The sequence below is a fragment of the Cucumis sativus genome, chromosome 7, assembly GCF_000004075.3.
Source record: "Cucumis sativus cultivar 9930 chromosome 7, Cucumber_9930_V3, whole genome shotgun sequence".
NCBI classification, from domain to species: domain Eukaryota; kingdom Viridiplantae; phylum Streptophyta; class Magnoliopsida; order Cucurbitales; family Cucurbitaceae; genus Cucumis; species Cucumis sativus.
The window spans coordinates 15,942,515-16,014,603 of NC_026661.2; the positions used below are offsets into that span (position 1 = coordinate 15,942,515).

Here is a 72,089-nt window from a genome sequence, read left to right on the forward strand (position 1 = left end):
TTCCATATGAGAAGGATGATTACATACCTCAACCATATTGTATATTTTTTCTCTCAACTCAGTCGGCACCAGCTTCCAAGATGCATGTGTAATTGGGATGTGATGATGCACACAAGATCCAATTTGAGGGTCTAATTTAATTTATGAATCCTAATTCAAGACAATAATTATTAAAAACTCATTAATTTACATATTAGGGAATATTTGAATTGCCTCAAACACTAATTCTTTTTAGTGTATAATTAAATTTGACTGCCTAATTTAAAAATATAGATAAGTTGGATCACTTAAATATTAATTTTGAAAGTTCAAGGAAGTAAATTATTTAACATTGTCATTATACTTTAGAGACAATATTTGTCATTTGCCATAAAAAAAAATAAAATGTACAAATTGTAATTGAATTGCATTTGATGGCATTCATCTAAAGTATGAATCTTACCAATAAGAGTAAATATACCAATTCATTACTCATTACTATAAAAAAATCAACATGGTAATTATAATCATAACGAAATTAACAAATTAATTACTGCCTAGAACATACAAGAGTCACTCTTAATTTTTCATTACTCATTCCTGTAAAAAAACAACAATAAAGAAAAATGATAGTCTTTCTATTTGTCAATTAGATTATACCATTTTTTTATGAATTCAAACATAAACATATAACACAAATAAATATAAACATACGAGAGTCATTCTCAATTTTCTTCTCTTTGTGTTTTTCTCACTTTGAATTTACAATATCATCCTTAATTACAAGATATAAAACAAATTCAAGGGAGCATTATTCATAGAAAAATGTTAAATACAATAAGAATGAGGAGCATAAAACCTTTGAACGCGGAAGTAGTTCGTCGTGCGGAAGATGTTCGCCGTGGAAGTCGTTTGTCGTGGAAGTCATTCACTGTGGAAGTCGTTTGTCGCGTGGAAGCCGTTCGTCGGGTGGAAGCCGTTTGCCGGGTGGAAGCGTTCGTCGTGTGGAAGCCATTCGCCGTTCGCTGCTCTGTGTTGTGTGGAAGTCGTCGGTCAGTTCGAAGAAGTGGCAGTTCGCCTATGTTGTGTGGAAGTCGAGCGTGGAGATGAGAGTAGGGTTTCATCGTGGAGACGTGAGGGATTACTAAAAAATAAGGAAATAAAAGATTTTAATATATTTATTTGATATTTTTAATTAAATGAATTTAATAAATTTATTTAAAATATTTCAATAAATATATTTGATAAATTTTTCAAATTTTTTTTCCATATATAAATATAAAATAAAACAAGCTTGGGAAGCAAGAATTTTTTCCATATATATTGTTTTAAGATTAAAACTTGGGAAGCAAGAAATTTTGGATCTTTTCATTGGATACATTTTTTAACAATATATAAAAGGAAAGAATTGTTATCGAGGAAATTGAAAAAATAGCCTACTAATCATTTTCAATGATCAACATGAAAATTTGCATAAAAAAAAAAATGAAAGAGACATTAAAAAGAAAAGAAAATTACATGAGTTTTTGTTAACTTTTGAGGAAGATCCATGGAGTGATGAGAATATAAAGATTTGAGATGCCGAATATTTTTTGAATTAGGGAAGAAGGTTTTTGTAGGAAAAATTAGGAATTGATAATAGAAAATAAGTTAAAAGGGTGAAAATTTGAAAACAATGCATTTGTATTTGTATAGTATATTGTTTTCAATTTGTTATTATTATTATCTTTCTTTCTTTCTTAGCTTTTTATATTATTTTTTTAATTATATCATTTTTAAAAAAATTAAATAGAGCGGTTTGTGAGTATTTGTTTCAATTTATTTGTTTTTATTAATTTATTTTTAATTTTCGCTATCATTAACAAATTTTCTTAAATTATGTTTTAGGTTTGGAAGATCTTCAATCCTCCCATAAAAAGAAACAAAAAAAGAAAAAAGAAACCCTAAATTATTTTGATTTAATTTTTTTTTTGAGAAATAACTTAATTGAGTTATATATGCTCACTTTAATTCTAATAAAATGATTTTTTTATTAAACAAAACTTCATAAAATCAAGTTGATGGTGCAAGAACTTAATATTATATCACTTACCAATCCAATATTTAGATATGCATCTTCTGGATATCACCAATTTTTGTCTATCAAATTGTCTAATTATGTCACAAAATTTGTAATTTTTTTTATGTGAATAGTGATAAATGATGTGTAAAAGTAAATGATTATGAAGATATACCAATAAATTGGATATATTATTAATCTACACTACTACAAAGTAAAAACTAACCATCCACAATAAGAAAAGTTGATCCATTTAAAATTTATTAAAATATTTCAATAAATTTCTTTAATAATCATTTCAATAAAATATTTTAATGAATTTATTTGATGAAATATTTAAATAAATTTATTTAGTAAAAGAGTTGAACAAATTTATTTTGGTAAAAGTTTTCAATAAATTTATTTTAACAAAAGATTTCAATAAATTATTTTAGTGAAAGATTTCTAAAATTTTATTTAATAATATTTTCATTAAAATATTTTAATCAATTTATTTAATAAACTTTTCATTAAAATATTTTAATCAATTTATTTTTAAAAAAATTATCAATAAATTTATTTAAAGGAAAGGTTTTAAATAAATTTATTTTAATGAAAGATTTCAATAAATTTATTTTAATGAAAATATAAAAAAAATATTTTAGTAAAAAATATATAAAAAAATATTTTAGTAGATTTCAATAAATTTAATCCTTTTTTATTAATTTTTTTAATAAATTTATTTCATAATATTTTCGTTAAAGTTTTTAACAAATACATTTAATAATTTTTCATTGAAATATTTTAATATTTATTAAATAAGCATTTCATCAAAATACATTTGATAAATTTATTTAATGAAAGATTTCATTAAAATATATAAATTTTTTATAAAATATTTTAATTAATTCATTTAATAAAATTATTTAAAGGAAAGATTTCAATAAATTTATTTAATGAATTCAAAAAATTATTTTAGTGATAAATTTCAAAAATTTATTTAACAATTTTTTATTAAAAATATTTTAATAAACTTTTCATTAAAATGTTTTAATAAATTTATTTAAAGAAATGGTTTCAATAAATTTATTTAAATAAATATTTTCAATAGGTTTATTTAAAGGAAAGATTTTAATAAATTTAATTTAAGTAAAGATTTCCATAAATTTATTTTAGTGAAAGATTTGTAAAAGTTTGTTTTAGTGAAAGATTTCAAAAAAATTATTTAATAATATCTTAATAAATTTATTTAATAAGTTTTTCATTAAAATATTTTAATAAATCTATTTAAGGAAATATTTTCAATAATTTTATTTAGAGGAAAATTTTCAATAAATTTATTTAACGAAGAGATTTTAATAAATTTAATTTAATGAGAGATTTAAAAGAGTTATTTCAGTGAAAAATTTCAAAAGATTTATTTTAATAAGTTGATTTTTATTCTTTTTTTTTCATATTTTTAAACATTTTATATTTGATATTTTAGCGATTGACATTTTAAAAGTGTTAAATAAAAAATGTTAACTATATTTGACGTTGTTTTTGCGTCAAGTAAATGTCCATTATACGTGACACTAACAAAACGTCAAGTAAAATCTCCACTATATTTGACGCGAAAATCATATCATGTAAAAGTTAACGTAAAATAGTTCAAACAATTTCGTAAAATTTTCTTTTTTAAAACCATACCTGACATGTTTTTGGTGTCAAGTAAATGTTCACTACTTTTAACCCGAATAAAATGTCAAGTAAAATCTACTTTATACTTAACGAAAAAAAAAAACGTCAAATAAGGCTAACGTAAAATAATTTAAAAAATTTCGTGAAATTTTCATTTTTTTAAGACTATACCTTACGTTTTTTCTTTAACAAAGTTCATACTTGATGTTTTTTTAATAAAAACGTCAAGTATGTAAAAGTTGCCAGCGTCAAGTAAACTCATTTTTGTAGTAGTGGATCGAAATTGCGGAATGTTCTCTACTTTGACTCTAAGCTCTCACTTACAAACTGACCGGAGAAGAAGAAGAACATGACTTACAAACAGCGAAAAGGCTACTCCTTTTCGCCACTCTTTAGGGTCTGGCCAATTTAGGCACAATTTTCTTAGTAGTGATGGAGTCTTTTTATTGACAACTTTCAATAGGAAAATTCTATTTTTTGATCATGTTAGCACCGAATGCAACCTTGTCAAGTCACATCAACTCCAACTACCAGTCTTGTAATGTAGTAAACTTTTCTCGTGTTGTTGTTCCTCAACTAGGGATTGTACTCGCCAGACAAGTTTCTTCTCACGTAATACTTGCACGCGCTCCTCTGTGATCCACTATTTTTCGTTTCTTATTAATCTTGCGTTAAAACACATTGAAAACTTGGTAAAACAGGCATGGCGATTTATGCAAAGTGTATTTTCTAATAATTATGAATTTGCACTAGAAGCTATGTGTTTTGACATCTTTACTATGTGTTTTGGTTCAATTATTGTACCTAAATGGTCATAATAACTTGTATTTCTACAAGTTATCGCACGTCTCCACTTGCACTACAACAAAACCTACCTACTATGCCAGTTGTATATATCCTAAATTGGAAAGAAGAAAGAAAAAACTATCACAAAATGTCAAAATTCACGATTTTGGTGGGAAAAGACGATTTTTTTTGGATTTGAAGAATTTAAAACAGTTTTTAACTGCCATAAATATAAATAATAAAATATAAGTTTCATTAAAAATTATTAAAATATAAACTTATTTTTACTTCTCCTTTCTTCATTGTCATCTTCACGTTATAACCCAAAAAAACCCAACCCCAACCTCATTCTTCTCCATCTCCATGAACTTTCATCTCAACGACGGAGACCCACGACAACAGAGACCCACTGCGATAGAGACCCATGACGACGTCAAATCTAAACATTTCGAAGACAACGACCAACACTCGTTTTCTCATCGACGGTAACCCACACTCACGACCCACACTCTTTTTAAAGATTTTGAAGACATGTTAGTGTTTAATGTCTTTCACTTTTGTGTCTTTCCCTTTTCTGGTTTTAATCAGTAGGGTGTAAGAAATGGAACAAAACCATTTGTGAATAGTTTCTCACCTTTTCATTCACCCCTCCCCCATATATATGTGATCTGTCTCTGATTGTTTCCTCATAAAATCTTAATAATCGTATTGTTTATGGTAGATCAATGAATCTTTAAAAGCTAGAGAGTGGGTGTTTAGTGGGAAAAAAATTTCAGTATGGAATTTGTTTGTGAAATTGCCGGAGAGAGAAAAATACTGTTTTTTAGGATGTGGATTGTGACTCTGTTTTATACAATTTATTTTCAAAGCATATTTTGACTGTGGAACTAGAAAGGGACTTTTTTAATCCAACCCATTTGCATTGCTAGTGGAAGAAAATAATCTGCAACTCATGAAGTCCAACCAATGGTTTGTTATTATTATTAGCCTATTTGTCCAATTGTAGTGTCAAGTATTAGAAACTTCCTACCTTGAGTTTGGTATATTATATAGGAAACAAAAATATTATTATCTTCTCTTGGTAATGAAAATAACGAATAGCATAAGGATATGGTATAGTGTGACAAACCACGAGCTTGGGAATTGAAATTAACTTGGGGGTATCAAAGATTTTGTAAATGAACATTGGATTTTGTGAGATGTGAAGTTTTGAGAAGTTTGAATGATGATGATAATGGAGAAGATTTTGTAGGAATTATTAAGGATGTTCTTATAAAATCCAACATTATGATTCCATTCAAGTTGCACAAAATTTGGTCTCTCCTTTGATGGGTTTCAGCTCACATTGTTGGAGGGTTTCTTTGACTGCTTGAGCTTGAGGAGAATTTGAAGGAAAAGAGAAAGAAGATAGGATTTGTGGGAGTTGTTTGAAGGAGAAAGGAATTTGATCAGCTTTTTCTTTTGGTAAAAATGGAGGGGATTTTGAAGGGTCTCTTTTAGAGAAATAAATTGGGTGTTTTTTCCCAACTAATTTTAGGTTATTGACTGTAAAGGAAACTATGTAAATAGTTTAGATTGTGATTCGTATGAGATGAAGAAGAAGAGTGATTATGATTATTATTGTTCTTCATTGGAAATTCATCATCTTGGGAAGTTTGAATATTATCTCTAATTGTGGTGACCATTTTTATGATGGAATTTTGTACTGTACTTGATGTTGCTTCAATAAAATCATTCATTTCAATTTGTTTCCTCTTCTAAACAATTTCGCTCATGGAAGATTCAATTCTTCCTTCAGCAAACTGCAAAATGTGAAAGTTAATTTATATGAGATTTTTTTGCCTAAGAAAAATTGATATTGATGCCTCTTTTGACAATCGTTATATTTTAAAATTTGAGCTTATAGAATGCTATTTTTACATTTTTTTTAACAAAATACTTAGAGTGGGTTTGCTAAGAGGGACGGGTAGGTATACTTGGACATCTCAGTTAGATTAGTACATCTATCATTACCCCTATCGTACCTAAACCCAATAAACTATATATCATTGGCACAAAAGAACAATTACTAGAGCGTTTATTGGCACAAGTAGTGAGAAATAAAACCAACCAAGGCAAAAGCATTGTCGCATCTGATTATGAATTTTGTAAATTTTGATCTTTTGCTAATCTTCATTTATTTTTCCTTGGAAAAAAGTCTGAAAATATTGAACCCATAGTTGGAAAATGGGTTTCATACCTTAACCGGGAGAAGAAGTTGGATTCACTTGTAGGTTGATGTCCTTCTGCTTCACATGCTCCTAAAGGACTGTACATATATGCCAATGTTGGAAGACTGTGATAAAATTTTATATGACAACCTTGGATATTTGTTATCAATTTATAGGGGATTTAAGTTTATAATCTATGGCTCTAATTTAGGTTTGTAATCTTATAATCAATTTAATTTTGATTTACTAAATTAATTTCTAATAATCAAGGGAAGACAATGCTCATGGACATGTTTTTCAATGCTACTTAAGGAATTGTTAAACATAGAAAAAGGTACCATTTCCATGAGGTGAGACATTATTCTAGTTCGAAAAATTGGAAACATTGGAACATACAGGAAAAACTAGAAAAGCGGTTTTCTAGTTACACCACAGCAAGGGGGTAGCGAAGGTATGGAGGGGATGCAAAGGACTTTCTAATTCTCAAACCAATGATTAAATTTCTCTTTCATTTAATGATAGTGTAAAATAATTACTCCTATTATGATTTTACAATAACTTTTCCTTTCTAGGAAAACTAGAAAAGCGTTGAAGAACCACATCTATTGAAAAACAATATCACTGGTGAGATTTTTGTATTTAAAAAAAATTGAATACGTACTTACATAAAAAAATATTATCACTCTCCCTTTTTGACTTGTTTGTATGACTACAGTTATTCACAGTAACTCATCATGCTTTCCTAAATATTGTTTGTTGTTTTGTTGATTCATATAAGGTTAAATTTTATACTTTATAGGGTTATTCTCTTGTTTGTTTATTATATTACTACTATTTGCAACAAAAATTTATACGTTAAACTTTGGAGTATGTTAGGGATTGTATCTAACCATGGTAACACAAATATCCTTGCATTTGAATGACTTTGGAGTATTGTTATTATTGACTTATCTTATGAGTTAGGCTTTAACTGATATCATTCTTCACTAGCTTGACAAAATAATTCACTGCTTTGTAAATTTTGTGTTGAATGTTAACTCATAATGTCACTAATTAATTAATACAAGTTTCCATGATTCTCTAAATTGTGTTAATGCATAATGCCTGATTTATTTTTGTTTGTTATATTTTGGGGCATTTTAATGTCTCTAGGATGCAGACTATTTAAACTAGAACAAATTGCTACATATGGTGGAGTTTCTCGAAAATCCAACTCTTTCGCCGCCTTCGATTCAGGTATTTTCTATATATTTCACCTCTGATTTCAAGATAGATAAATGGGATAAATAGAATTTGGTTGTTAGAATTCCGAAGAGAATCCTTTTATATTGGTTGGAGATCTTTGAGTTACAATTGGTAGATGCTCAAATTTCTAAACCGTGTGAGGAAGGATATGAATATGGAGTTTGGATGAATTTTAGTGTTTCTTACTGGTTCTTTAGAGGTAGATTGTGCAAAAATGGATCTACTTTGAAAGATGAACTAAAAAAAGAAGTTGATTACTAAGAGACTCTTATTTTGATTGTGAACTATTGGAATGTTTGGTAATTTTATGTTTATGTGGCTTTAGCATAAACAAGCAATGGCTTTCGAAAATCAAAGTTAGTTTGGATGAGGCTGAAGTTTTGGTATATTTAGAAAGGAGATTGTTTTGTCCTGATGTATATATATATTGTTTATTTTATTTTTCTTTAAAAAAAACCTAAAAAACTAATAGTTTTGTCTCGAAAAAATGGTTATTAAAAATTGATTATCAATCCATCACATTGAATTTGTTTGTGTACTATAAAAATTAGGTTGAAATTGAATTTTATGCAGTTTACTAACTATAGGGAGGATGGATTTAATGACTGACTTTTAGAAAGAAAGCTAATGTCAATTACGTGTTAAGTTAAAGTCTCTCCCTTGGTATGTTTATATAACAAAAAATAAGTATTAACTCATTAGGAAAAAGTACTTATCAAATTATTTTGTATACCTTTATATGTGTGTGCGCTTCCCTTCATATCAGTTGCATTACAATGACCAAATATGCTATCCTTGATTTCTTTTAACTAAATAAGTATTGATTAGCTCCGTACATATTCTCAAAATGACATTGATGAAGTTAGATCTGAAAGGGCGGAGTTCATATCTAAGTTGTGTTTTTTTATTCTAAAATTGATGGTTATGATTGCATGAGGTTTTCATACAATCATTTGGCTCAATTGAAGTTTATTTTAACTAAAGAAATTATGTTTAAGAAAGTTGTGATCTTTGATGAGTGTACTAGCGGCATGAAGCTAGATCTTCATATTTCTTTCAATTTTGGTGTCCTAGTAGAGAGTAAGGAGGATCAGTATATGCAATCAGAATTTGTGAGTTCCCATATCCAGCGGTATGCCACCATTTTCCTTCTATGATTTGGAGAGATGTATTTATTTGTATATGTGTTCAAAAATCGTAGAATGTTGGTTCTCTCAATAGACATTGGCCTGAAATGTTGAAACTTGAATGTTGGTTCTCTCTATAGAGATTGCTAGTGCTCGCTCTATTTTCAACTATACATGAAGACTTAAAACAAACTATGTTGATGCTTGCCGTATTTTGGTTTTTCTGCACCTTCAAATTTTCTATGTTCTAAGGCATGCTTTTGTATTCAGGTTGATGAAAACTATAAATCAATTTCTCCAATTACGTCTTATTTATTTATCTTGGCTTTAAAATTGGAATATGTTACTACACTAATAGCATGAATCTAAAATGATGGTAGACAATTGTATATGATGTTATGACCACTTTTACTGTCAAACTTTCTCCAAATTCCAAGTTACCAAGTAAGTGATAGTAGGCCATTTTTCTTGTAGTGGTATATCATTTCTTTACCTTGTCCATTTGAATTGTTTTTGTTTACTTGTGAATTGATTTGCTTAGATAATGTTCTTTAGTCATACTCTAAAATGAGATTTTGTTTTCTTACTAGGTTTGGAAGAATCTATTGGAGCAGTGAAGTCAACGTGAAACAATGGATTGATATAGGATTTTCTGTATGGTTGGTAGAAAAATCTTTGTTACAATGTACGAATTTTAGGCTTGTCAGTACCTAAAGATGTTAGTGTTTATTCTTTTTGTATGTAAACTACCTTTTAACAAAAAATGGTTATTAGTCAATTGTTGTACGAATATTACAAAGTGTATTATAGCGTATATATATTAAAGTGTTGACTTTTTGTTTTCATATGAGTGTGATGTATTAGAACATTATTGTCATAGAAATTGTTAGTGTAATGACAGAGCGGCAAGAATAACAGGAAAAAAATGTAGTAATTGAGGAATATACGACATGGAGAAATGTCATAATATACGAATTTGTGACATTTTGTAACTGTCGTCAATAGCGAAACAATGACATTTGCTTTTATAAAAAACTTTCACGATTGACATACTCTTGACAGAGAAAAAATTCCATAATATACGAATTCATGATATTTTTGTAACCGTTGTCAATATAAAAAGGATGACATTTATCTTTATAAAAAAATGTCACGATTGATATATCCTTGACAGATAAAAAATGTCATAATAAACGAATTCACGAAAAAACTTATTGTGACGGTTTTTGAAAATTGTCATGAAAAAACTTTCCACAATAGGCGATATTATGACTGTAAATAACTGTTACGAATTTTATTCACGATAAAAAATAACTGTCAACTATCGTCGTAGACCATTTCTATTGTAGTGTTGGTCGCATGAAGTGACGTTTTGTGAGAGGCGTGACATAGTTACTATTTGCTACTGAATATACACATGCCTTTCGTTTTACTCCAGTTACATCAATTTCAAAAACATTTGTAGCCATCTATTTTTGGCATGCTTAATTTGATTACAAATTATTATTTCTAATTTGAGGCTACTTTTTTAAAAAATAGAACAAAGTAATAATAAAAATTAAATAATGCTTTTATTCATCAACATTTAAATGTTTTTTAAAGATTGAAAAAGGGTGAAACAAAATGGTTTATGAATGGAATTTAAATTTTGAATTATGAGATCTTTTATTAGGGAGAAAATCAATTTAATCTATTTTGATAAAAATCAATCAAATATTATTTTTAATAAAAAATCAATTATATAATAATCATATGTTTAAATTAATTTTTTCCTTTTCAAAATCTTGAATTTGAATAGTCTATAAATAAATAGTGTGAATTTTGGTCATTTTTTTAAAAAAAATCATTTAGTTTATCTCTGAAGAGGCTAAAGAAAGGTTTTTTCATCTTTTTTGAACAATATTCTTTGCACCTCGTCAACTCGGTAAAGCAACTTTATACCACCTCTCTCCAGATATTCTAATCTTTCTCCCTTTCAATCACATACGAGACATCGCATCGACAAGAAATTTGTTTGAAGCAAAAAGATTTACTCCCAAAAGTGTTGCCTCTCATACAATGAGAAACTTTCTTTTGATATTAACTTTTAGTCTTAAAAAGTTTATTATTTTTTTTACTTCTTTTTTCATGTCTTCTTATTTGTGGTTATTATTATTATTATTTTAACCTCAACCATTAGCCTCCTCCTTCTCTCTTACAGAAAGAAAAGAGTATTAATGTAAAGTTTGTTGTTTAATTTTTTTACTTATTTTTATCTTGTTTTCTAAGTTTTCACCATTATTATTATTATTTAGTCTCAACCTTTAGCTTTCTTTTCTTTTCTGTCTGACAAAACAAAATGGGATAAAGAATTTCTTTTTTACTTCATTTTTTTGTTATAATTATTATATAGTATATTATTATTATTTGTAACGCATCATCATATTATTATTTGTGTTAAAAACTTATTAAAATAAAAATTGTTTTATCTTCATTCACATGCATCCTAGAAAATTTTTCAAAAGTCCTAATATGAAATTGTTCCAAGTTAAGAATGCTTAATTTTTTAGTTCTTATGATCGAGCCATTAAAAAGAAATGTGCACCTTGTTGATATAGACATTTATTTTTAATTCTTTTAAGCATTTCTTAACATTACTTTCATATCCTTAGGATTGATCTTATTCAGGTGTGATATTGATTTCCTAAACTCAAAGCTTTACACTAATACTTTAAACTTTACGGTATAGATGACAATTTTTAATCTAATGTTTTATATTTTTACTTTTGTTTCTTTAGTTTAATTCCTATTACATTTTGTTTTAATAAACAATATGTTTGTTTTCGTTATTCTTATTATTTCATCTATCCCAAATACTCTCAAATTCATGATTTATCAATGCATAAATACATGTACATGTACGTATGTTTTCTTTTGCATTTTACTATGGTGTTATTTTAATATATCTTTGTTACATCATAGTTAATAAGTAGTAATTTAATTTTTTTAATCATTTTTCTTTTTGAACTTTTTCTTTAAAAAAATTTGACAGTGGAACTTAGAAATATTTGTAGTCTATTATTTTCAAATTCTTGAGATGAGGGGTTGATTATTTCAAGTTTCAAATCAATCCCCATCCCTTCTTGTAAAAATACTTTTTTATTATTTTTATTTGCTTAATTTGTTTGGTTGCATCCTTGATTTTAATTATTGTATGGTTCATTTACTCATATTTGATTTCTAATTAAAACTCTTCAAAGTTTTTAAAAAAATCTTTTTAGTTTAATTTTCTTTAAATACTTTTTGAAAATATTTCATAAAACTCTTCTTTAAAACTATTTAGAAAATCTTTCTTTAAAATCGTAATTTCTATGTTTTTAAAAGGTTCAAAATCTAATTAATCTATGATTTCACACACGGTTTCCTTAAACAAAATTCTGCGATGGAATCTACAAATATTTTGGTGTCCGTTAACTATAGATTCTTGGGGAGGTGAATTAATATCTTTGAAAATCTGAGATTTGATCCCAAGAAAAATTAATTTAATCAAGTTTTTTTTAAAAAAATCTTTATTTAAAGAATATCCTAGGATGAATTTTAAGAATTTGTAATAATTTTTCATTATGGTAAGGTGAAATTTTTTTTTTTTTCATTATAGTCTAATTGATAGAATGTTCTCCACCTTCATAAATTGTAATAATTTCTCATTAGTGAAATGTGTTTGTTGACGTGAAAGAAAGATAATAATGTGGGGGAGTCTCACGCACATTGTCAAAGTCGTAGTGGTAGTGGAAGTCACAAATATTACCACTTGAAGAGTCGTGTCCCATCTAGAAAGGAAAAAAATGATTTTATTAAAGAGAGGGGAAGTCATTAATATTACATATTACCAAATAACTTACACATCTAAATGATGTATATTGGAATATATGGCTTCAAAAAAAATTGAATGTCAAGCTTACCTTATTTTACATTTTAATTTTGCCACAAATACGAACTAAATTTGGACATTTGAAACTACAAGCAATAAATTGGGATTTTTTAAAAATAATATAAAAAATACAACTATTTACATTTTATGATAAAAACTCATTACATAATTTTGCCATAAAATATAAATAGTATTTTACATTTTGTTTTTGACAATTTTTATGATAAATTAGCATTTTAATTTCTTTTAATCTTTTTAATTGATTATCTAAATTGTTGTTAAAATGATGGGGCTAAAATATACATCCTTAAATTTTACACTTTGCGTGAAAATTTTTAGAAACTTTTAAAGTTTTCAAAAAATATTACTATATATTTTTTCAAAAGTTCAAAAATATGGTATCGTTGAGTGTTATGTCATACATCCTTCAAAAGTGTTGAAAATATAACTAATTTTAAAAAGAAGTTAAATGATACTTTTATTGTTAGTATATAAACAAAAACCATTAATATTTCGTTCACAAAAATAAAAATTTAAGAAAATTGTCCAACAAATGATCAATTCATTTGAATTTTTCTCCATTGCAGAAGCATATTTTATTTTATTTTATTTTTCTTAGTATAAACACAAGATTGGAGATTTGAGCTTATGTAATGGACAAAAGATAGATGACATTATCTCCAACGAAAATAGCTTTTGAAGTAAAAATTGAAAAATCGTTAAAAAGTATCTAGTCTTATATATTTTTTAAATGCAGCCTCATTCATAACCCCTAACTCCATTATTAGTGTTTTTAATATTAAATTTGAATGTGGTTATATTTTATGTTATTATTTTTCTCATTTAGACTACTATTTATATCTATCGATATGATGATATACACCGATAGTAGTATGTATTGGTTATCATGATTTATTGCAAATAAATTGTGATATTTTATTATATTTATAAATATTTTCAGAAGTTTTATCATTTAAAATAATTACTTTAACAAAAGCGAACAGATAAGAAATATGTTTGAATCAAACAGCTTGGTCATGTTTGATAATTATTTATCTAGAATTTCTTACCAAGTGAAAGAAACTATTTATTTTATCATCTTCAACCTCTGAACGTGAAGATCTCAGATTGATTTATACTAAATCAACAAGCTTGGTTGCATGTTATTTCCAAATATAAGTATAGGAATACGAATTAATGATATAGAATGTCACTAAAACTGGAGCATAGAGGCCTAAGTTCCTTTATTGATTAGACCTGAATCAACGATTTTTTAAGAATCCAAACAGAGTTCGGCCAATCTGAATCAACAATTTTTTAATAATTCAAGCGAAGCTTGACCAATCTAATAGGAAATGTATCAGTAGAGAGTTTTACATTGGCGACCTATTACCTTTTCCATTCATGGCTTTCCGAATCAATAGCAGTTTTACAAACTCTACTAAAATGTGTAAACGAGGTTAGTGATCAACCCCAAAAAACCTGTTTCCTTTTCCTGCTTCCGTAGTCAATTATTGAAAACTTGCCGGTGGAATAAAGGTGGAAAAAAAGAAAGATTCAACTGGGTTAATAAATACATCACTATAGTTACATTATGGGAACAATAAAATACATTTCTATTAAACCCAAAAACATTTTCAACTCGGGTATTATATACATGGCTACAGTACATTAAGGAAGGTCGGTCCTCTATCAACGAGTTCTAACCCCCAAATCAATCTATTTTCATCTTTTTGGCAAAACATTCTAATGAGCATATGGTTGTGTTCTAAGCCCGCCTTCATACCCTTTTAACTCTCCCCAACAAATGGCAGCTGAACATCCTAGACCTCTAATGGAATGGAATATTGTGTTAAACTATCTGCCATGAAAATGAGGATTCCACCTCACTACACTACATTATATGTATATACTACACAAAGGCACAATACGGTATGTACTCCACCCCTAAGAATCCCTATACTCGATTCCAATTTCTGCTTCAGTCAAGTCTTCATCACATTGTTTTAATAGATTGTCACAAAGCATCAAAAGCTGATCTGCTAGGGGAGGAATACCTGGGTTGCGCCCATCATTGTACAAGTGAGCATTATACATTATCTGCCATACATCATTCCTGAACTCGTCCCTGGTCTTGTATTCCAGCCTTCTAACCTTTTCTCTAATGGTAGAAAGATCCATTGGGCGCTCTATGATATCCAGGTAGTCAGGAGCCTCCTTCTTGGATACAGGTTTTATGAACAGATAGGAAATATCGAACCTGTCTTTGAGGGTCTCCACAATCCGCTCCAAGATATTTGACAAACCAACCTGCAACAAAAAATGCCAAAGTTTTAGATGAATTGAGCACAGTTAATGCACAAAAGTAGAGGAAATCCTACAAAGCACAAAAGTACCTCTCCCCCCCTACGGCGTTTTGTTGATGATGCCTGCTCTGGAATATGCCTTCCCAACTCAATAGGCTTCCTTTTCATGCTACGTTCTTTTTCTAGAGCCCTTTTATCAAATCTTCTAGATCTGGGGTCTTCCACATAATCATCTAATATTTCAGGGATTCGTTTCTTCTTCTTCTTCTTTGCTTTTAGACGTTCTTCTTCCTCCTTATCACTTCTAATGCTTGCTTCAAATCTTCTAATCTCAGCTAACTTCTCTTGTTCTTCTCGCATCCCCATTTGTTCATTGTAGACCCTTCTCACCTTCTCTTCCCGTAGTCTTTCTTCATTTCTCTGCTTCTCTTGCTTTTCCCACCATCTATGTTTTTCTCTAACTTTCTTTTTTCCAGAATCAGATGAACTCATGCTCCCATGCCTTGTATGCTTCTCAAGACTTGACAGCTCAACAATTCTTTTAGTCTTCCGGTACTCCATATCAACACTCCCATCATAAGCACTCCGATCCAAATCTACCTCCTTTGGCCGTTTGATTATGAGTTTTTTGTGAAGCTGTTCTTTTTCTGTTTCAACTGCTGATCTAATTATGGTGGCAGAGCGTCTGGGAAATTCCGTTCTCTCCCTATCCATATTTGTTGGTGGTCGTATTACAATGGATGGTTTATGAGCTTCAAGTGAAACCTTTTTTGCATCAGGAGGTCGTATTACAATTGAGGGTTTATGAGACTCAAATTGAATGTCTTCGGTTCTCTTCTTAGAAAATGTAATCTTGTTAACTTTAACAATAGACTTCCCAGTTTCATTGTCAGAATTGACTGGCAAGTCAGAAGTCTGTGGCAGTGCAGGACTAAGATTGTCAGAAAGCCTGTCCGCTGAGCTGCATTTGAATTTGACTGGAAGAACCTTTGCCGTAGATTTTTCACCCTCAAATGCTTCTGTTGTAAAACTTTTTGCTATGGCTTTAGGTGTAACCTTCTTAACCACAGCTTTCTGATGGGATTGATTAGATGGATCCATCGCATTCAACTTTATTGATACCTTATCTTGATCTGTTGTCTCTGGTGTTTCAAGATCCTCTCCATACTTGGGGCAATTCTTGTTTGTCCGCATGTGTCCAAACTGAGAACCAAAAACTTCAGAAAGTTAGCAATATTGAGGGATCAGAGCCAGGGAAAGTTTTAACTAAGAACTTTATGTACCTGACCACATTTTCCACACACGAAACTCTCTCGAGCTGATTTCTTCTCTTTAAAATTCTGATAAAAAAAAAAAGAGATTAAATGAATGTGGTTCCAACCACCATATAGAGAATAATAACATAAAACCAGTATCCACCTTTTCCCAGCAATCACTCCCATCACCTAAACTGAAGTAGCATCATAAAAAATACAATTTAACAAAAAAAAAGAAAACTTATTAAAAAAAATAGAGTGGGAAATTAAGAACGGGATCAATTCTACTCATAAAGGCTGGGAACAGTTCGGCTACAAGTTTCTAAACTTCCTAAAAACCTATCCATGTTAAATAATACCTTCATCAGTTCTTCCAAAGTTTTCATTTTTAATTAAGGTATGTGAAATCAGCTAAAAAGGACACGTCCTTTATCCCCTCTAGTAAAGACTAAAGACATAAGAGGGTCGTGGTTGTTTGATTGAAATCAAAGTTTGAAAAGTTTGAAAATTTTCTTGGAACACTAGAGATCGTGGGTCTCTGATATAGACCTAGATTAGTATAGATTTAGGGGTATAAGGATAATTAGATATTTAGGAAGTTACTAATAGATATTGGCAAATGTGGTTACTAGTAGTTATTATGTAAGTGTGGTTACTAGAGTGGTTACTAGAGTGGTTACATCATGTTATAAATGGACGGAAGGTAAGTGAGGGAGGAGAATTTTGTGATCTAGGGCTTGGGTCAGAGTACTCAAGAGGGAGGTTCCAAGTGCCTTATACTTGGTTTTATCTTGTACTCTCTTATAGTAACATTATAATAAATTCAGATCTTGTTCTTGTTGGGAAGTATCCTAACAGTTTCACAAAGGAGGAGTTTCTATTTATAAGGTGGCGGGTTCTTGTTCGTTTTTGGAAGATCTAAGTTGTGATCAAATATCACTTTTCAAGCCTGGTTTAGTTCCACTATCGGAAAGATTTCAACTGCAATCAAAAAGTTTATTTTAAAGCTTCTTGGTGCTAGCTACTTCCTTAAAAGATTCTCATCAAGTATTTAGTTTGTGCAAAATAAAATTGCAAAGTTGTCCGTTACTCTTTGTTGGTTGTCGGTCGATTTCTCGGGTTCTCTAGTTTTTTTTGCAGTAGTGATGCAGTTGTATTTGGTTATTTTCTTTTAAGTTTTACGGTGGCCATCTACTTGGAAATTAATTTCCTACAATTCCTTGACACCTAAATCTTGTAGGGTCGAACGTGATTGTCCTACGAGATTGGTCGAGGTACACATGAGTTGGTCCGGATACTCATGATATATATAAATATATATAGTTCTTCAGTTCTTTGGTTAAGAATTAGTTGTAATCTTCAGTTTGTTACTGCTTGGTAACTTTGTTTAGCTATTGGGCAGTTATGTGTTGGATTGGTATATAAGTGAATCCTTTTAATGATTACAGCATCTGCAGTATTATTATTCGAGTTTTCAAACACTCCCAACTTGTTTACACCAAGTAGTCATTGTTCTTTCAGTATTTGAAGGAGGCATGACTAGATCTTTTCTACTTCTCTCCTTTAGGGAGATTGTATCATAAAGACTTGATTATACCATAAGAGATTGTATCCAGCAAGAGAGTTGGGGAAAAGAGAAAACAGCTAAGGATGGGGGTTAAAACTATTCCCATAATAAGGACTAAGGATAAACCCTATATTTTAGACGAAGATTATGATTAGTTTTAGTTCCAAGTATAACATTTTCATAATACTAAAACATAAGGATCAAGTAAATTCCAGTGTCCCGATAAAACTATAAAAAAGAATCAAGTCCGTACCTTGACTTTGTCTCCTGATATCTTCAGTTTCTTATTGATTAGGCTCATCTCTGAACTATAGTTCTTCTTCATGGGTTTCAACTTTCCTGACTTTTCTTTTCGATTACTAATACTTTCAACCTGCCATCATATCACACGGCATTAATTATCTATAAATTGTCCTTCAGATGTGGAGTAAAAAAAATGTAATGAAAAGAATCACAAATAATCACATATTAGTACCTCCTTCTGTTCTCTTATATTTTCTTTAGAAATATAGGTCACATCAGGCTGAGCAATACTAATAAGATGTCTGGTTTGCTCAGGCTTTTCATGAAAAAAACTAGCTTGAAAACCTGTGGACAACACTGCTTCTCCCATGACTTTATTCTTCTTCTTCTTCCTCCTCCTCTCAGCTTCATCTGCATAATAGACTCTACATTAGTGCCAGTTAGAGGTGTGAATACCCCGAAGTACAAGGGACTAAGAAGCTTTGACCGCGGACAGAATTGCATTGAACTAATGATTGTTCAGAATCTCACTTAAGCAATGCGATCCCCAGAGAAAAGGTATGACCAGTCAGGCAAAAGAAGAATGAAAACGAGGTCCCACATAAATCAAAGGTATTGGCCAATATGGTGACCCAACTGAGTCATATCCATCTGCCACCTCACTAGAGACCATTCTGAGAAATTTGAAAGCCAACTAACTAAACTCAAGGTTAATATAGTTTACAGGTCATATAACCCTACTAACTTTCTGTAAGTAACATAACCAAGTACAACCTCAAAAAACAACGATTTCCATAATAAGTGGAAGAACAGAGTTGTAAGCAACTGCACCACCATTTGACTTGTGTTCAAAAGATCTCAATTTTTTCTTTTATCTTTTTATTTATTTTTTAGTATTATTATTTTTATTTTCAGGGTGTGGAAATTATCCTTGCCATACTTAAGTGGGTCGTGGCAAAGGACGAGCATATTGTATCAGTAAAGAAACTGATAAAGAGGATTCTACAGTCTGATTATGCCGAAAATGCCAATACCACCAAGAACTCTGGAAGATTTAATAATTCAGAGGAGCAAAATGTCAATGTGTAAACGGAATTATTGCAAACACTTATATGGGACTCCATGGTCGAATCTAAGAAAAATGCCAGAATAAAATGACTGTTCATGGCCACAAATAGTATGAGAAGCCAAAGCATGAAAAGGTTTAGCAATTAAATGAATGCAACTCTATCGCCAAAAATGAATCGTGAAATCATGATAAGCAAGACATTGAAGAGTTTTCCATGACATAAGGTAAAAGCTAATCATCCAAACCAAACACATCTCACGTAAAGTTTCCATAAATCATATACTAGAGTTGTCCATACCATCCATCAGCAACCTGCACAACTCAGCAGCTTCTGCCACTTCATCTTCAATTTCCTCTTCTGTTTGAACAATGGACGGGCGTCTCCTCATTTTAAGTCCCTTGACCCCATCAGTCTTTTCATGTCGGATCTCAAATGTATCAACTTCATCTTCAAATTCCTCTGCATCCAGCAAATTTTCCAAATCTCCAGCAAAGGAATCTAGATCACTATTTCCTTCAGAGTCACTCTCGTTCTCAGCACCATCTGAGGCCGAAAGACTCTGAATTTGTCGTTCCCAAATTTCTTGACACTTCTCTCTCGTCTGACGCTGCAGTTGCAGAAAGGACATTCGCTGGCCACGTGCATACTTGCTGATAGTTGTTGGATCTACTTGTACCCCAGAAGCTGCTTGCTCACTCGAAAGCCTGCGTATCATAGCAATTCTGTGCCATCTGGTCAGTTTTGCTATCTGTTCTTCAGATACATCAAACTTGAGAAGAACCTAAAATATCAAATAAGATGAAGATTTCAATGTAGTAAACATACAAAAAAATAGCATGAAAGAACCAATAGCGCAAAGCTCCAAAAAATAAATGAGAGCAAGAAAATAAGAATATCATTATTCCCACGCAAAAAGAAAAAATATTTTTAAGAGAGTTATACTTGTCACAAGTTCATTTAGTTCATAAGTTCTCAAATCTTACACATTGTTAGACACAATGACAAAAAGATTGACTGTAAATATTTCATCAATTTTATAATATTAATTATGATGTCATGCCATTGAAAACTAATTTTCTTATTTTTCACTGCTTATACACACGCACACGTACATACATTCATACATATATGTAATCATTTTTATAACAGAAAAGGAAATTTGAAGCATGTAAGTTTATGCGTTTAAATAAATACGACTTTGATCATTTCCCTCTCTGAGAATTTATTATTGTCATACATGAAAATAATTGTCTATTAAAACCCCTTGTCTTTGTACAATTACTATTTGTCTTCTAAAAACAATATTCAATGGAAAACCAGGTACCTCTTTTGCAGCATCCATGCTCAACCTACGTAGGTCTGCATCTGTCCCTGTCACTGCCGAGCTTCCTCGACTAGAGGCTGCTTTTTTCTTTAAAGATGCATTAGAAATAGGTGCTTTTGGAACCGAACGAACATAACTAAATCCAAGCCCACGACCAGATGGATCACCAACACCTGTAATTTCCAGCCTCTCTATATTTTCTTTTCCCTTTTATTAATTTGGTTGGGGTCAGACAAGAAGGTTGTAAATTAGCAAACAAACATCATATCATTCTATATAATCAATTTCCATCTATCTATCCAATATTTATCCATATTTCAATTCACGCTGTAGTTAAAGAGGCCTCTATTCAAATATATTTCTTTTTATGGAAGATCAGTATTAAAAAAAAAAATTTAAAAAAAAAACGTTAATGAAACAAACACATAACAGTATCCATTCATCTATAGAAATCAACTGTGTGTGTGTCATCCATGGAACAGCATCTGCAGTATTATTATCTCTCTTTTAGAAGAAACACTTAATTGAATATGCGGCAGGATATCTTGGTTAAATCCTTAATTGATTAGGACAAGGATTAGTTTTCTTAATTGATTAAGATTATTATTAGTTTACTTGATTTATTAGAATTATGATTAGTTTCTTTGATTAATTAGGATTAGGATTCGTTAGCTTTACAATTTTATATAAATAGAGGAATTGTCTTATTGTTTTTATAACATTTTATTCATAATAAAGACTTCGAGTTTATTATTGGAGATTTCTCTCCTTTTATCCTTTAGGCTACTTATTTGGTATCTGGACAACATTGACTGCCGGCAGTGGAAGCTCAAGAAAATCTTAGTAAGACTAGGGCAGGATGGAGCTTCATTAATTGTTCAGACATTTAATTAGGGGGAAGCCTTTAAATTCAAGAGGAGCGAGAAGAAATTTGAAAAGTCATCCCAGAATGAAATTTTATATAAAGACAAACATTTAGGAGCAGAAATTAATATTTTGGTTATGGAGCGACCAAGAAAGATTGAAACATATTCAACCCAAGAATCAGTCCTACAACAATTACAAGGTCGAAGCTTATTCGAGAACACCCAATATGTACATCTACTCCGAAGAATTGGAGGAAGTAAACAAGGGAGTAAACAAAATTCAGTGTTAGTTAGGAAAAATGGTTCAAGACATGGATCAACTTTCAAAACAATGGCAAAAGTTCAAAAAAGAAATAATTCAAGAAAATAAAAACCAGAGTTTGATGAATTAAAGAAGATCAAGAATTCAAACCAGTTGTGGAGTCTTGTTCGACAAAAAACCCAAAAGAAGTTCCAAACTCACACGTGCACTAACTGACCAAGGAAGAAAAAACGAGCAAAGAAAAATCGAGGGCAAAGACTAAGAAAGACGTATCTAAAAAAGAAGAGGTGATTTCGTTGGAGCAGACGACAATCATGGGTAACCCGGTTTGAAGAGGTCTGAATCTTTAGCTGTAGTCAATTGCTTGGAAGACAATGAGGAAGAATACACGGTTACACATGATCCATTCGGCTCAATCCCCTTGATTTGATCCAACATGTGTACTCAATTCCTGGCATGTGTTTCACACAATCTGACCCCTTCGAGTTTGTATGACCCAACTTGTGTTCAACCCTAGTTTCAATCTGCTTCCTTTTTCATGGGTTTATTTCAACCCTTTTTTCACAAATTCCAGGTTATGCAATAGCAAATTTCCAAATAGATTTACGGTCGCTTTGATACACCAACTTCGGCTAAAATGGTTGAGCAAAATCTTGGTGGCAGGAATGTATACAAATCTCAACAACCAAAGAAAAAAATTTATGAGGTTCCCACTCTACAGTTCTCAAATTTTTATGAATTTCCATCTTTTTAATTGCAATGCAAGATCTCCACAGGCACACTATTTTATTTGGGGGTTTTAGAAATCATTGTAGGAAAAAAATTGTATTCTTCATTTTCTTTTTGAAACTCAAGGACAAGTTTTTCTAGAGGGATAGGATGATGTGGTAGGATTAGAGTAAATTAGGATATCTTGATTAAATCCTTAATTGATTAGAACTAGGATCAGTTTTCTTAATTGATTAAGATTGTGATTAGTTTCCTTCATTTATTTGGATTATGATATGCTCTCTTTTATTAATTACGATTAGGTAAGTTTGCTTTACAACTTTTTGATGTTCACAACTTTTGCTTTACAATTGTCTTCTAATGTTCATAACTTTTGATTCACAATAAAGACTTTGATTATATTATTGGAAATTTCTTTCCTGTCTTTTACGCTACATCACCAGAGCAACTAAAGGTGATTACGGGAGAATTTCAATTAGAAACTAAATAAGAATAAAATTCTTAAAAGGGTGCCCCTCATTTTGCACCAATACAAAGCAGTAAACAAAACCAACTCCATGAGCTACCAAAAAAGTCTCTAAGAAGTCATGTTATCCAACAATCAAGTGATGTTAATCTTAACATTTACCAATGGCAAACAGTCCTTTGAACTGTTACTTTTGTACGCCAATTTCTTTCGTACTATTTTCTTTCACAAACAAAATATAACATAAGATAAAACAATTTCAAAAACTCGACAAAAAGGACAGTAGATGGACCAGACTCTAGCTATAATGAAGATTATTTAATATTCATTACCTGGGTCGTACAAGCAACAAAATTGCTACTCAAGTTCCAGGGTGTTATCTGCAACTCCCTTTCAATGTGAGATGCAGCAGCTAGGGTAATAGCTTCATCAGGAAGTCTACTCATTGCAGATGAAATTGCAGAGGGATGGACCTCCGAAAGTCCCAAATGTTTCAGACGGTATAAACCAGCTTGCATGCTTTCATACTTGCACACCTAACATTTTTATAAAAGGAAGATGGTATAAGAATAAAGTAAACAATACAAAGATGCAAAAATGTATTCTATAGTATAGGCCCTAGATTTACATTCATAATAATTTTAATGGAATATGGATAACAGTTCCTAGACATGCTAGGATTTTCTGTTGGTTATTCTCATATCTAAGTTCCATTGTGCGAACGTGGTTTGAAGGCCAAAAGGAAGGAGATTGCAATACTTATTTTTTACAACAAATGGCTAGTGGTCAGAAGAGTAGGAAAAGGATTGGTCATTTGATCAATGATTTGGGAGATTATTTTTTTTTGAAACGGAGATAAGCCTCTTTAGTAATAATAATAAGAGACTAACGCTCAAAGTACAAGATAATTATACAGAGAACAAAATGGCTAAAACAGATACAAACAATAACCAAAACAAACTCAGCAATAAAAGCAAACTAATCAAAATCTTCTAACCTGGAACAACAAATGGAATCTGGAATGAAAACTAGGTACAAAGTAATTAAAACAGATTTGCCAAAAGGAACCCAAAATAAGCTGACACCTTGCCAAAAAAATGCTTTGAGATGAGTGAAGAGGGAACACCAAGAGGATAACAATCAGCCTTGCTGAAACATCACTATGGTGAAACCACAAAACTCCTACAAAAACAATATAATTATTCAACCGGATGGAATATTTTTTAGCCCAGCTTCTTCTTTGATTCTTGGCAGAGTACTAGTTCCGAATTAAGTGTTTCAAGAGACTTGAATCCCAATCTCTTTAACTGCAACCTCCAAACCACACAAGTTTCACTATACATATTCCAATGTAACCGATTGTTGAACCAAACAGAGATTAAAATAAGATCTCAAACGGAAACTAGTTTGCATTCATCAACTAGCAACTTTAAATAGGCTGGAATTTCGCAAAGCTGAGACTGAGAGTGACATCTAGTTTTCAACATTCCATTCCTCTTCACTCTGAAACAAATTATTAAGATATATTACCTCTACTACAATCTGTGATCTCAACTGTGGCAGGCATCAATCCACAAAGATTCTATTTAACTTCAATTTTAGCTCACAGCAATTTGTTAAGTTAAGAGTATCTGAATCAATGACAATGTAGATCCGTGATTATCTTACTAACAGATAGTAAATTGTAAAAGATATCTTAGGCACATGTAACACATTTTGTAAAAGGAGACCATCAAAGGGGAAATATGACCCTTGCTCGCAATAGGAGCAAAGGACCCATCAGCCATCCTAATTCTTTCATTGCCAGCACATTGGACATGCAATATAAAATGTCAGAGGATTCTGCTAAATGGTTTGAAGCACTTGAATCAAGTATCTAGGGTTTCTTCAAATCGGTGCTGGTAACACTAAAGGATTTAGATGTATTTGATTGTGCAATGGCTCCAAGAGGAGTACCAAGATCATCTTGATACTCTCATAAAAGCCCTACTAGAATTATACTTGTCATTTGGCAGACATTTTACCATGTGGTGATCAACTATGTAACTTCCAACAACTGTCTTTCGTATGCCAAGGTTTCTTACAATGTTCACACACCGGGGCATTTTGCTTTTCACTTTCAGAACTGAAGGACTTCACACTAAAGATTGCAGAATCAATACCAGAAACAATCACAATGTTCATTGCACTTGTGTGATCTTTCTCTAACCGACCCTCATAACATACCTCCACCAATGAAGGAATAGGCCTCTAACCCAGTATCGACCACGAACTAAGTCAAACTTGGAATTCAAGCCTGCAAGGAATTATATACACGATCAACTTCCTCAAATTTAGAGTACTAGACACCTCCACAAGGGTAGCTTCAGACAATCCTTCAACACAGTTCCATCTCTTGCCAAACCAGGGACGGCTCGTTAAAATATGAAGTGACATCAATTGTCCCCTACTTACACTCATGAACCTGCTTGCGTAGAGTATAAAGGCATGATGCATTCTGCCTCTTTAAGTAGAGCTTCCAAAATGTATCTCATATGTCCCGTGCCATAGCAGCACACAACAAAGGTTTCCTAATTTGAGGTTCCATACTGTTAACCAGCATAGACCGAAGAAGAGAGTCCCTCCTTTCCAGATCTGCTCTTGTGGTCTCTTGGTCTAAGTCACGGTACCTCACCTATTAAATTGTGATGCCCCTCAAAGGCCATCTTAATGAATTGATACCACAAGAAATAATTCCAACCATTCAATTTCTCCCCTCCAATTACTCCTTGGAATTTCCTATGGAGCCAAATAAATAATTTGTAGCAGTAAAGATAGGATAGAGGTTACTGCGTTCTCCAAATACATCAATAAGACTGAAGGAGTGGCAGAATTTGTGGAGTCTGTGGAATAGAGCTTCCCTAAGGGCAGTTGTCTGAAGATTAATCAACTGTTGTTGAACCATTACTAGAAATAAACTCACCAAACATTGATGTTCATAACTAGGCGATGCGTGATGAGGAAAACTCAGTTGCTGCGAGAAGCTTGTTGCCACAGCAGGAAATTTACCTCTATGGTAGACAGACGACTTACTAATCTCGTTTTCATGGTGCATGTTTCGATTAGAGTTTCTATCAAAGGGTTGTAGCGGCACAAGAGTTGGAACGGATGCAAGGACTGAAGATAATGATCAACGGCAACTTGGACAGCAACGGCTGTATCGGTGCTCCGGCATCTTCTCCGGCAGCGACGATTGGTGGCGGCAACTGTGACTGGTGGCAGAGCTGGTGCAAAACTAAAGTTATCTTGCACAGGTTGGTTTTCATCAATGGTGGCTAGGGTTTCGTCACCACTCGCTTATACTATATTGAAAAGAGAAACGTATGGTATACGTGGAAAACCCTAGTATAGAAGAAAGAACCATCATAGAACCCACTCTTATTATTTTCTAATAATCAAAAGAGTACAAGAGGGAAGAATGTATATACGCTATAATAATCCCTATCAAAAAAGGAAATAAAACTAGGGTCAATAAATTACACAAATACACTTGGGGCTATAAACACTCCACCAGTCCCTAATATCCAACATAATCTCCAACAATAATAAATAACTTGATATGTTGGATATTATATCAAATTTACCCTCGCCCATCATCTTAAGCTTTTGAATTGAATTGGTGATCTAAGATGATGTACTCATCTCAAAGGAATAATTTTGAATAGTCTTTACTTCCAAAACTTAAGTCCTATCACTCTTTTGTGGGCTTGTTTTTTAGTAGCCCTGTGTATTCTTTTATTGTTTTTTTCCTCAAAGTCATTTTTATTTTAAAAATAAATAAATAAAGTAAAATAAGAGATAAATTCGTCAATAAAAAAGGAACCAAGGAGAAGGTGCTTATGTTGCTTACATCCTCAGGTGTCACAGCATCTTTCTTCAAAGAAAGGCTTGCATTGCGCTTCTTAATTAAAATAATCTGTCCACTAGAATTTCTCTGCAGTATTATATATGATTTCAGTCTAAATAGTTCACAATGAAGATAAGCATGAAGAAAACTTCTCAGAAAAAAAAAAGGACGAAGTAAATTTATTACATTGTAAAGAACAAATGAGGGCAGGCTGTTTATTCAAATAGGGCTTATAAATATATTATTCATATAAAAACGTTATGAACTAACCTGCTGAAGAGCATATTCCTTCAGTTTCTTCCTAATTACAGTCTCAGACAGATAGGGAAATTGAGAAGGTAGTTCATCAACACGGATGTCAGGGATTCGTCTACGCTTTTCAGCAGCAAGGAATTCCCGAAACATATACAAAGTTAGTCTATTCATCATAAAAATTTGAAGAGACTTTGTTCCAGGAGAAAACACCTCCATCAGCGGCTCCTGCACAAAATACCAATTAATAGGGTTGACGCTGACAGCTTGATGAAGGATATTAAGAATCTGCTTGGGTAAAAGTGCTTAAAAGTGTTTCTAAGTGAGGAAAAAATTAAAAATGATAAAATAACTAAAAAAAGTCTCTTAAGCACATAAGTAAAATCCAAACCAACCCAAATATTTATTTTCTTTAACTTCTACAACTGTATTGGAAACAAAAACGAGAAATCAATAGGACAAGTTATTAGACTGCATCTGAAATAACGAGGGATTTGATTGTTTGAACATGCAGCAGGGCAGAGGATTTGAGTCGGAGGTCACGTGGGATGACCAACAGAGCATTAACAAATTTAGTCGGTTGAACAATCGGTTCCACGAGCTTGAAGATGAGATTAGAACTGCCAAGGAAACAAATGATAATCTAGAGGATGCAAGTAATGAGTTGATTCGTTTCCATATTTGGAGAAGTTTTTGCCCATAAACCAAAGGAAGAAGTTGAAAGCCGGTTGGAACAAATGAAAGAGGAAAATGTTAAGAACTTGGAGAAACTTGAGGAAGAAAAGGATTCTATCGTGGCCCAGATGGCTGAGTTGAGGAAAATTCTGTATGGGAAGTTCAAAGATTCCATCAATCTAGAAGACGATTGATTAAATACAGATGAGATTTTTCTGAAGCTGTTTTGATTCTATGTTAGGATCTTGATGTTGTATTTCTCTCATGTGGTCCATGTAGTCTTGGAATCCTCTGAATTTGATTTGAGAAAGTGACATAATAGAAAGTTGATAGTTTATTCAAGATCAATAAATGCTTATGGTACTATTTTTGTCTATGAAAAATAGACTGCATCTGATATTATTTCAATTTCCATCAGTTGACCTCATTTCCTAAATTCAAACCAATCAACTTAGTATCCTTTCCACAAATTGATTTAATAAAATAATTTAGTCCGCAACTATACATTAAATTTTTTGAGATTGATTAAAAATTTAAAATAGTTAACCTCCATGGTGGCTATACCATTTGATCACAAAGTGGCTAGGGAATAACCTTGCCTTATTCTTGACAAAGACTTCCAACACAAACAAAGTTCAAGCCGACCCATTCATAACGCTGATGTCTCACATCCTCATAATATTTTCGAAAAAACTCTTCGAAAGTAGTAATACTGCTGGAGGAAAATGACTGTCAAACTTTAGCTCTCCTCATGTCTTCTTCCTAGTGTTCTCTTCCCAAGAAATTTTCAGGATTCTCAATTCACATGCATTCCTTTCTAATTTTGGTTTATCTCTAGTTTTCTTTGTTTATTTTTGTCTTTTATTGCCCATCTTTGTTTATTTTTGTCTTTTATTGCCTGTCTTTGTTTTTTATTTTCAACCGTTGAGCATTAGTCTCTTTTTCATTCCCTTAATAAAAAGTTTCATATTCTTTCCTAAAACTGCGAAGTTGAGCCTTGACCTCAACAGCGTTTAGTTTTCTGCTTGCCCCTGAACTATTGGGATAAGAAAACCCATAAAATGTATATTATAATAAATTAATAATGAATATAAACATGAAATAAATTATTTGTTCAAGGACCAAGTATTTTTTATGCGAACAACTTTCATTTAGAAAAAATCAAAGAATACATAGGCAAAAAAAGTCAAAAGACAAACAAAGCCCACAAAAAAGGGAGACTCCCTCTAAAAGCAGGAACTCCAACTACATATAATCACGTCTATAAAATAGTTACAAATGAAGCCCATCAAGAAACATGAAAAGGAACAAGTTATTCTCACATCTGACCCCATTGTCTTCTAACCATTTGAATATATAACGCTTGATGTTGACATAGTACAAGGAATCAAATTCAAGAATCAAAAGACATCTGGAATCCGTGATTTTAGTACCTTAGGACAATAATATACTTTCCACTAGTCCCCAAAGATATTTACATAACAAATTACAACTGATGGTTCAAACCGAAAATCTAACTTCGAATCAATCAAGTTTGTGTTACATTACATATACATTAGCACTTAAGAATTATAGTTTAGTATAATATTCAGCAACTTAGTTGCACGAAGATGAAATTCTTCTACTCGACTGGATATTATGTTAATGTACAATAAGAAATTGAAAACATCATGACTGTCTTAAAACTAGAAGAATTCCTAGAAATTTTGTCCTTTCTCAATATTACTTAATGTGATCTAAATAGTGGGATGCTATCCTTTCATTTATAGTTGGACCCTTCTCCACAAATTGTCAAAAGTGGGATTTCACGCCCTCTCACGCTTTCATCCTTTCTCAGTATTATAAATATCCAAAAACATTAAGAGTTTATATCTATGAAAATACAGCAAGCAATCAAACCATGATCTATTAAAGTACAAATTCAACCAAATATATGAGAGAAATTTTGGTAAAATTAATACAAGAAAAAAGAATGCAGTCAATCAAACAATCTAATCCAATTAAATAGAATTTAAAAAAAAACAAGAAACAAAAAGAGAGAGAGAAACAAGAAACAAAAGAAAACCAACCTGCTGGCCTACTGCAAAATTTCTGTCAACACGTCTCAGGGAAAGCTTCCCCTTTGCAGAACGGACCAATATATAATCAGTCATGGGCACCTTATGGGAAAATACAGGTGCCCTGTACATGTTTGTTTCAAGAGATGCCTGTACAGAACCACCTTTTAGTTCCCCAAGATAAGGAGATTTATCTGAAGGTTCGAGGATAATGACATGTCCTAAACTATCCCCCCCATTTCGCAACAATGCACCAGTTTGATCATCAGGAGACGACTTCTGATAATAAGTGCACAGCCTTGCCCCCATTCCAATGTTGCCCAAAAGTAAAGGCCTTTCTTCACAATACCTACGACAAAGATAACATAATTAGTGAAAGAAGTTAAAGGAAACAAGACATTTCATAGAATCAAAAGAGAGTAACACTCAAAGTACAATGAAACAAAAATAAAGCAATTACAGCCATCTACAACCATTAATGAACACAGTAAAGAATATCCATCCCAATTATCAAGAACCTAATCATGGAACAAATTGGCAAAAAATTAATTAAATCTTCACTCCTTTCAAAGGTCTTCCCAATGAAGAATGAGTAGCCCAGTGAGTAAAATTAATGATATCTCCAATGCACCAAGATTAAACACAATAATTAACAACATTCTCTTCAAACTAAATACAAAAATAAGTACCTAGAGTGCAGCAACTTTGACTTCCGTACTCACCAAGGATAACAGCAAACAAGTATCTAACCAGAGGACTTTGAACCAATGTTAACCAGAGAAAAAAACTGCTACTTATATGGTAAATTTTAGTTTGAAAGTTTTCCATATAACTAGCAATTGTTTTTTCCTTTTATCACAAGAATGAACAGAAGGTAAGCATAGCATGTCAACCAATTACATTACCAACTCCTAACTTTCTCTAAGCTCACATTAATGTCAATCAGCAAAGTTTTTGCTACGTTCAATTACACCAGAACCAGCCCAAACTAAATCTAAGATATGGAAAATAAATTCAAAGGCCTTCCGAAGTTATTTTGTCCCAAAAGATTGTTTCTCCATCCCTTGGGCCCTTATTCTATTATTTTGCTTAAAGCTTCCATCAATTTTTCATATTCTTCAAGTTTTTGGTATTCCTTCGGCTCGATCCCACAGCCTCAATCCCAACGAACAACAGAGGAGAACCTACTTATAATCGTAACTCATTGACCTATCCTACGGAGATGAAATTCGATGGAGACAGAAGCGTAAAATGAAATGGGCCAAGGAGGGGGATGAAAACAGTAGATTCTTTCATCAGTTCCTATCGTTTTGGAAGAGAAAGAAAAGATATGATTGTGGAGCTGCTATCTAGACAGGGGCAAAGCTTAGCAGATGACTGTGATATTAAAATTGAGTTTCTTGACTTATATAGAGATCTGTGCACCAAACGACTGGGTAACAGATCACCTCCAGCCATTGACAATTGGGCTCTAGAACTATAGATCAGGCTCTTGCATTAGAAACCCCATTTACTGATCTGGAGATTTGGCATGCCTTTCAGGAGTAGTATTTTTGGGCATTGTTTCTCCTTTCTTATTTCCAGTGGGATTTTTACATCTCGTTTAAGGCTAACAGTTTCCAGTTAGGTTGGAGTCTTTAAGAAGTTGTCCCTTAATTGTTTTGTGTTTGTAAAGATTGAGGAGTTTCATTTTGGTAGAATCATTCGAACATTTCACGATTTGCTGCTATTTGGTTTTTTAGTTTGAAATCAATTTGTTTAGAGTTACGTCTTCTACTTTTGGTTGTATTTGATCGTAATGGTTGTAATTGCTATATTTGTTTTTCTATATTTTGTATCTTGAGCATTAGTCTCTTTTCATTCAATCAGTGAAAAAGTCAGTGTTTCATTTTAGTATAAAAAAAGTTCAATTCAATGGACTGTTTGGGATTTTAAATCAATGAAATTTAGAAGACATTTCCCTTTTCATCCTCTTAAATAATAACATATACTAGCAAATATTTTACAGGATTGAGAATTAGGCTATAGCATGCAATGGACTTGTTATCTAAAACAATGAGAATAATCAAGAAAATAAATCCAACTATTACTAATGCAGCACAAACTTCGTCTATGAGCAAGACACTTGAGCAGAATTAACTTGACAGATGAGGCAAGAATCAACATAGAAGAGCCCCAAAATGAACATGGGACTCAAAGCATCAAAATATTCTAAAAGTGAAGAACAACATTCACTTACTCCATCAAAAAAACACGTCCGTCCTTCACAGAAAGATCTGATTTCTTTTTGAATGCTCCAGGAGATCTAACAGATCTATTTTCACCACGCAAATTTTGTGCCCTTGGCATTATATATATTTGCGACCGAACAAGATGAAGTAAGGAATTTGGTTGCACATTTTGGGCAGCCAAAGACTTTTCTCTTTCAAGCTCCTTTCCAGAATAAAATAATTTAATCATTTCAGAGGGCTTCATATCTAGCCAGGATAGAAAAAAAGGTTATGAGCCCCATGTTATAATTTAGTGACAAGGATGAAAAAGAACATGTGATCATACAGCACACACATACATTACACAAATTGTAGAAAGGATAAACTAGTGAAAAATACCCAAAAAGAAAAATTTGATAACCTAGCTTCTTGGAAGCTTTGGCCATGATGGACGAAACAGTCTCCTCAGGATCAACAATATGTTTACTGCCTTTGCCTCCTAAACTCTTCAGAATAATTTTCATTGGTCCTTGAGTAGGTAACTTCTGTAGTTCTCTGACAGTCATCTCATTATCATGTGGATACCATAAAGCTTTAGGACGATGAAAATTAGCTAGCTCTTTGCTGCAAAGAAGTAGACAAAAACACGTTGATGGAGTGGAAATTGCTTTCGATAAAATATAGCCATCATCCAAAAGAAAAAACAATGACAAATGTATGATGATACTCATTGATCAAATTTTGTTGTAGTTGTATGATACATTTTGATCCCTCTGTTCTTGAGCACTCCTCCTCTTTATCGCATAATCTTTTCTTGGTTTTATATCCGTACAATACTCATAAGGCATTCTTCCCCTTTATCAATAGCTTTATCTTGGTTTTATATCCTTATAATACTCATATCCGTACAATACTCATAAGGCATTCTTCCCCTTTATCAATAGCTTTATCTTGGTTTTATATCCTTATAATACTCATAAGTCATAAGCAATACCCAAAAATAACAAATCAAATCAAATGGCATCAAACATTGCAGAAAAACTAACATGTTGAAGCTATAACTCAATCAAGTGGAGCTCAATACATCTTCCAAAGATGTAAATAATATCTGAAAATAGTTTATCCTAATTAGAGCTGATATCTCGACTGGATACATGAAGACAGATTTTTTTCCTTCAAAATCAACCATTTTCCTCTCTCAATATTTTTTGTTAAAAAACTAAGTGATTTTTCTTCAGTCAACAAATAATTGTGATTTATGAGAAAGCTCTTCTTTGGTGTCTAAGGTAATAGCTATAAAAGGCATCGTCTTGAAAGAAAAGGTTGGGACATGCACTGCATTCTAGGTTAGAATGCCGATCCTATCTTTGCCGAACCCTTCTCTTAAACACATTTTTCTTTAATGAAAACATCAATTTTCATTAAAAAGAAAAAATTAAAGAACACACGGACATACAAAACACCAAGCCCACAAAAGAAGGAAGACCCCCACTACAAGAAGGGGCTCCAATTATGTATCAAAATATCTATAGGATAATCACAAAAGTCCTATCAACTCTTCCGATCAAGATCCTATCAACTCTTCATCTTCAGGTTCTTTCTCCTCTTCTGCTCTCTACTCCCTTAGAAAGATCAGGGTCAAGATTAAAATCAGAAAGAAAGAAATCTTCAAAGATCTTCCCACATTGTCTCAAGCCCTTTCCTAAGTATTTCATTCAAAAGAAAAATATACAGAAGATTTCGATTAAACAATTCTTAAAGGACCAGATAATTGAAGATCAGGTTCTTGACTTGTTAAAGGCAAAATGCATCCATTCTCAAACCTCAGTTCATTCTGGCAGTTCCAAGATATTTTTAGAGGCTAATCCAGACTTATTGGGAGTTAGTTGCACCCGAATACAAGCTCCAGCTCGTTCTACTAAGTCAAATTCTCATTCTTCTAATCCTACACAGTTTAAGTACTTTGAGTTTTTTTGCCTAACTTGAAGGTGAAATTTTTTAGGGGCTCTCTGAGCAAAACCCCCTCAATCCCTCTAGAAAGAAGGGTGAGTCTTCTTTCAACTCCCCTTTCAGCATTAGTAGTGAGAAAGTGGAGCACTTTGATATGTCAGCCAATCTTGAGAGGCAAAGACATACAACATTAAGAATTATTTGCAGCCACCATAATCCCATTTGTCAAAGGACAATTTGTAAATAGATTTTTAAGATCGTTAATTATAAATATCGTACTTACCTACTTTAAGAAACATCCAGAATATGCTATACAAAATCTTCTAGTACAAAGGCCTCATTTGTTTCACATGTTTTTCAGCTGGATTTCAAACAGATATTTAATTTCCCTGTTTGTTTTACAAAATTTCATGTCTTTAAAACCCAAAATATTATCATCCAGGATTTCATGTTTTTACATTGGTTTCTTAATACCTTGCAAAAGTGTTGGATTTTAATGTATGGGAGATGAACAATAAAAATATAGCTTAATGAATTTATAAATCAATATCAATTATTTATTACTTTTAATTGTTAAATATAAATATATTACTTCGAAGTGTTAAATTTCAACTAATAACTTTACAATTAATATTTTTTACTATCTTAACTGTTTAATATAAATTATTATTGTTAATTATAAATATTCTAATTAGTTTACATTTATATAATTATTTGTAGTAATTAATTTAATTATGTTGAGTTAAAAGGTATTCTTTTTCTTTATCTAGTAAATAATTAATTAATATAACAATAAATTAATTTATGTTAAATTTAATTGATCTCTAGCATCTAGTTAAGTAATTATTTAATATGACTTTCTACAAACTATTGAATTGAACTCACATATTTAACTTATAACATTAATTATCCTGCACATACCAAACACAAACATTAATTATCCTGCACATGCCAAACACAGACATTAATTATTCCAGACAACTTCGGCACATCAAATATCAGATATTTAATAGATATCTGCGATCCAAACGGCCCCTTGTTGAAGGCCAAGTAATTGACTCATGAAGTTAGTTGAAGCATACATTAGTAGCCCCTTAAAAAAAAAGTAAAAGTAAAAAACTAAAAAATTAGTCTTACTTGCTCAACTTCAGCTTCATTGTCTGTAACATCATTGCGGGTTTTGAATGGAAAACCTTGATACCATGAACTGAACGTTTTTTAGAATTTGATTTCAGTTGCTGAGATGCTTTTCTATTCGAGTAGTGCTTGTCATTAGAAACAAATCGCCAGCCACCTTGACCTCCACTGCCGGATAACTCAAAAGAATTTCCATTGACTGACATTGATGACCGTGTTAAAATCATGGCTCCAGAATGAAACTGAATGTACTTAGAGTCATTTTCATCTGAAATTTCAAAAAGCATGTGTTCATCTTCAAGATCAAATATAAATTTTGGTTTTTCAATAGGTTCATCTGTTTCCCATAGTACTTTGTCTAACCAAGAACCTTCCAGCATTCTTCTGTTCTTTGGAGAAAATTTGCTAAAGGATCTAACAGCATTACTTTGACGCTCATCTGGAATATTTTCCTTTAGACCATCCGATTGGCAAGAATCGTCCACATCCTTCCAGGATTCTAACCTCAACATCTGAGGATGATAAATCACTTCTGGTGATATAGATTCTTCTGTTCTTGAAATTTTTCTTGAGCCAAAAGGCTCTAATAACGGAAAATCACAATGGTAAAGACTCTGTCCATCCCCATTTAGACCAATATGATGTTCTGATCGAACAATCTGAATAGAGACTTGTGGTTCCACGTCCCTATTAGGTGAAGCTTCAATATCAGATCCAGATGCCTTGTAACTCCCAACAGCATTCTTACTTGAGACCGGAGAATCGTCCCACAAAATTCTCTCTTCCCAATTTTGCTGATCTAGAGGGTAAAATGTGTTAAACAACAAAAAATTTGATCCAATGGGAACATTTTCTGCAACAACCTGTTTCATAGGTTCTGCACCACAACAATGGTCTTTTTGTTGCCAGTCCACTCTCGAAGTCATTACATCGACCCCTTGCACAACACCAAATTTATTATATTCCAGATCATCCACATCAAACATAGTAGTATCATCTTTAACATCATACGCTGGTTTCACATATGATACACCTCGACTGAAACCATGCAAAAATGCCTCTTCATCCTCTTCAACAATATCAGATACATCTGCAGACCTATATTTATCTGAAAAGATGGCGGAGAAAGAACAAGATATAAAAAATTATAAGCTCAAATAATAAAAATCCGAAAAACAGTTGGTTGCTAGATTGTTAGTAATGTAACTCTTGATTGTGTTCGTTACAGAACTATAACAGTTCATGAAAATAATCACGCCAGTTTGAGATGAGTTGAAAAGGGACTTGAAATAGAGAGCCGCAAATAAGGTTCAAGGGGCATGCACCTTTACGGGTATAATATCTAGAGGCTCTCTTCTCCTTTTTCTTCAAACTATCATGAACACCAAAAATTTCAGAAAATTGTAAGATTGCCATCCCATTCTCCATGCATAATACAGGTAAGGGAGTATGAGACTTATCGTCCTGTAGCCGCTTCTGTACTTCAGGTGTCCCCTGTGAACAATTCAGACGAGAGAACTGTAATGATGCTTTAGAAAGGATGGTATCATGCAAAATCTAGAACCAACTGGTTACCGTATGCTAAAAGTTAAAGCTATGACTACTTAGATTCGGTTGCATAAAGAACTAACCAAGAGAATAATTATGACCTTTAAAGTGCTAGTTGAACAATCTAGATTTCTTAGTTACATTTACCGCTGTTCTCTGTCACAATGTACATCAAGTTAAGAAACAATAATTCAACCCCACAAAAAAAATCAATAAAATTAGTTTTCTTGTCAAAACGATATTTTTTCACTTTGTAAGACCGTTAAAACAATAGAATAAAAGAAGAAGAATAGCACAACAAGATCCAACAACATTAAGAACTATGAGGAACAAAATGCATAAATAAAATCGCCAACTAACCTCATGCAAACTTTCTGCACGACCAGTTATAACTTCATTATTGAGGGGGGCAGATTCAACTGCAAGAGATTTTTCTCCTTCAGAAACAATCTCAAGGCATTCACCTTGCTCATCTGGAAGAGACATTGTAAAATTGGTCAAATATCACTTACTTACTGTTGGCCAAGAAGGAATCAAAAAAAAGAAAGAGAAAGAGAAAAATTGGTCACACATCAATCACAGACAGTTCTTTTCCTAAACATGCTTAAAGGGGTTGCTATCATCTCATATATGACTCAGAGAGTTAACTACAGAAATTGCCATTATAATCAACTAGGGGTCTAGGACACAAAACTAACATATGTCCACAATATAAAGCCTGTTCACATTGAATTGTGTTTCATTATTAGTTGTTCCTGAATTGCCTCTCAAGAGCATCTTGTCACTTATAGCCTCGCTAGAAATAGAAAGTATAGTTGTAAAATAAGAAGAGAACAAATACCTATCTTCTGACTTAAACGGAAAACACAAAATGTAACAATTTGGAGATAAAAACACAGTTGAGGATTGAGGGCAAGAGTAGACAAAATGCAAGTCTCCATAGTTTTTCTTGTTCCTATTAAACCAAGTTTTCATTGAGAAAAAGTGAAAGAGAACAACCAGATATATGATATATATAAAACAACACACAAAAAGCAGCCAAACTAAAATAAAAATGGCTCGAATCTATTTTTTTTTAAACGGAGAATCTATTTTTTTTTTAAACGGAGACAAGCTTCTTTATAAAACTCAAAGTACAAGGGTATTATACAATGAGAATAATAGCCTACAAAAAGGTGATTAGGAGGCACACCCGGACATCTCAACTAGGTTGACACCCCATAGCACCAACATCATATTCCATAAAAACATCAAAAGAACATATAAGTACCAAATAAACCAGAAAGCAAACAGCCAAAAGGAAAGGAAACACAAAACAGAAAGCAAAGAAAGTACACAGAGGAAAATAACACTTTCAAAAAAGAAACCAAAATAATAAACTCCTATAGCTAACAAAACTGAATAGGAGGTCTTCTATTAGAAGAAAACAGCAAAAATACAAGTCTTGAGCTTCTGAGAAGTGCAGGAAGATCAGCCCTCATTAAATTGGATGAGAGATGAAAGCCGCCCAATTTAAACATAAATCTTGGATGATATACCCTGCAAACTGCATCATGACCTCTTTTCTTTTGATACGGAAACAAAACTTTCATTGAAAAATTGGAGACTAATGCTCAAAGTACCTTTTTTTTTTTAATACTAATGCTCAAATACATGGGGAAACAAAAGTAAGAAAAACATCAAACTTGACAATACAAGGATAAATCCATAATACAATATAGAGACAAAAGCTCTTCAAAATAATAAAACAAACTAGATGAACACATAACTAAAATGAATATTTAGCAAAGAGAACAATTGATAAAGACCTTAACTTGAACAAACCCAAAACCAATAGAAAAGAAAACTTCTAGCTACATCATGACACCAAAAAAAACACAACAAGAAAACTTCTAGCTAGATGGATGCTTATTTAGTAGAAGCCTAGCAGGTGAAATTATAGTAGTGATAATGTAGAGAATGATGAAAAAAACCTGATGCATGGATTATTTGAGGTTCAACGCTGTTATTTACAACATCAGGCACATTTTCAAAGTCCTCGTCGTAATCTTCATCATCAAATACAGAAGCTGTAGGCTCCAGCGTAGACAAAGAAACTTCAGCAGAAAAATATTCTCTTCTTGGCAATAAGTGGTCTTCCTCTCCAGCAGCTTCAATCTCTGGACCATCATACTCTTCGTCGATATCTTCATAATCAACTGCATCTTCAGCCTTTGCATCATAATCTGAGAATACAAATACCGCCCCAGTCAAAGAGAGTCAGATGGTGGAAGATAAATTTACTTAAAATTAACACCAACTTAATATATACATATATGCTTGAAAACTACACCCTATGGACGTGATCTAGTGTAAGCTGAGACTTGTATTTCCCCTTTTGTAAACGGATATGATGAGGGTGCTATGGAGTATCCACCTAGTTGAAAAGTCCAATTGCACCTAATAATCCCTAGATCCCTAGATTTCTATGTCCAATTTGTATCATTGCATTCTGAACTTTCCATGAAAGTGTAACTTCATCCAAAAGGTCAATAACAAACCTAACAACACCGAAAATGTATTATGTCACTCTCCTTAATTTGGGATCGCTCTTGTTTACATGTTTATTTCCTGATCGTATAGGTTTCGAGCATAATCTAGGAGGAATAAGCCCTTAAAGCCAATTACAGGTCAAAACGTCCTAAATTGGAGACTTAGAGCACCCGTCGGGGCAAAAGAATGCAAAAGGGTACCCAGGGGTTGGTGCCTCAACACTAAAACCAAAAGCGTGAAGAAGTTGAAGTGTCTCAAAGTAGCCTGGCACAAATTCCAGTAGCTGCTTGATGAGGAGGCACCATGGCGATCCCTTTGGCACTGCAACACTACAAAGTTAGACAAAACTATGTCACACCGAGTAGAGACACAAAAGCACAGCGTCACAACACTCTCACAATTTCTATGAAACCAGCCCTAGCTGCCAGCACGACTTATCATGGAATTCAAGATTTGGCATCAAAGAACTCCCTCAATGTAAATCGTATTGAATAATTAATTAGACGATCCAGATTAGTACAGCCCTTGATCTTAATGCGAATTAATATGCATGATTAGAATGCTAATCATCTAAACATGTTCATTAATTTGAGAATTTGGACATCCATGTAGCTTTCTAAATGAGATAGGCTTAGCTTATACAATTAAGGTTGCAAGTTTTCACACAAGAATGGTATATGATTAAGTGAGAAAGTTAAGGAGAATTTTGAAATAACCCAAGCTAGATGCTTTGATTAATTGATAATTCACCACATTCACTAATCCCTCCAATATCTTTACTTTAATTTCGCTCATTTCAATCTTTCAAGCTATTTCTCATTTAAAACATTCACCAATTAACCCCTCCCCCCCCCCCCCCCCCAAACTAAAAGCCTTCAATTGTGAGATTGACCAACTCTTTGCGGTTCGGTCATTACCATGCCAATACTACAGAGTCAAAGTAGGCACAAAACTATCATTTGATTGAGCCCAGGGATTCAACACCTCTTTGATCTGACTAGAACCATTAAGCAATTATGATAAGGCGAGCAAGTTAAGGAGAATTTCGAAATAACTATGATAAGGCATGGGAAAAACCACCTGACCCTACAACATTTGGGTGTCAAGGAAACTCGTGGAAAATTAATCCGTAGGTAGGTGGCCACTCTATGGTGCACGTGTAGGCTTAAGGTTTAACTTAATCGTGCTTAACTTAATCTCTACAAGTGACCCATTAAATAAGCTTAAGAAAGTTCTAGGAAGTTTCCTTACTTCTTCTTGCGCAATACCCTTCTTTGCATGAAAACACCTAAACTTCACAAGTCTTATCGCATAACCTTTCTCGCAAACTACCTTAATTAAAAACTCTTAATCTGTAGTTTGCTTCAAAACGCCTTCCTCAAAACATTTAGTCAACCATTACTTCTTAACTTGGGTATGGGTCTTACAATTGGTCTCTGTAGAGGTTTCTGGTGTATTATTGGGGATTTTAATGTTGTTAGATGGGTTTCTAAGAAGAGTGCAAGCAGGTGCATCACTAAAAGTATGACCATTTTTAATAATTTAATTGAAGAGATGGATTTGATTGATATTCCCATGAGAACCAGCCTCTTCTCTTGGTCCAGGACCAGATCCTCTTTTGTTGCTTCTAAGTTTGATAGATTCCTTCTCTTCAAGCATTGGGTAGATTTTTTTCAAAATGTTGTTGTGAACAGACTACCTCATGTCACTATGTGGATTTTTATTTTCGCTTATGGATGTGAATGAGGGTGCTAAGGGAGTACCAACCTAATTGAGATGACTGGGTGCGTTTGTTGATCCTCCCCCTCCCCCTTTGCTGTATGTCCCTCATGTACTTTGAAATTTGTCTCTCTATTTTCATTATTAATAATAGACTACCTCATGTCACCGTTGATCACTTCCCCATTCTTCTTCGTTTGGGCTTGCAGTCTTGGGCCTCAACCCCTTTTAGATCGAAAATATGTGGTTGAAGCATCATATTTTTAGTAAAAATTTGGAGACTTGGTGGAGAGGTCTGAAGGCGAAAGGATAGTCGGGTTATGTGTTTAGGGAAAAGCTCAAGGGCTTATATTCAAAAGAATTGGAATGAGAAGGTCCTTGGAAATGCCAGCTGCCAAAAGAAAAGTTTGTCTGAAAAGCTTGAGTTCCTTGATAAACTCGAAGAAAAAGGGATCTTTTTTTAAAAAACGGAAACAAGCCTCTTTATGAATGTTAATAAAGGGACTGATGCTCAAAGTACAAGAGAATTATACTAGGAGCAAAAAGGAGTAAAATGACTAAAATATCAAAACAAGAGGAAAGGGTCTTCTCCAATGAAAGTAGAGCTGAAAGGGCTGTTCGTAAGACAGATTCAACTCAGTTGGTGATCAAAGAGCAGATGGACATCAGCCAGAATAAGCAAAATTGTAATTTCGATGCTGGAAGACAGCGAGAGTAGAATTCTTCTTAGAGACAATGAGATTGATGATGGGATTGTTAGATTTTAAAGCAGATTGTATATGAAAGACAACAATCCCCGTTTTATCTGTGACGGGCTGCATTGGAAACCAATGAACATTGAAGCTAGGCAGGCACTGGAGGCTCCTTGCAAAAAGGAGGAGATTCAGGTTACAGTCTTTGAATTGTGGATCATAAAATTGCCAAGGCCTGATGGCACGATCAGGAAGTTTTATAAAAACTCATTGAACATTTTAAAAAGTGATATAATTGAAGTGTTCCACGAGTTTTTTAAAAATGGAATTATAAACAAAAGGTGCAATTAAACTCATATATGCTTGATCCCCAAAAAGAAGAAGCCTACATGGGTGAGTGAGTTCCATCCCATCAGCTTGGTGACATCTGTATAAAATTATATCAAAAGTCCTTACCAAAAGACTAAGAAAGGTCCTTCCTTCTACCATACATGATGCTCAAATGGCTTTTGTGGAAGGGAGTCAAATCCTTGATGCCATTCTAACTACTTTGGAATCTCTCGAAGAATGGAAGGTAAAGGGGAAGTAGGGAGCTTTGCTAAAGCTTGATCTTGAGAAGGCTTATGATAAAGTCGACTTGACCTTCCTCGATGCGATCCTAAAGCTCGAAGGTTTTGGGAAAAGATGGAAGAGGTGGATTGGGTTGTCTTTCAACTATCAATTTGTCTATCACTATCAACGGAAGACCACGTGGGAAGATTATGGCACAACGAGGGTTCAAGCAAGGGGACCCCCTCTCCTCTTTCTTATTTGCTATTGTGATTGACCACCAGTATTTTTGCAATATAGTAGAAAGAAGAAAAAGGAAGTAGCTCGTATGGATAAGGGAGAAAGTAGTGGGAGTGGAAACCACCTTGGTGGGGACCATAGTTAGTTATGGAAGAGGGAGTTATGGAAGGAGGAGTTAAAAGAAATGGAAGAGGAAAAACAAGGGGGTGGAAGTTTTATTCTGGTAAAGTGGGCTGCTGTTTCCTGGAGTGCAGGGAAGGCAGAGGATTAGTGTTCAGACTAGTTTAGTAATTTTATTTCTATCTTTGCTTAATTGCTGTGTTGTTTTGTGGTTTGTTCTTTGGGTTGCTTATTATGTAAAGAATGTGGTTTTGAATTTCCTTGTAGTCATTTTGGAAATATATGAATATACAAGAACACCTTTCCTAGTGTTCTATCATATTGTTGGCAATGCCTTTAGTAATCTTGTTCACTATTGTAAAGAAAGAAGATTGATCCAGGGCTTTTCCTTTGGAAACCCCTCGGTTGAGGTAACGCACCTTTAGTATGTGGATGAGACTTTGATCTTCTGCTCTTGGTGTGATGACAATCTTAGGGCTTGATTGGTGGTCTATTGTAACCCTTGGTTTGTAGAATAGCTAAAGCAGCTAGACTAATAATGATTGATATTAAGTTGCTTTCATTGATAAGCTTAGAAAATGCACAGTTCACAAAATACTTTTAGTAAGCATTGTGAAAAAGCATTTGAAGAATAGGGTATCTGTTAGGCTACCAACTAAAATATCAAATAAAATACCCAACAATGGCTAAGCAGAAGCAGTACTCTGATATCCTTTATTTAAGTATAAGCCAAAAGATGTCTACAAGTAACAATAAAGAAATATAACAAGGAAAGAAAACAGCAAATGAACATATCAGCACCCTTTACACAAATGGAGACCCTCTTACAGCTACAGCCGCCTACCCATCAGAAAGATGACAAAATAAAACCTAGCTACCCTCTCTCTATCAATCACTATTTGTAGCCTTCCTAAATTTCTTCCCAGTGGGTCCCACTCAGAATGATCTCTTTCCCCAATCATTCTTTCTCATTAATAGCGGACAAATTCCCTTTTTTATCCTTCCTCGCATATGTGTGAATAACTGGGCGTCTCACAGTATCAAACATAAAAACAAAACGTGCAACACTACAAGGTAAATTTTCCATGAATACAACTTCACCTGGCTCAACAGCATCCGATTGTATTCTTGATGATTTCGTTGACAACTGAAAAAATTGAAAATTTTCAGTCCTCAAAGAAAAATGGTACAACAATAAGAACCTATCAAACTTGGAAAGACACAGGAGTCATCTGTTATTAAAGATGCAAACAAGAAGCTACATACAAAGACCCCTAAAACAAATGAAACTGTATAATATTCAGAAACTTAAAAGACTTCTTACATCAATATCTGTCAAAGTTGGACCCAACTTATCGGCCAGTGCATCCAGATGTTCCTTAGCATCCTAAAACACAAGATTGTATCCTCAGCATCCATGATACAATATGATCAGAAAATGAGTGTCAGACAAATAAGATGAAAGGTGAATTATTTAAACGAACTGTTCGTTACAATTGTAACAAGTTAACGCTTTCTTCAGAATTTGCATACCGTAACAGCTTATGCATGGAAGATAACAAGTCTATTTGCAAAAATATTTGGTGCCAAAACCAGATTTCAATACAATAACCTTCTAATAGAATGAGTTTGTTGCTCACATTTTAAAGGCACATTGTCCTACTCCTATAACAGATTTAATTTTACAAATATGTCACAAAAAGCAACAATCTTACCTCATCAAGATAATCGGCATCAAGATCACCAGAATTATCCACATTCCCGAACATAAACCCCAAGAATCGATTGCCACCACCAGCATCCTCATAGTCGTCGTCATCTGAAGTTAAAATATAATAAATATATGTGCATGGTTTTCTACTCGTGATCAACAATAATACATAACTTTTTTGTTTTTAGTTTCTAAAATAGATTTTGAAAGCTGTTGAAGTTAATAAAAACAATACCTCATTTTCTGCCCTAAAGTTACCTATGCCTTACCCTGTGCAGTCCAACAACTCGGACACCACATCCTAACCCTTCCCTTCATCCAACCCTTTTCATAACCATAAGATGTCTCTCAAAAGTTTCTCCAAAGTCTTACCAACTGACACAAGGTGAGGTGTTTGAAGGTGTTCCTCACTAGTGGATCCCAAAACGATATGCCCCAAGGGTTATGACAAAAAGAAATTCCTAAACGATGAGCACCGTAAGACTCTATACTTCGTTAGAAAAGGGCAACCTAAAATAATATGCCCATGAGTTACGTGGATCATAAAAGTGATTTGGTGTTTACATAGATCCGCAGCATTTAATGTAGGAGTGGTACACAAAACCTGTGAAAGTTCCTGATCCTACATTGTGTATTCTAAAAATTTCCCAAACATCCCTCGTTGCCTAACAACCTACACTGACTGACATCCTACATAAGGTTGAACCACATCAAGTTCTTAAAGAAGTGAGACCTAATGCTATGTGATTGAACTGACACGAGATCTACACTCCAAATGCAACAATATCTCACATCTGTTAAATGCTACCAGTGGGAATGGGATGAAGAATGGTTTCTACTCCAGTCCGAGTACTTGTGTTGGTGGAGAGGAGGAGTTTGGAGTAGGTAATTCATGTCTAATTGAATTTCCATGAGTTACTAATTGCTTAGTATCAGTCAATATAAATTTTAAAAATTTCTGTGAAAATTAGAATTAAGGAGATCGTTCACTATAAGTTCATTGTATTATAATTTGACTTCATTGTCATACTAAGCCTATAAATAAGACACCCAGGTGTGGTATACCAGATGTTTTTGAGAAAATGTACAGGAGACCAGATTTGACATTAATGAAAACTCATGATTTAAGTTTGCTACACCAACCCCATTCATGCCTAAGATGAGGAGAACAATAAGAAAGAAAAAGATGTTTAGACAATCAAACTGTAAACTTCCTATCATGAAAAGATAACAAATCCATTCAAACAAAGAGCCTGAAACTGGTTTAAATCAAGTGGCTTTACCTTCATCCCTTTCGTCTGGGGAATCACCATATGTTTCGCCGCCCATCTAAGTCCCACTCCTCTTCTAACAAGAGAAAAAAGGAGGACCATAATTACAAGAACAACATATAACGCCGTATGCTACGCTTGCTTAAAAGAAAATATAATGTGAGACTGTAATTAGAATCTTCATGAATTTACGACCTTGTCCCAGTGTTGAAGAAAAAAAAAAGTTTTGAAAGAAGTAAGATAAAGATAGGCGTGGAATCAATTACACCTAGTCTAGGCGCAAGCATGTAAAGAAAAATTAGTGTCGGGGTGGGCAAGAACCGTAAATCAGACCCTGGCCGCAAGCGACGGAGAAATGAAGGGAGCTGCAGCAGAAGGCGATGACGTGGCTGCGGAGATTGCTGCAGAGAGAGAATAGAGATAACCGGGTAGTGGCTCGCCGGCGAGCGGTTGCGCCTGCGGCGGAGAGGAAGACTGGCGAGAGAACAAAAACAAGAGATCGGAGAAACTATATAACTGAGGGTGCCGGGCCCGGGGAACGAAGGGGGAGGATTTTTTCCTCTTTTTTTCAAGTGAGAAAATGTTTTTCTTTTTCTTAACACGATTTTGATCGGAACACTTTTAAGTTGTATTGTAATTTCAATTTTGTAAGCCTTTTATACCGACTTCATACTTGGATCCATCAACTTTGGCATTTATATTGAAAATTTACAAAACTAGGCATCATTTTCCTTTTATATTTTATATTTTAAAGTATTACACTTTTAGAAAACTAGTAATTTTATTTTTTCGGGGTCAACCTCGACTGAGATCCAAGATTTTAAAAAACTCTTTCAAGGAAATTTCTTGCTCTATCTCGATCGAGTGCATCGAGATACTGCATTTTTTATTAAAGTTTTAAAATTTAGGTTAAATCTTCTCCGGCCAAGTTTGCCGCGAGAGTCCCCAAGTTGAAAACATAATTATTTAGGTTAACTGTTCATGGGTCATTGTGGCCCCGAGAATGCACTAAGCTAAAAAAAGAGAAGCAATTTATGTCAATAAGATCAAAGTTGTCTCAAGATGCCCCGAACTAAAGAACATAAGGATTAGGTAGTATGATCTCAGGCTAAGGTTGCCCCGAGATCTCCCCAAGTTTAAAACATAAGCTAAAATGGAAACTAAAAACTAAGACCTAGACATTTTTTAGTCACTTTTAGAAAAATATCTTAGCCATAAATTAAAGAAGATGACCAACGTCGAAGCTCCTCCATCACCTTGTTGGGGTTAGCCATTTCTTAGTCAATATATAGAAGAAAATTATTGAACTTTTCTTCACAAGCTGAGTTCAACCTCATGGCTTTTTTCTATAATAATAGACTTATTCTTTATGTTTCATCGGAGGAAAAGGTTTGAAAGATTTTTTTTTTGTATTAAACGATTGGGCCTACTGATCACAAAGATTGTTGGTTGATTTGTTTGATAAACACACCATAAAGACTTCGTTAAAGCTAACACACCATAAAGTTCAATTTTTAGACAAGAATATTGTGGAATTTTTTGAACAAGAGCTCCCTTTCGTGGCTTCCTCTAGTCGAATGCAAAATGACATCGTCAAACAACCTTGTAAAGCATCAGACAATCTCCATTTCTTCAAGGTTGTCCTTGTGACGCACTCGAGGAACAAAAGTTTATAAGCAAAATGTATTATAATATTCAAAGTCTCTTATTACGTTGTTTGTGGCTTTTTTGTCTTTATTTTAAAATTTTAAATGAAAAATGCACTCTTGGTAAGGCACTCGAGAGAGAGAGACCAATTAATTTTCTTAAAAGAGTTTTTTTTTAATTTGGAAAGAATCTCAGGGTCAATCTTGATCGAGATTAACTTCAAGAAAAACAAAACTTCGAGTTTTTTAAAGCTGTACTACTTTTAAAATATAAAATTACGAGCTGAGGTGGGCTCATGTTGGCATTATAGTTTGTTTCTGAGTGCACACTAATGTAATCTGATTTTAAATTAAAAGTTAATTTTCATAAATATAACAAAACACCGAAAATATTTAAGGCCCGTGTAACAAAATCAAAAAGCCCATGATGCCATTTGAAATTTTTCATAAATTTCATATTTTCTCTTAATATTGGAGACGATTAGTATAACACCCCAAAAATTAAGGTAAAATTTAAATTTGGTTTGTTTTATTTAATTATGTTGAATTTTTTTTGGTGTCATTTGAGAATTTTTGTTGGGGCATTTTTAAAAATAGCAAAATAAATTAAAATATTTTCAAGTTATAGCAACATTTTGGATTCTATCAATGATAGTCTTCTATCACAATAAAAATTTGCTATAAGTTGTAAATATTTTGTCAAATTTGATATTTTTGAAACTTTTCCATTTTTGTTTTGTGAAAATTAGAGTTAATTAAATCTTTTGGATGAACATTTATTTAATTATTTGAATGGAGATTTTTTTGTGAGAGTTAAGGATTTTGAGTAATTATATATGTATGCGTGTATATATAATTAATTAATCAAGTTTACGGAAAGTTATAATAATTATATTTTATTGGAGATAATATAATTACTGAGAATAATATATTGTTATATTTTGGGAAAGAGATAAACAGTTTGATTGGATGGGAGATATTTAACTAGAAGAGAAAATAAGATTTATTTATTTCTATTGTTGGAAAAGGAAAAGGGAAAGGGAAAAAGAAGTACTTAAATAAAAAGGAAATAATAACAGTAATTATTATTATTATCTTATTTAGAGCATGTCGTAATGCCGGCAAAGAACTCAAACTATTTATCTTCTTCCTTTGAAGAAACCCTAAGTGTTGTCGCCCTCTTCGGTCACCTCTCTGTCCCCCGTTAGTCGTCCACCATCTGTTCTATCAACCTCTAGCCGCATGAAGTCGAAGCATCATCGTCCTGTTTCGTTGTTTCCTGTTCGTGTCCCTTCGTGCATCATTCTCGTTCGTGTCCCTTCGTGCTAAATTTAATTGAAGGTTTTTTATCTGTGGATTTTCCCCAACCAAGGTTTAATTGGTTTCAATCTCCTTCTTTGGTAAGATTGAAAGCCTAAGTAATTAATTGATTGATGTTGGTTGTCAAACCATTAATTCAATTACGTTTATGTTTAGGATTTTGTCTATTGGAAAGATGCGACTGTTAGAAACAATTTTTGTTAAGCTAATCTTGAGGTAATAGATTCTACTATTAGATCTTCGACAGTATATTGAAGAGCTTGCATGTATGTCTTCCTTATATTATGAATTAATGTAGCTAGGATGCATAATGTGACTGTTAGAGATGACTGATGCAGATGACTACATAGATGACCGTTATGTATGACTAAGATATGTTATGACCGCGATGTGTTATGAATGTGACATGTTATGACTTAAATATGTTTATGATTGAGATATGTTATGACTGAGATATGATATTTATACATGTTATAGGCTATGATGTTTTGTTAATTTTGTCTGTTAGGGTCGTACCCATATGGGTGTCCCTCGAGATCACCACCTATTTGTGTATGTGTGGCTAACTTTTATGAGTGATTCGATGGGATCACTTTCAGCCCGATTCTTTTAGGTGTTTCTTCGGGTCGTTCAATAGTTGTTCCTTTGGGATCACCAAAGACCAGATGTGTTCCTCCGGGAGTACTAGATAGCGTGTGATCGGGAGCATGATAGTTATGAGGTACCTCTTTACAGAACCCTAACGAAAAGTTGACACCTAACGGGATTAGTAGTGGGTCCCTTACTTAGTTAAGTTTATACTTACTCTTTCTATGTTTAATTTTTCAGAAAAGGTAGAGGTAGAGGTAGAGGAAAGCTTATGAATGACAAGAAGTGATTGTGGTTCGCCGTAGGAGAAAGTTTATGTGCTTCCACTTTTATGTCTTCAATATTTTGATTTATAGTATTTTATTTCAGAACTCATGAGTACTCTTATGATATTTTCTTTTTATTTTAAATAGGGTCCAAACGAATATTTTATGTATTATTTTATCTCTACATACTTTATTTATAATTTATAAATGAATATTTGAAGTTTTTCCTTTAAAATTTAGTATCTTTTTTTATTTTAAATAAAATGGTCTTTATTTGTTTTAGTGGCAATGACTTTAGGTCATTATAAAGGTTAAGTCTTTACAATTCGTAACTTCTCTTTCTTCTTCTTCTTTGATATTTATTCATCTTCTCTTTCAGATTTCTTTGACTCATTTTCAATGTTTTCTTTCTTCTATTTTTATTCATCTTCTTTTTCTTTATTTATTCATCTTTTCTTTCTTTCTTACAACTCCTCTTCCAAAATATCAAGATCGTTTAAATATCACTTTGATATGATCTAAATGATTGCTTACCTTGTCAACATGATCATTTAGCATGGTCTACACATTTGAAGCATTTTTCTCATCGTTAAAAAAAAACTATACGATCATGTATCATGATTGCTTAGAAGATGAAATACACGATTGTGTATCTTTTTTTACACAATTGCATATAATTTTCTACACGATCGCGTATCATTTCCTACACGATCGTGTATCATGATAATTTAGAAGAAGAATTACATGAAGCACTTTTCCCATCGATAAAAAGAACTACACGATCGTGTGTATTGTTTTTTACATAATCGCTTATCATGTCGTTTAGAAGACGAATTACGCGCGCGAGTGTGACCGATGTTAATATTACCTACACGATCGTGTATCATTTCCTAGACGGTCATGTATAATTTTCTATATAATCATGTATCATTTCCGACACGATCGAGTATCATGGTTGTTTAGAAGAATAACAACACGAGCACGTGTGGCCAGTGTTGGTACTACCTACACGATTGTGTATCATTTTCTAGACGATTGTGTATCATTTCTTACACGATTACGCGTATCATGATCATTTAGAAGAAGCATTACATGTGCGCATGTGGCTGATTAATCACGTGTTGACTGGAGCATTTTTTGTATTTTCCATTGTGAGCGTATGAGCTTTTTTCAATTTCAAAATTGTTCTATACAATGTAACTATTTTTTCAGTTTGTTATATTTTTTAAAAAAATCTCTAAATTATATATATGTTATTTAAGCTTGTGTATAATTTGTTTGTACTATTATTCCATACGAATAAGCAATTTTCATTTTTTTTCTTTTTTTATATCATTATTATTGAGGCATTTTCAAATATAGCAAAATATTAAAACTAATTACAAAATATAGCTAAATTCATCAACTTTGTATATCTTATTTAAGTTCTTTTGCTACATTTAGTAAATAGTTTCAATATTTTGCTATTGTATAGGATGCCCTCACTCGCAAACTACACAAACACATTGGATCATTGCATTTGTATCAAATACAAAGTAAGTTGTATCTATAGTGTTACTCATGATAAGGTACCCAATTTTATCCCTATACTATAGGCCCTTTAAGATAATCTTAAACATTGATTTTTATATGTCTCTACATACTATTCAAGACTCATTAAACAACTTAGGATGTTAGTTTATTGAATTTGAGTTATTAAGACAAAACTAATAATTTAATCAATAACAATTATTACAATAATACACTTTATTAATAACGATCAATTGATTATATTTACAATCTACGAGTTTTAGGACATAAAAGAACTAGATGATATTATTGTCTATTTGCAGGAAATTCCAAGTGAAAAGGGCTTGCATAAAAGAACTAGATGATAAACTTGACTAGCTTACATCCTTTCTTCTTGACTCTTTCTCTATTTATTCTAATAAATATAATTTTACGAAAGTGTTAAGGCTTTGATGATAGTGAAGCCCAAACAATATTGGAGCAGTATACAAGTCCGCAATACCAAATTGAGATGCATACCTCGGTAGGCAATTTTGTATCTGGTTGATAGGCTTTTCATCTCAATTTACTATTTTAACGATGTACATTGATATAATTATTGTTGCTTGAAAGTTGTAAGTTTTAGTCAAGTGGTGGATTTTATTATCTTGTTTAGTTGGTGAGATATACTTGAAGAATCCTAAATTGTTTGACAAAATAGGAATACAATCTCCTAGTCATAGAATTCTTTCGGAAGGACCTTTTGGCAGTGGTAAGTTTAGTTTCACTCTCTCTAGATCTGAAAATATTTTGAGTTGTACTATGTTTCATTTACACAAGTTTAACTCCAATCACATATTTCAGAAGTTGGTGGCAAAGGCTATAGCTGGTGAAGCTGTTGTTTCGTATTACCAAATGACTATATCTGAATTTGTTGAGTTGGTTTTGGTGTTGGTTATGCTCATATTAGAGATCTGTCACTATCTCTAATCCTCAACCAGTGATATCATGATCGTAAATAGATCTTAGAGAACATAATGGCTCTTGCAGTTGATCAAACAAATCATCAATCTTGGACAGCAGATATCTGTTCTTGAATGTCACCTTATTGAGCTCTCTATAGTCAATGCAAAGATGCATCGACCCATCTTTCTTCTCACAAATAGTACTGATGCTTCTCAAGATGACACACTAGGTCGAATAAAGCTCTTGTCCAACAATTCTTACAATGGGTCCTTTAACTTCTTCAACATAGTTGCAGCCATTATGTATGGAGCTTTCGATATAGGAACGGTGTCTACTTCCAACTCAATAGCAAAATCAACCTCTCTATGAGGTGTAAGTCCTGAAAGCTCTGTAGATACCGTATTTGGTCATATATTTATTTTTTTATTTTTTTATTATAAAAGAAAAAAGAAAAAATTTGAATTTGAATTTGAATTTTAAATTTATATTTTAAAACAAAAATAATAATAATAAATACATTTAAAAGTAAATAATAAAAATAAAAATAAAAATAAAAATAAAAGGGTTGTTTCCCTTCCTATTTTTTCTCAACCATCCTCTTTTTTTTTTTTTTTGTCATCACTCCCCTACTTTCTCCCACTCTATCACTTTCTCCCACTTTCTTCCTTTAGTCTGCACTCCACTTCATTATCTAAAAAACCATGGACCTTGCTCTATAAAAAGAGAAAAGAAGAAGATTTAAAAAAGGGAGAAGGAGGATAGTTTTTTTTTTTTTTTTTTATCATTTGGGGATTTAGGAAGAGGTGTAGAGTGGAAGAGGATAAAAAAATAACCTTTGGCATTTAAGGGCAGACCTATTGGTAAGTTTTTTTTTATTCATGCTTGATGATACTGTTGTGTTAATCATTTTACATGCTAAATTAGCATCTTTTTTAATTATTAGACATCCTACTTTCCATTCTGTTTTAATTTCTTTTTAATTACTGGCATCCATTCTGTGTTAATTTCTTTTTAAATTACTGGGCATCTTATTATGTGTTAATTTCTTTTTAATTACTGGGCATTCTATTCTGTGTTAATTTCTTTTTAATTACTGACATCTTATTTTCCATTATGTATCAATTACTTATATCCATATGGCATCCTATGCATAATTAATTAATTAGCATCATGTATTTGGTAATACTCATTTTTCATTGGCACCCATTTTACAGTATGTGTCGTTAATTACTTATATTCATATGTTATGCCTTAATAATTATGCATAATTAATCTGTATTTGGTAATACTCATTCTTCATTGACATCCATTTTACCGTCTTTGTTAATTACTTTATACATATGGCATACTGCGTTAATAATTACTATATAGTATCCATGTTAATAATTACTATATAGTATCCATGTTAATAATTATCCATGATATAATTAACATTCTGTATTTGGCAACACCCATTTTCCATTTGGCCTATTAATTAATTAGCAACTTGTATGTGACGTTTTTCACTCACTCATTCTAATTATTTGCATGATGTATTAATTAATTAATCAGTATGCATCTTGCTATAATTATTTGATATTCATTTGGGTGTGATTATTTATTTGCAATATTATTTATTTGCATATTGCGTTAAACCTACTTTGGCATTCAACTGTTAATTATTATTTCATATCCATTTGGCATCCTCGTTTAATTATGCATTAATCAATTATTTTGCATCCTACATTAATCAATTATTTTGCATCTTGTATTAATTAATTATTTTGCATCATTTTGAATTAATTAATTATCTTGCATGTGTTGTATTAATTAATTATCTTGTATCCTACATTAATCATTTTGTACATTTTGCATATTGCTTATATTATCAATGTATTTATTTTATCTCAACATATTACCCTTAAGTAATTTTCAAATTTCATAATATTTTGTCATTGTTATTATTCATTTTTCAATTTAAATATAAAAATGTAAATTGGAAAAAAAGTATTGTTTTTTATGGATTTTATAATTTAAAATCCATGAATACATACAAATTTTTCGTTTGAAATTTAATTAATAGATTGTTTTTAAATAAACACATTTCATATTTTAAATGAGACTGAGTAGTGTTTTCTATGAATTTATTAATTCTAGATACATGAAATTTCTCAGTAAACAACTATGATAGAGATTAAAATATCAAAACTATCTTGATATTTTTAAGGTGCATAAAAAATTTTTAAAACAAAAATAAACTTCATTTTTCTAATGGCTCCTATGCCACCCATAATTATCAATTCATGCTTAGATTTTACTTTCTTCGATATGAATTGATAAACATGAAACATTTAAACAAAACCTAAATAAAAACATTGTTTTATGAATCCATATATTTAATTTAAAAGATAAAATTGGGTAACCATTTTGTGGGTGTTGTAGGGTGCTAACATCTTCCCTACACACAACAGACTCTCGAACTTAAATCTCTAAATTTACTTAGACCATTTTTTTTTTTGGTGACCAATCACACCTTAATATGATTGGTGGCGACTCCAAAATTATTTATTAAAATTAAATAAACGGAGAGGTCGGCCGCTCTGCGTAGCGATCACGTCGCGACAAGCTCTTCTAGAAAAACATCGACATATTTCCTTAACACTAATTCAGATAATAAGTATACCTCGAGCTCTCTGGTGGCTACAACACTAGCCAAGATACTTCAGGTACTCTAGTTGAGCAACTTATTTGGCCTTCATGGCTAAGATAATTTTGGGTAGGAACCACAATCTCAGTTCTCTTATACTTGAAACTAGCTGCAATAGAAGGGTTAAAAACTACCTCCCTGCGGGAACAATCTATGCTTGCATGGTTAGCAAATAGTCAATCCATGCTTAGAATTACATCAAAGTCTCGCATGTCTAAAACTAACAAAGTTACATCTAATACATGGCTTGCTATTCTATTTGATCTTTTCTTTTGACAGCATAATTTCTTCAGATAGAGTAGAAACTAATAACATATAACTCAAGGATTTTACCTCTAAACTCCTATGCCGAACAAAAACTGAAGATATAAAAGAATGAGAGGACCCATAATTAAATAATACTAATGTAAAGTGTTCCAAGATTGGGAGCATACATGTCACCATTGTACCCCACCTTCTTGACCTCCTGCTAATTAGAGGCAAAAACTCTTCCTTGCTGGGATGTGGAAGTATGGTTCGAGATAGCCCCAAATAATTTCTGAGGGCAATTATCAATTATGTGCTCTGATTGTCTACATTTGTAACATACTTCACTTTCTGCTAGACAATGACCTGAATAAAGCCTCTCACAATTATGACAAATGGGTATTTCTTTCAAAGTTTTGCTTGCCTCAGCAACCTGACCTCAAATTCCTTTGTGGTGCTACAGTAGACTGTTGCTCAGTCTTCTTTTTTTTATCATGAAGTTGGTCCCTTCTCTGAAGCTTTGGTCAGGTCCGCTCTCTCATGCATACTCATATCCACTGCCAAACATAGTACATCAGCTTGGGTAGCTAGCCTGAAAGCTCGAACAAAACCCTAGAGCTCCAACTTAAGGACTTCAACGAATCTGTTGGCTCTATCAACCTTGGTCTTTACCATTTCATGAGTAAAGTGTGATAACATATTAAACTCCTGATTGTACTGCTCTACAGTCATACTGCCTTGCCCCAGTCTTAAGAACTTTTGGCGCTTGGCATCCTTTAGGGTAGAAGAGAAGAAATTAACATACAAATTCTCCCTAAACTGTTGCCAGCTGATCTGATTTTATATTTCCACCTAACATATGTAAGCCATGCATCTGTCAGTCAACATGAACACGACGCACTAAACTTTCTGGTTGTTGGAGCACTTCATATAGCAAAATATAGTCTCCATAGAAGTCAACCACATATGTGCCTTGGTAGGGTCGTTCAAGGATCCATCGAAAGGCTGAAGGTTATACTTAGTAAAATTCCTTAAGTGCTTGGCTTTTGCTGACAGCTGCTCAAGTATGATTGGGCTGTAACTGGGGCCTAAACTCCTGCAACTGGAATCTAAACACTTGCAGCTATGGTCTGAATAGAAGCTGACTGGGTCTGCTGGACAGGCTGATGTTGTGCCAACACTTCAAATAACAAATCTCTATATCTTTGCTTCATGGCAGCAAGATCTGCATGAGTGATAGGTACAACAGGGTGGACAACTTTTACAGTAGGCTGGTTATGTCCTACTCCTCTACCTCTCCTACCACTTTTATGAACACTTATGTGTGTTGACATTTTTCCTAAATTCCACCACCAAAAGTCTTTTACAACAAATTCATTCATGACATTCATACTTATCTAATTTAATTCAGGCAAGGTCATATATGCATAATCGTAAACTTATATCATAAGACATACCTGGTGAGTGACGAAAGTATCGTGTAGCCATAGGAACAAAAATCAAACACTCACATCATGAGTCATTCTACAAAACCTAAAAACTAAGACTCTGGTACTAACTATAACGACTCAAATTTTTTATATTAAGTTGAGGTCATTACTACTAAATTAAATAAAGATTTTCTAAAAAGAAAATAAATAAATAAAAGAAGACACTAAAACTTTCAATGAAAACCTTAAATACTCATTTATAAATTGTAAATAATTTAGGTAGAAATAAAAGTAAAATATCAAATTCTAATTCGAGTCCTATTTAAAATAATAAAAAATATCATGACACGAGTTCTGAAATTTTAAATAAAATATTATAAATTAAAAAACACTCCTATTTATAATCTACAAAAAAAATAGGACATGTTTGACTTACGAAATGAAAAGTGTTTTTTTTATTGTAAAATATATTTTATTTTAATTATTGTGATAAAAATTGTTTAAAATACAGGCGAAAAGCATTTTAAGAGCTATTTTGAGTAATTATCAAATAATTCATCTTTTTAGATGACTTATTTTCAAATTTATACATTTAAAAGGTTAAACCAAACACACCCTTAACCATCCCCTTATAAAAAATCTACCAAAATTTTATATGATAGGTGTTAAATTGTTCAAAATTTTAAAATAAAAAAATTAAATTATTGCTCATTAAAGTTCGAGTACATTAGAGACTGGCAGTAAGTTTAAATTTTGTTGTGGAAAAGATAGTAACAAGAAGGGAAAAATGATAACAAAGAGAAGCAACTATGAAATGAAGTAGAAACAATATTAGAACATAGTATAAAGCAAAGGGTTTAGAGTTTAGGGTTTAGTATAAAATAAGGTCAATTGGGGCCTAATTCACCTCTCCAAAGTCAAATTCTTAAAAAGATTATAGCAACCTTACATTTGTCTATTATAATGGAAAATTATAATTTGACATCACATAAGTTCATCTACTTTCCTATCAAACAACTTTGCTCTAACCTTTGTGTTGATAACTAACTTAAGAATGGAGTGGTTGTGAAAAGTACTACATTGTTGTTTTGATTATTTTATTAGCCCTAAATACAATTTTAATATTTGTAGCACGTGAAGGTTGAGTAACTCTCTTTTGTCATATTTAACCACCAATAAATTCGTTGATGAATTGTCTGTCAATACTCTTCCAATTATCATTTATGGAATTTAGAACAACGTAAAGTTATAAGATTCACTATTAAAAATTTGCAACTCATGAGAATAATTAGGGTTAACAAGTGTGAGTAAATGTACAACTGATAATCTTATGATACATGAGTATTTTATTACATTTTTGTTATTAGAATTAGTAGCCAAGCAAAATGCAACCTTTCATCAATTATGTGGGTCTTTAAGGGCCCGTTTGGTAACGTTCTCATTCTTTGTTTATTGGTCCTTGTTCTCTGTTTCCTATTCTCAGTTTCCTATTCCTTCTTTTCTTAGAACAAGAAACAGGAATGTATTTGGATAACTGTTTCTTGTTTCTTGAAAAAAAAAAACAGAGAAGTAGAAGTAGAAATAGAAAATGTGTTTGATAACCGTTTTTTGTTTTCTGATTTTCTTTGAAATTTATTTTATATTTTATTCACATTTAATTCAATTAAACATAAAACAAAAATATATGTCCCCCATTAAACATAGGAAAATAAAATTATCAAACCTAGATAGGAAGGTCTTCTTGCAATCTTATGGAGAACGAGATGAAGACTGAGATATGAATGATAGAGCCAAGAGAGGAAGATGAAAATTCACGATGAAGAGGAGGACCAAAACTCATGGCAAAGAGGAAGACAAAAATTTATGGCTAAAACACAGACCTGGCAAAAACCCACAAATTCAGTGAAAACCCATAGCGGAAACACAATTCAGGCAAAGAAGAAGAGAAAAATCCAGATTCAACGAAGAGGAATGCGTCGCGTAGAGGAAGACAATGAGAGAAAGAGGAAGAGGATGGTTATTTGGGAAATATGATGGAGATAAGAGAAAGAAAAAGAAAACCACGTAGAGAGGTTATTTGGGAAAGAAGATGGAAATAAGATGACAAAAAAGGAAATCACAAGAGGAAAATTAAATAGAAAAGGAATTGAAAAGAAGGAAAATGAAACCAATAAAAAGAATTGAGAAAAAAGAAAAGGAAATCAATAAAAGGAATTGAGAAAAAAAGAAAAGGAAGCAAATAGAAACAATTGAGAAAAAGAAAAAAGAAACCAATAGAAATAATTAAGAAACGGGAACGAGAGAAACTATTTTTTTTCTCAATAATTCTTTATAGAATGAGAAACGTTTCTACTTTTTTTTAGAACGAGAAACAGAGAACGTTACCAAACTCTTCGTTTCTTAAAAAATGAAAACAGAAACAGGAAACATGAAACGGGAATGTTACAAATGGATCCTAAAGGTCTGTTTGTTTCACATATTTTATTATGAATTTTCTAACTGATATTTAATATCATTATTTCTTTCACATGATTTCAATTTTTAAAACATATAATATCATTATCGAGGAAATTGTAAAATTTGTATGACATGAATTTTTTAATATCCTTCATGCATGTGCTATTTTTTTTTTACATAGAAGATGAATTGTAACGTCTTGAGTTTAGAACAGAGATATGAATGAATTGATATCATGTTTAATTGAAAGGGATCCTAAGTACATTAAAACATGGTTAAGAAAGACTTTAAAAAAGGAAAGTTACAACTTATACTAACAAGGTGCATCTACCTTTTCGGTAGTTTAATCATATAAACTCTAAAGTTAAGCGTGTTTATTTTGAAATAACCATGTGTTGGATGACTTTCTAGACAAAACATGCTGAAAGGACATATGTTGGTTTCACTCTAAAAATCTTTAAGCAAGTAAGGATAACGTAGTTGAGTCACGCGCAGAAGAATGTCAGACCCATCAGTCGTCGAATCTTGGTCCAATTCTCAGTCCAAATCCTCAATTTGAAGCATTACATAAATAATAAAAGTAAATATAACCTGATTAAATAATTAATACTATTAATTTTAATTAATTACTAAGTATAAGAATATTAATTAGATTTAATAAATTTTAAAAATACATTTGCAATTAATATTTCATGTTAACATAAGAATAATTATTATGGACAAAATAAATATAAATGATTAAAACTATTTCCAAGATAGTAAAATATTTGAATGAATTTTGCTATACATATATATATATAATTAAATAATTTCAATATTTTGCTAAATAACTATCTACAAAGTTCAAATACATTTATTAAAGTTTAAATTATTACTTCTTTCTTTGTTGGGCGTATAATATCGAGCATAAAAAGTTGGGCTGAAGCAAATTTTGGGCTTTTGGGCTTATATGACATTTAGTGGGTTGGAACAGTATAGGGGCATAGGAAAATTAGTTTACATAGGTTGGAATTTAGCAAAATCTGGCGGGATAAGAACCTGATGTGCAAAATACAATTACCCTATTCTTTCAATAAATAACAAATTTAAATTTAAATTGATAAAATAGCTAAATAAAGAAATATGGAAATATAATTGCTCAAATGACTTAAATGCCTCTAATCTAGTGAAAAAACTAACATTTCATATACAATTATCCCACAAATCACCACTACCCCTAATTATTATTTCATATGGCCCAAGGGTTATCACTACGGGGTTAGGGTTATGGTAACCCAACCCTTATTTGGGGGAAGGGTTATCATAACCCTTGTTTTAGGTTTATCATAACTCATCTTCCTCTCCTTTCTCAATCCCTTTTTAACTCTCCATAATCCTACCTCTTCAACTTCTCTTACTTCATTTATTTTTAAAATCTTACTCTTTTATTTATCAAATGCCATTTGATTTTAATTAATTTAATAATATTAAGAAGAATATCGTTTTTAATTTATTTTATTTACAAAATTAATTTTTATTAAATATTAATTGTGATTAGTTTACACATTTAGTCCTCATATTTAACTTTTTTTTAAAAAAATAATAATTATTTCATGTCTTCTATTTGTTTTTTTTATTCATTTTACATGCCTTCATATATTTTATTTTAAAACTAATATATCTATATGGAAACTATTTATGAAAAAATTTAGTTAAATGAATTTTATTAAATTTATAATAAACCAAAACAAAATTAAATTAGGTGATTTAATATTAAATTAAATAACTCCTTCAATCCTTAAATAACATAAAAAAATATATAGCAAATATTTTAAAAAGTATTTAAACTTTATATGTGTATGACTTTTTTAAAAATATTAAATTTAATAGCGACATCTAAATTAAGATTTATTTGAATTCAACTATGAATCTAAAACTTTTACCCAAAAATAGTGGTACTTTTCTAAAATGTACTTTTTTTTTCTTTCTTCATCCTTATATTTATATCTTTCATTAATTCATTATAATTTTTTTTAATCATTTTTGTTGCCCCTAAAACAACAATCATTTCTTTAAAAAGAGGAAAAAAAAACAGAAGGTTTAGGCAAAAAGAAAATGAATAATATTTTATCTCTAAAGGACCGTTTGGGGGAGAAAAAGAAATGAAAGGAAAAAACTATCATAGTCCTTTCTTTGTTTGGCCGAGTGAAAGTAATACCATTAATTCCCTTGTTCATTCTCTCTCCTCGTTTATTACTCAACTTTTTCCACCTAATTCTTTCAATTTCCAATATGATCCTTCCATTTTTTTTTTGGATATAATCGTTTTCTTTCTTCTCTTTCCTCATTTATTTATTATTCTCTCCAAATTAATCATCCTATTTTTTTTTTATTTTTCAAACAAATTAATCCGCATCTCTTCTTCTTATTTCTTTTCTTTCCCAAACAAATTAACTCATCTCTCTTCTTCTTCATTCTCTTTGTTCCAAAGGAAATAATCCTATTCTCTAATATATTGCTTATCGTTCTCATGAAGAAAAAAAACTAATAAATGAAAGAAAAAATATTAAAAATGAAAGAAAAAAATAAAAACAATATAATACAATTTTTTATTGTATAAGTTGATGATACAAACTTAAAATACAAATTTTGTTTGTATTCTATTTATGATATAATTTGAAGAAATATATTTTACATAAATGAAAAAAAACAATACAATTTCTCTGTATTGTGTATTGTGTGTACAGTCCAATTTTTTTTTATACAAAATCAATTTAAAAATCAATACATATTTGTTGTGTGTTGGGGTTACAGTAGAAATGAAGTATAAACATTATTTTAATACAATTTTTTGTTGTTTTGGAAACCGTACAAACAAAATAAATAACTTTAGACAAACGCAAAAAAAAAAAAAAAAAAAAAAAATACAATTTTTGTTTGTATTTGGTTTACATAAAACATTCCATAAGCATTTCTTACACATTGAAAAAACAAACATATTTTTTTAATATAATCAAATTGAACTACAAATTGAAGATAAATGAAAAATTAAATAACACAATTTCTATGTGAATTGAATTTACGGTATAAATTTCATAAACATATTTCACACAATAAAAAAAATTAATACACTTTTTTTTGTGTACTTGATTTAATGTTAAAAAAGAAAGAAAAAACTACTACACAAATGAGAAAAAAAACTTTAGTTTTGAAAGTATATTTGATGTACGTTACAAGTAAAAAATGTATTTATACAAAAAAAAAAAAAAAAAAAAATCAATACATTTTTTTGTGAACGCTTGGATTACGGTATAACCTAACTAAAAAAATGAATTTGAATACAATTTGTATAAATTTTATGGTACAAACAATTTACACAAATGCAAAAAATATTAGCACATTTTTCATTTTGTATTGGTTTCGTGACAAAAAAGAACAATAATTTCATTTTTAGGAAAAAATAATTATGTATTTTTCTCGTATTAGGGTTAACGTACAAATAAAAAAAAGTACACAAATGAAAAAAAAAAATACAATTTTTTTGTTATAATCATTCTCACATAATTCTTCTCCGAAACAAAGATTATAATAATCTCTCATAATCTTTTCACTTAATTATTCCCCCAGACAAGGATTATAAATAATACTTCATATTCCTTTAACATAATCTTTCCTCAAACAAGGATTATAATAATCCTTTCCTCCACTTAATCCTCTCTTTTTCATATTCTTTTTCCCCTTATTCATTTCCTTCCCCCAAATAGCCCCTAAAAGAAAAAACAGTAATTTATTCAACAGTAACGATTACTTAAAAAAATGTTAAAATTTTCACTTCGTATTTAAAGTAAGTAAGACTAATTATTTTACGAAAACTATGATGATTTGGTAAATTAAATATACAAATTTTGTGTATTGAAGTTAAAATATGAATTTATAATAAAAATTAATAATTTATTCACACGTACAAATTACGTAAAAAAATGTTGAGAATGAACGTTAAAGAAATTTTAAAAATATTCTACGAAAATAGGAAAATTTGGTAAATTAACTATACGAAATTTGTATATTAGATTTAGAATATGAATTTTTAAAAAATGTATAAAAAAATAAATTTCATAAAAATATTTATGTAACCCTCCCCAAACACATCTTATCGTAACCACCCTATAAATTTTGCCACATCATCACTTGTGATAATTATATTTTTGATTTGGTTTGGATAATTAAGTTTACTCAACCCAACCCAATTCAAACTCAACAAGTAGATGAGCCCAAGCTCTAGCCCAATAAAACAAATTCAACAAGTAGATGAGCCCAAGCTCTAGCCCAATAAGACAAATGGACTCAAGTCTAAGTCCAAGCTCAACAAACGGATGGATCCAAGCCCAAGCCCGTCTAAAGTCCATGAAATCTCTCTATAAATAGAGACTTTTGTCACTCATTTGTGGAGATTTTTGGTTAAAGGAATAATTGAAATTTGAAGAATTGAAGATTCAAACTTCTATAAAGCTCTCAAGACGTGTAAGTTTTTATCAATTTCGAGATCATCGTTTTCTGAAAGATCGAAGACTTGAAAGATCAAACTTTCCTTGAATTTCAGAAGACTGAAACTCAGATAGACTTGCAACTACGACATCCTAAAGATCGAAGATCAATAGATTCTAAGTTTTTAATTTGTATTCGAGAAAAAACATCAAATGAGTAAATACTAGAGATTGTATTCATAATATTTATCAATATACAAAGTTTAATTCCGCGAATTACATTTCATCGAAATCTCGTGTGAACAATTTGTTTATCTTATTCATTTTTATTATTTTAAATCAATTATATTTATTTTTAATAAAACTTTATATGTTTATTTCCTAAGATTTTCATAATATATATTTAAGAAATTGTAGGATCAATGTTTAGAAGCAAATTAGTATTGACTTTAATTCATCCATCATAATTTAAAAAATGAACTCCATTTCATTAATTTGTTATTGTTTCTTACTATTTTGTAACTGTAATAAAATGGGGACTTTACACTCAAATTTTCATTCGTAATCAAATAGTGTAATTTGATTGAGAAATAAAAGGTTTGATGACCATATTTTGAAAATACTCTTTTAAATATTTAACTGATAATAATTGACACCAATGTGGTTTTGTCTATAACTGTGTTGACAAAAAATTAACAAATGAAAAGATGTTAAAAACTAGAATTCAAATATCTTGGAAATTAAGGGTCTGTTTGGTAACGTTTTCGTTATGTGTTTTCTGTTTCTGTTTTCATATTTTAAGAAACGAAAGTGTTTGGTAACGTTTCTTGTTTTTCGTTCTAAAAAAAGGTAGAAACGTTTATAAATTTATAAGGAATTATTAAGAACAAAAAAACATAGTTTCTCTTCCTGTTTCTCAATTATTTTTATTGGTTTCTTTTTTATTTTTCTCAATTATTTTTATTGGTTTCTTTTTTCTTTTTCTCAATTCTTTTTATTGATTTTCTTTTCATTTTTCTCAATTCTTTTTATTGGTTTCCTTTTCCTTTTTCTCAATTCTTTTTCTATTTCATTTTCCTTTTCTATTTTTCTCTCGTGAATTTCTTTTTCTTCCTCTTATTTCCATATTCTTTCCCAAATAACAACTCTCCACGTGGTTTCCTTTTTCTTCCTCTTATCTCCATTGTCTTTCCCAAATCACCATCCTCTTCCTCTTCCTCTCATTGTCTTCATTGTCATCCTTTCGCCTCTTATCGTCTTCCTCTACATGACGCCTTCCTCTTCGCTAGATTTGGGGTTTTTCCTTCCTCTTTGCGTGAATTGTGTTTTAGCTGTGGGTTTAAGCCAAACTTGTGGGTTTTTGCCAGATCTTTGTTTCATTCGTGAGTTTTTGTCTTCCACTTTGCTGTGAGTTTCAATCCTCCTCTTCGTCGTGAGTTTTCGTCTTCCTCTCGCTAACTTTGATCTTCAGATCCTAATCTTTATCTTGTTCTCTATAAGATTACAAGAAAACCTTCCTATTTAAATTTGATAATTTTAATTTTTTATGTTTAATAATGGAGGATATTTTTGTTTGATGTTTAATTGAATTAAATGTGAAAAAAAAAATCTCAAAGAAAATCAAGAAACAAAAAACAATTATCAAACACATTTTCTGTTTCTGTTTCTTTTTTTCAAAAAACAAAAAACAAAAACAATTATCAAACACATTCCTGTTTCTTGTTCTAAAAAAAGAAGGAACGAGAAACCAAGAACAAAAAAACAAAAAACAAAAAACAGGAAACTAGATCGTTACCAAATGGGCTCTAAAAGTCTTATAAATTGATTCATAAAAAGGAATTATAAAATTCGTAGATTTACCTATAATATTTTAAAATTTTCATAATTTTAAGAATCTTAAACTTTCTACGACCCAACCATGTAGAAATCTTTTTTTCTCCATGTATGAATGAACTAAATGTATACTCTCTCAGCAGTTTTGCAAAAATTATCCTTAAAATATTCTAAAATAAAATGAGTTTTTTTTTTCAACATGATAAAATAAAGTACCATATGTAACACACATATTAAAAATGAGTAGGGCAAAAAAAAAAAAAAAAAAAACACAACACGAAATAAAAAAAAAAAGTTAATTCACATCAAACCGATTGTATACCAAATATGAGTTGTCTATTTTAGATAGATTCAAACAATTATTTATTCATATTATAGATTTTTTCTCCAACTGTGTGATTGATTAATTGCATAGTAATTTTGTTATTACACGTCGTGTACTTGTAGATTTTTATTTTTAAAATTGTTTTATAAAACGTAAATATTTATGTGTTTAGTTTTATTTTTTAAGAACTTTGAATAAAATAATCATTAACTCTCTAGTACTTGATTTTGTTAAAATCTTATCTTACATGAGTAAAAGGAAGGAATAATAATAAAGAAAAAAAAAAGAAGAAGGTAAGTTTAAAAATCCAAAAATAAAGAGCAGATGGTTTGTTTGACTTTGAAAAACAAAGAAATAAATGAAAGGCGAAATTTGATTGGTTGGTGAGGAAGTAATCCGTAAAGGCGGGTGAGAATAATAAAATATTTCCCGTGGTTTATGGATGTTTCTTTCCGCCTCCGGTTTCGACAAAAACACACCGACCCTTTAATATTATATATAAAAATTAAATTTCTCTACACTTAATTAACACTTTCAAATTATTCTTTAATATTTATTATTCTTTTGGTTAAAGTTTCCATTTTGTTAATCAAATTACAAAAATCGCCATTTTTTTTTTAACATTAAACCTACTATTATAAGCCTATGTCAATTTGGTAAAGATATTATAAGAAGTTCGATAAATTATTTATTCTATAATATTATATATTTTACCTAATATAATTAAGTAAATTAATGCTGATCCTCAGTTAATTAAGGAATTATATTTTAATTAAAAGAAGGAAGATTTAATTTTTTCATCTCTAAATACAATGGTTGAAACTCAATAAATAAATGTTGTTAAATATACACTTGAAGCAAGAGATTAATATACACACACATTATTATTTTTTTCCTTACAGTTAGAACAAACACAAAGACAAGTTCATTTTTGCTTGTTAACGTATCCAGGGGCATGCGGATCATTTTATTTGATAAGTGCTGGGGATGAATATCTACCAATTAAGTATTAAAAACCATACGTTGTGGGACTTTTTTTTTTTTTTAATCTAATACATTAATTTTAAAATGTAGCACATACATATGTATGATATTTTCGTTAAAATATGATGGTATATTTTGGATTTTATGTATCGTTGATGGATATAAGATATGGACAAACAGATATGCATTAAGTCGGTAGTAGTTGGAAGTTGGTAGGTTTCATAAGATGAGAGTTCAGACTGGGTATACTGTTGCATATATCCAACACTTTATGGTATTAAATTAGTGTTGGATCAAAGTATTATCAAGTTAAGTAAGAGTAGTATTGTGAGCCTGGACTCATAGTTGTCATTTCTTGGTAGGTCGTCTTCAACTTGTCTTGCAGTGCTATTGTAGGATCAACTAAATGTGATCAAATCCAAAATAATTATAAATCAAACATGACCTCTAATGAAATTAAATACACCTAACATACTTTTCAACCCTTCCATTTTTTTCACCAAAGTATCTTAAAAAGAGTTTTTGGGGGCTTTTAAGGCTTCAAATTTACTGTTCACTCCTAAAAGATTAGAAGAGATGAACCAAACAGAAATTGGTGGATATATAACGTGGTGAGTTTAAGAAAGGATATAAATGAATTGGAATTACATTCAAATAAGAGAGATTACGAGTACGTAAAGGTATGGTTTTAAAAAAGCTTTAAAAGAAATAAAAGTCATTGCTTAGTTATGCCAACAATGTGCACTTTTACTTTTTTATGGCTTAATCATCGAAACTTCAAGTTAAGTTTTCTTAACTTGGAATAATTCTAGCTTGAGTGACTTTTTGAGAATTTTTATATATAAACACCTAACATATGCATTAAACTCACGTGTTTATTAAGACCATTAAACTTAGATAGCCTAATTTACTAACAATCATGTAATGTGGTAAATTATTGGACCATTATTTTCTAAATACCGAATCAAAATCTACACTCCAAGCACACTTTAATTCGTGTTATTTGGCACGGTTAAACTCATAGTTAATTATTAAGTACAAGTTAATCTTTAGCTCAACATGAAACTATGCAGAGATGATCAACCTAACATACCAAAGAGAATAAAAGTTAAAATACATTCAACAACTACAAAAATTGAATAAGAAATCTGAAATTAAAAACAAAATCCTGACAGTGAACAATGAATTTCTTCCTACTCTTAAGCATGAATTTTAATTGGCCAGAAATGGAGGTTCAAGATTGATAAGATACAAGCTAAAATGTAAAGGAACAAAGGAAAGTATAAAGGAACATAGAGAAAAGACCTATTGAGACAGTTTAGGAAAGTTCTAAATGGTTTCACATAGAAAAAAAGAGAGGGAGTATTAATAACTCCAAATGATTCGTTTTAGTTTAATTTTTATCATAACACTTAAATCTAGTACAATATCATCCAATAAACACATTAAACCTCGTAACAATCTTGAATTAAGTTAAACAAGATCACACCTATTATAATTACCATCCAAACAACAAAAACAATGCCTATATTCATAAAAACAAATTAAATGACAAATTATGTATAGCTTAGACAATAAATTATACACGTTTGTACTATTAAAAAAACATCTAAACTACTTCAATTTGTAAAACACCCAAAATAATATAAGAATATAATGCCAAAACCCAATTATTGAAGATATACCAAAGAAAAAAAAGAATACAATAATATGCTCAAACTTAGCAATAAAAACCATAAATCTAATCTAAACTAAAAGCATTCTCGAAAACCAACACCTAAGAAAAAAAAAAAAAAGTCCCCTCCTAAACATAGAACACTTATGAATTTAAATTATTATTATTGTTATTTTATTTTAAAATTTTATTAATAGTCTTAATCACACATTTTTTTTTCAGTAGTAGCTAAGCAAGTATTATCAGTACATCTAATACATTAAATAATTGGAAGTTTTGTTCAAAATTAAATCGACAAGCACTCCAAAATTTAGGGAGTACAAAGTTTCAATCCTCTACCCTAATTATATTTTATTGATTTTTTTTAAAGAACTAATTAATCTTCTTTTTCTTTGACATAATTCTTAAATTACTTTTTCGTGAAGATCCAAACTTTTTAGAGATTTGTTATGTTGGTTACATATGTTAAATAGTAAATGAAAAAGCTAATAAATAAGGTAGAAGTTCTCTACTTTGCTCGACTCTAAGGTCCAAACCAAATAGGATGCAATTGATTTTTTCTTCCTAATCACATATTTCACCGTTATTAATACATTAAACTTTTCTTGGCAAGTTATATAGTAATAATTCAATATAAAGGTAAAAGTAAAATACAAATGAAAAAAAAAAAAAAAACAGAATCTATATAAAAGATCTTATCTTCTAAATAACTTAAAATAATGGTAATACATTAATTAAAGTAAACAAACTCTTAATTGACTTTTGGTTTCTATTCATTACTTCCTCAACCACTTTACACATTTTTAATGATTAAAAATATTAAAATAAAATAAGAAAAAGCATCATCATTGTGATCATAAAACTAATGAAGAGAATCTATATATATAAAAAAAGAACTACACCTAAACTTAACTTTTTTTTAAAAGTATTTAATTTTTGTGTGTGTAAATCTCGGTATATAGAAACAAAGAACATGCAAAAACTAAAAGGAGTTGATTTAATTTTTCTTTTTTTTTTTATAAGTTTAGGTCATGAAGGGACAAAACCTAGTTTCACTTCCACTAACAAGTTAAAATATAATATAGTTAATGTTAACATATATAGTCCAATTTTGTTTTGTATATATTAATATTTTGGACAAGCCTTATTTTCATTAGTTGTAATGCACTTGCCTCTTCGATTTGTCCTTCCTATGGTACTTACGTACATATAATTCAACGATTTAATGTCTAAAAATTCCAATCTAATAGCTGTAATTTGATATTTGATAAGTACTCAAAATGTATAATAATGGAGACATTGAAAAATTAAGTATTGTGATTTAGGAAGTCATCCTACTAATTATTTAATTATATAATAATCAATTGAGAAGAAAATTGCATGCTTACCCAACCTTCTAAGTTTTGTGTTATGAAAGATTGATTATTGGTTAAGATTTTTGAGAATTTTGTTGTTGATTGTAAAAAATAATTTTTATATACTTCCATAATTTTACGTTAATGGAAAGAAAATTCTCCTCCCTCTCTACTCCATTCTTCGTCTAGTCGGGGATTCTCAATCCCAAGTGGGACATGCCTAACTCCATAGAAAATATGGACATCTCTCTGTAACAAATGTCTTATCTATCAGACTTTTTTATTATTATTTTACGAGTTGATGACTTACATTAATAAATTTCAAGTCATTGTGTTAAGATAGTCCACTCATTCAAGTCCATTTAGTAATTACTTCTTTATTTCATTTATGTCTTTCTTTGGATGTCTTGTTGTACTTTGATTGCATTATCAAAAATAGTCATCTATCCATCTAAACTCTTATCTAGGTTATTTCTTCGTCAGAGTAGCACACAGACTATCAAACCATGTTTAACCATAAATCACACAACCATACCTACTTCCGTGAGACTCCGCAACACCTTTGTTTTGGCGCTCAAAGACTTTACCAACATGACTATCTTACCACCGTCTACTTGAACAATGACCCTTTACATATTTTTACAATAGTGTTATGCTTATTTTAGGCACAAGCTATCATAACTTTTCTTTTATGGACAATGATAATTGTTCCTACTTATACAGCCAACAATAACCCCACTATATCTATTGTTCATATTCTCCTGACTTTAGTGATGTGTTTAACTTTTAAACTAGAGAAACTCACTATAACACTACACAAAGTCCTACAAGATTTAATTATTGAAATTTATTATTATTGATCAATCCATAGTAACTACTTATTTATGAATTAATTTTTTACGAGTTTTTTTGACACTCTAATGTTGTAGGAGTCAGATAAGTTATCTCGTGAGATTAATTGAAATATGCGTAAACTAATTTAAACACTCACGGACATAGAAATGATTGATTATATATATATATTATTTAGGTATGATGTGAGTCATTGTAGAGGGAGACTAGAAAAGTTTGGATCTAGATATATTTATTTATGTTGAATTTTTATTTAAATTTAAAACTTATATTGATACGTTTAAAATCTAAAGTTTAAGGATGGATGAAAAATTTACCAGTTCTCAACTAGGAACAAACTTAAATCTCCATAATTTAATACTATTTTTAAATATAGTAAGAAGAATCAAAACATTTATAAAATATAAACATGAACGATAATCTCATTATTCATTATAAATAAATCGTGATATTTTACTATATATATTAATACTTTTAGAAATTATGTTATCTAAAATAAATTTTGTTTAATTTATTATCCACCTAAACATATAACTCAAATAGATAAAAGAACAATACTCTCAATTATATATATATATTATCAATATTTTATATGAAAGAGAGATCAAAGCTTTTTTAAGTTAAATAAATTGTGGTTGGTATTACTAAATTTACTAGTACATAACTTTTATCTTTTAGCATTGAATAATAAAAAAAAAACAAAAACTTCAACCACAATTTAGACATTATACTTCCTTCAAATCTCAACTCTAGCTTATATGTATTGAAAGTTAAATGGTTTAAAATCTAATTTTTCAAAATTAACCTTGGAGATAATAATATTTATATAGTATGTTTTATCTATTATTATACTATAAATGAATTGACAATTTAAATCGATTATACATATACATATACATATATATATTAGAAAAAGAACCCAGACAACCATCAGACCAAATAGAACATAAGTTACTTAAAATGTGAAACTATGTTGGCATAAGTACACAACATACACATTATAAACTTATTAAGTTAGCAATAAATAAGTAAATATTTTATTGAAGTAGACACATAATGTTGGGGTTTGGAATCCAATTACTTTTTAGATTTGGCTTTACATCATGTAACTTATTATATATTATGCTTCCATTTTTCTCTCTCTATCTAAATTACAATTTAATTTATCTGTAGAAAAATACACATATTTGGTTTTTGTTTTCATTACTCCCAATGCTTATCTGCAAGATTCTGCATTATTTTTTTTATGTGAGCATTTTAAAGATAAACGAAAAAGAAAGGGAAATGGGAAGTTAATGGACTTTTTAATGGATATACTTTAATGATATTTCTATAAATTGAAGGGTTAATATCAATATTGGAAGTCAACTATATAATACTAAACCTTAATAAAATATGATAAATGTTGATAAAATAACATTATCAATTCTAGTATAAATATCAGCAATTAGATCTGTATCTTCTGAAAATAAATCTATAATATATATCGATCAGAAAGTGTAACAAAGATGTTTGTTTATTAAAATAACTTTAATAGAATTTTTGGGAGTATGGTTTACATTCAAAATCAATCAACAACATTAATAATTTTCTTTATAAAATATGATTCAATCATGACATATATATTGTGAACTTTCATAGCTAAATATTATTTTTCTTTGAAACGGGACACTCTTAGTTAATTTATAGCTAACAAAGAGATGAAAATGAGAAATAATCAAGATAGATAGGTTTGTATTAAGAAAGAGAGGTAAGTAAAGATTGTTTACTTATCATCGATGAACAAAGTGCCTATAGCCAACGAGTACAACAGGGTAAAAATTAAATATTAAATGAAAGAAAAGTTACAACAAGCAACAAAATAACTACAATACAACATATTTACTCCTAAAAATC

General features: G+C 31.2%; 2 protein-coding genes and 2 long non-coding RNA genes across 9 annotated transcripts; 3 read left to right on the forward strand and 1 right to left on the reverse strand.

The window, feature by feature from the left end:
• The first annotated feature begins 4,768 nt into the window (after positions 1-4,768).
• Positions 4,769-9,910, forward strand: LOC116404966. 4 transcript variants are annotated; one of them, XR_004217986.1, is made up of 4 exons: positions 4,772-4,968; positions 7,846-7,929; positions 8,966-9,070; positions 9,656-9,910. XR_004217986.1 is itself a non-coding variant. In XM_031888412.1 (4 exons), exons 1-4 carry the CDS (start codon positions 4,908-4,910, stop codon positions 9,777-9,779), a joined length of 327 nt encoding a protein of 108 aa, XP_031744272.1. In that variant the 5' UTR covers positions 4,772-4,907; the 3' UTR covers positions 9,780-9,910. The 4 variants fall into 4 exon arrangements, 2 of the variants coding, with proteins under 2 accessions (XP_031744272.1, XP_031744273.1); XM_031888412.1 differs by having other exon boundaries at positions 9,013-9,070; XM_031888413.1 differs by having other exon boundaries at positions 9,016-9,070.
• Positions 9,911-14,486: 4,576 nt separating this feature from the next.
• On the reverse strand, positions 14,487-46,242 carry LOC101212178 (transcription initiation factor TFIID subunit 1). Of its 3 annotated transcripts, none has more exons than XM_011660904.2 (22): positions 45,947-46,242; positions 45,626-45,689; positions 44,347-44,450; positions 43,956-44,018; positions 43,733-43,778; positions 38,753-39,004; positions 37,140-37,252; positions 36,557-36,725; positions 35,232-36,339; positions 32,566-32,768; positions 32,174-32,411; positions 29,947-30,283; positions 27,221-27,430; positions 26,954-27,037; positions 23,397-23,600; positions 20,742-20,948; positions 19,715-20,198; positions 18,580-18,758; positions 18,358-18,477; positions 16,565-16,621; positions 15,372-16,484; positions 14,487-15,285 (listed from the first exon to the last, which is right to left on the reverse strand). In XM_011660904.2, the coding sequence occupies exons 2-22, from the start codon at positions 45,669-45,671 to the stop codon at positions 14,923-14,925; spliced, it is 5,700 nt and encodes a 1,899-aa protein (XP_011659206.1). In that variant the 5' UTR covers positions 45,672-45,689; positions 45,947-46,242; the 3' UTR covers positions 14,487-14,922. The 3 variants fall into 3 exon arrangements, with proteins under 3 accessions (XP_011659206.1, XP_011659207.1, XP_011659205.1); XM_011660905.2 differs by having other exon boundaries at positions 45,626-45,686; positions 45,935-46,242; XM_011660903.2 differs by having other exon boundaries at positions 45,935-46,242.
• A 2,106-nt stretch (positions 46,243-48,348) lies between these two features.
• Positions 48,349-49,606, forward strand: LOC105436153. The gene is made up of 4 exons (XR_970071.2): positions 48,349-48,659; positions 48,736-48,795; positions 49,179-49,300; positions 49,408-49,606. It is a non-coding gene; the product is annotated as an uncharacterized LOC105436153 (long non-coding RNA).
• A 1,673-nt stretch (positions 49,607-51,279) lies between these two features.
• Positions 51,280-52,329, forward strand: LOC116405302. Its single transcript, XR_004218472.1, has 2 exons — positions 51,280-51,693; positions 51,786-52,329. It is a non-coding gene; the product is annotated as an uncharacterized LOC116405302 (long non-coding RNA).
• Positions 52,330-72,089: the final 19,760 nt, after the last annotated feature.

Bases quoted from the DNA above. Each gene is read 5' to 3' on its own strand.
- LOC101212178 (XM_011660904.2), bottom strand. From the start codon at position 45,671: ATGGGCGGCGAAACATATGGTGATTCCCCAGACGAAAGGGATGAAG. The intron at 16,485-16,564 runs GTACATAAAGTT...TTTGGTTCTCAG, and splicing joins TGTGTGGAAAATGTGGTCAG to TTTGGACACATGCGGACAAA. The intron at 15,286-15,371 runs GTACTTTTGTGC...TTTTTGTTGCAG, and splicing joins AACGCCGTAGGGGGGGAGAG to GTTGGTTTGTCAAATATCTT.
- LOC116404966 (XM_031888412.1), top strand. From the start codon at position 4,908: ATGACGACGTCAAATCTAAACATTTCGAAGACAACGACCAACACTCGT. The intron at 4,969-7,845 runs GTAACCCACACT...TAATGTCTCTAG, and splicing joins CACTCGTTTTCTCATCGACG to GATGCAGACTATTTAAACTA. The intron at 9,071-9,655 runs GTATGCCACCAT...TTTTCTTACTAG, and splicing joins GTGAGTTCCCATATCCAGCG to GTTTGGAAGAATCTATTGGA.